The following is a 72,089-nucleotide window of genomic DNA, read 5'->3' as shown; positions in this document are numbered from 1 at the left end:
CCTTTTTTACAGATGAAAAAGCCATTTATTTTAGCTTTTTCAAGCCTGAAGTTCATTTGGGTTGATATTTTACCCTTTTAACCTGATCTCCTCCACAGTAGTTGTCTGAAATTATTCTCTGTATCTTCTCTTCTCCACTGGTACTCTATCTTTTTCTTCTCTTCTTTTTCTAATTTTTCATTATGCTTTAGTTTTTATTTTCTGATTGTTTGATCTTATGAAGTAATTATGAAATATACTCTAATTTTTTCACATTTCTTTCAGCTTTTCTCTTTTGCTTTTACCCATTTTGGTCTGGTTCTTTGTTCCTCTTCTCTTCTCCACCGGTGAGTTTATCTTTTCTTCTCTTCTTCTTCTAATTGTTCATTATGCTTTTGTTTTTATTTTCTACACTTTGGGGTCCGAAGGGCACGATTTCTCGGTGATTTCATTTACCCATATTTTTGTTTTCTAACACGCGACACCAAATTGTATGATTATTTTTAAGTTGTTGGGATTGTGATTTTGATTCGCACCTTAATAAATTGGGCGTGATATTGTTTTTATTATTTACCAACTTGTTGGATTTCCCATCCGTTTGTTCTTTCTCGAAGGGATCTCATATTTCTTCTCTCAGAACCTTTCTTACGCTTTCGCTCCCTTGCTCGAGACTCATCCTTTTCATTCTAATTTGAGAGCCCGAGTTTCTTTTGCAATTATGGTCTTGGTACTGGTATCGGAACTCTTCTCTAGTATGTTGGCTATTTTTGTTGTGCTCTGTTTTATTATTGGCTACTCGACAAGTCACCGCTTTGGCACTTTTTGAATAGAAAAGGGAGGACGAGGTGCAGTGTAGGGTTGATTGACGATGTGGGTGAAGTTTTGTTTTGCTTTGCTTTCGATTTATTTTTAATATGATAAAGTTTATGCCTCGTATTTAATTGTTAATATGTATATTTCTTCGTATTAATGGTTGAAATCATGGTTTAATTGTATGGATTTAAGGGGAGTATTGAGTTAACTAAATCGGAAGGTGTTACTTGTCAGGTTCAATGCTAATTGTAACTTAAAAGGAAAATTGATAAAATGCTTTTAACCAAATCTGCTTAGACCTTGAATTTGCTAGTAAATGTTGTAAGATTAAGCTAAGTAAGGATGGAATTAACCTAAGTAAATTGCTAGTAAATGGTTCACATTAGGTTGTTTGCTTTGTATTACTGCTAATTCTTATCACTTACCAACTTTTATCAGTGTCCGTCATATAGCAGTAATGATCCATAAAAGCGTTTATAATGAGACATGAGATTAGACTGCATACAAATATAACCTCCTGAATGTTGAACTGTGGTTTCTGGAATGGTTAGATGTGTATTTTTAGTGCTTTGCGTCTAAGATATTGCTTTTGTAAGTGTTATGATGGCACTAAAAATAACAAAGGAAAACTTCATTTTACAAGTCAACTAATGTACACTATTAATTTAGGTGCCTCTTTTTAGTTTTTGCACTTTATGAACACGAGGAAAAAGGTATATTCTTAACCATTGTGGAATTCAAATACGTTTGATCTGTTTGTTTGACAATGAGCAGTGGTGTTGCAATTTCATGATTTTTGACTAGCTGGCCATAGTTTAGTCTTGATATCCTGCAAAAATATTATTTTTAAATCATTTGAAGTCTAAAGAGCTCCCATATTTATCTTTCCTATTATTAAACACAAATATAGAGCAAAAAAGAAAGGTGAAAATTCTATTCTTTGTATTCCTCAAATGGCCATACAGAGCAAATTTGCACAAACCGAGATGTGGTTTCCAACATTCTGTATGAACCAACTAGCTTGCTTAGATCCCCTGTATGGAGAGGAGCTTCCTAGATGAGCAGGTGTCAACAAAGTTACTTGTTAGTACAATTAAAGGGACTAGAAAATCTTTGCTATTATGTCGATCACTTTACACGAGTATTTTAGAGGAATATGTGGTTGTAATTCAATAAGCCGTTTAATTTTGTGTATATATTGACATCTTATTTAAGTTGAAAGGATAGTTTATTGTTGAAATAGGAGTGCAAATTGAATTTAGTCAGAAATTCATTTATGCTAACAAGGATGTGGCAAGTTTTATTAAAGATGTTGCTAACAATATAGAAAAATATATTTATTATTGTGCTTAAGAAGAAAAGTGATTGTTGAAACATGAGTCAGTGAATTGTTAGGTTGGAATCTTCTTACCAATCTCTCTTTTTTCTTTTACCCAAGACACAGAGTCTAATTAATACAGAATTCAACTTGTTTTTTATCCTAAAAAAAGCTGCTTATTTCCTAAATCCAATTCTGCATGTTATTTATGTTTTAGATACAGCACCTTTTAATAGATATAGCACCTTTTATATTAATAGCGTTACGTAGTTCTTATTAGAAAATAAGACTCCAATTACTTGTAATTTGCCATTTCATTTCTACAGATTTGGATTTTTATTTTATGAAACTCATAATTTATAGTTTCATAAATTTTCTATTTTCTTTTTTGTTTATCTCTCTTTACTTTTTTTTTTCTTTTTAAGTGTTGGAAGCTAAAGAAGGAACAATTTCCATTGCCTCTGCTTCTCCTGGTCATCAACAAGGTAATTGCCTCTACTTCTCCTACTCTCCTATTGTTTTAGTTTAGTATTGGAGATTTACTTCCTTCAATACACATATCTTATAGTTTATTTTTTTAGCTGTAACAGTTTATAGATCAGATGATGTTTATGATCTGGTATATTGCTTGGATATGCTGTGCTAATTTTCTTAAGATATTATCTTTGATTTTGATACACATGTAGAAAAATATACTTATGTCACATTTGATTTTCTTAATTGCTTTACTGGCTAAAACGAATCTGTTCGTATACACAATAGATGAGTACTTCGGCGGTTGAAGTTAGTGGTGAAAAAGTGAAAGCAATGTGGGATAAGAGATTGATAGAAATATTTTGTGATATTTGTATTAAAGAGATATTGAAAGGTAATAGGCCTGGTACTCATTTCACAAAAGATGGATGGTTGAAAATAATGACCAACTTTGAGAAAGAAGCGGGCAACGTTTTTTCACAAAAACAACTTAAAAATAAGTGGAATGCTCTAAAAAAAGAATGGAAAGCTTGGAAGAAACTTAAAGGCGAAGATACTGGTCTAGGGTGGAATCCTATAAAAAGAACTGTTGATGCACCGGATGATTGGTGGGAGAGTAGGCTAAAGGTACATTAATAGTTCCGAATATTTTTGTTTTTATCTTATTTATGAGATTATTGATAATTACTGTTATTAAACTATCATTTTATATGTAGGTTGTGCCTGAAGCTCAAAATTTTAGAACATCGGGCATTGATCCTGAATTCGAAGGGAAGTTGGACCAAATGTTCATGGGGATAGTTGCAACAGGTGATAAAGCATGGGCACCTTCTTCTGGTACACTCCGTAGTGATTTTTTTGAGGATGTTAACAATGAAATACCTGAAGAAAATGAAGAAGAAAATGTGAGAAATGATGTTCACATTTCAAATGATGTTCACCTTTCAAATGATGTTCAAATTGATGGAAATGGTCAAAAAAGAAAAAACCCTGAGATATCAAGTTCACAATTTAAAACTGGAAGAAAAAATCCTCAAAGCAAATTGGAGGGCTGCAAGATTGTCCATCAAATAGAAAAATTATGCAATGCAATGACAATATGAGTCAAGCCACATCTAGTTTGACTCGTTATGGATCCATATGGTATTCCGTATAAATCAAAGTGCTTGACAAAGATGTCGGAAGAAGTTCCGAAGCTAGTCCGCTATACTTTTTCGCACTTAGATTATTGCTCAATAAGGACAAGCGAATTATGTTTTATCAATTAATCCCAAGATTAGAGCTTTGTGGCTTAAGACGGAAATGGAGAATAGTTGAAAATTTTCTAATCTTCTAGGGTTAGGAGATGTCTATTATTTGACTAAACAAAAATGCTAAACTAGTTTTATCAATAGTTATTTATGTTTGGTTTTTGGATATTGAACGTATGTTCTACTTATTTATGTGTAATCTAGTTTTATCAATGGTTGTTTATGTTTGGTTTTTGAATATTGAATTTATGTTCTATTTATTTATGTGTAATCTACTTTTATTAATAGTTGTTTATGTTTGGTCTTTGGGATATTGAATTTATGCTCTACTTATTTATACTAAATTAGTTTTATCAATAGTTATTAATATATGATTTTGGATATAAAATTTATTCACGGTGATTAGTATAGTTGAGAATTACCACGGTGATGAAAGTGACGATGATAAGGAAAAGAAAGAGATATTACAACGCATGGAATATTTTAACCGAATATTTGTTGCTGCATCTTCTTTTGTACAATTATATTACGAAAAGTATATATTGAAGCAACCATGCATGGATTCAAAACAGACAGGTGAGACATGGATCTGAGAGGTCCTTGACGGTCACGAATCACGTTGTATGATTAATTTTAGGATGTCTAAAATGGTATTCACAAGTTTGTTGAGAGTTTTGGAGACAAGATACAACTTGCAAACTTCAAGAAACATATCTTCTACTGAAATGTTGGGAATTTTTTTATACATCTTGGGCACCGGTGCAAAAGTTTCCCAATGTCGAGAAAGATTTCAAAGGTCTGGATCAACAATAAGTCGACACTTTGCAATTGTGCTTGAGAAAGTTTCAAGGATGGCCACTAATCTAATTGCACCCGAAGATTCTTTTTTTAGCTCAATACCCGAACAAATACGTAATGATTCTAGATATATGCCGCATTTTAAGGTTAAAATTTAATTTTATTTTATTTTATTAATATTTTTGGTCGACTAAAAATATGCATGAGACTAATATGATTATTTGTTCAGGATTGCATAGGTGCAATTGATGGTACTCATATTGCTGCTATTCTTCCACCAAATGAACAAGTTCCCTATATTGGAAGAAAAGGTATTCCGACTCAAAATATTATGGCAGTATGTGATTTTAATATGTGTTTCACCTTTGTCATGGCTGGATGGGAAGGATCGACACATGACATTAGAATATTTCTTGATGCAATTCGAGATCCAAAATACAAATTTCCGCACCCACCAAATGGTTAGATATTTTATTTATATGTGATTTTTTTTAAATAATAAAGTATAAGTTCTTTAATTGATAATTTTTATAAAAAAATTCTTGAATTAATTGTTTGTTATATTATGACATGTAGGAAAATATTATCTTGTTGATTCTAGATATCCTCAAATGAAAGGTTATCTTGGACCATATAGAGGTCAACGATATCATTTACCTGACTTTCGTAGAGGTAGACCGGTATCTGGTAAAGAATAGATATTCAATCATTCACATTCATCATTACATAGTGTGATTGAACGAACTTTTGGTGTTTTGAAAAAAAAATGGGCCATTTTAAGGGATATACCAAGTTATAGTTTTGAAAAGCAAACGATGATCGTTGTTGCTACAATGACGCTACACAATTTTATCCGAAAACATGTCGGTCGAAATGATGCAGATTTTATGGAATACGAAGATATTAATTGGGCATATGAGAATATTATTCATTCAGAAAATGCGCACGGTTTAGAAAGTGATGATGATGACGACGACGATGATGATGGTGATGACGGTGAATCAAACAATTCAAGTGATTTTGAAATGGAATTAACAAGAGATGCTATAGCTTCTAGTTTAATGAATTCACTTTAAATTGATGCTATTGTAAAATTTTTAGTATTTATATTTGGTATATAAATATTATCCCTTTTGAGACTTTAATCCAAATATATGTAATATTTTAATTTGTTAGGTTTATGTTTTCTATGTTATGTTAATATCTAATATGAATAATATATTCATAGTATATTTTAAAATAAAATAATACAAATGTGTTAAAACATTAATTAAAAATAAAAAAATAATTTTAAAATAATACAATTCATCAATATTTAATTACAAATATTTAATTATTATATTTTAATATTTTAATATAGTTTATATATTCTAATTAAATTTAATAAATAATTAATATTAATTACTTAGAAATATTTAAAATTAATATTATATATTAATTTTTTAACAATAAGTTATAATAAATTATTTTATATTATTGATAAAATATCATAATATTAACTAATTTAAATATTATTTAAATACATATTTGCTACTTTATAATATCATGTTTAAAATGGACTTTTTATTTCCCAAAAGCACTTTTTAACAGCAATACCAAACACCTAAAATTTTCAAAAGCACTTCTCAAAAGCACTTCTCAAAAGCACTTTTCCACAGCACTTTTTAAAAGCACTTTTCAAAAGTATTACCAAACACACCCTAAGATGTCTTCAACATCTTGTGCAACATCCGTAAGGTTGGTAAAGCTCAAAATGCCTGATGGGTTTTCAACCAACCTTCTCTGTATGCAACACTTTTTTTAACAGTGCCAATGAAATAGGGTGATTTTTTCTAGAGGGGTGAAAGAAGGTAAATATAAAGTTGTTGAGTATTTCTATGTATCCTTTATGTGGGCAGAGTTGTGCATTTATATAATATAATTATTGTTCATTGATGTAATATCTAGGTAGGTTCTATGTATGCCAACACGTATTTTATTTTAGACTTAACACGTGTTTATACGGTCCCATATGCGATTTCAAATGTGATCTCGCAAGAGGGCATAAGTGCCCCTCCCGTGAACACTCAATATCATGCGAGCTCGATATGCGAGCTCAATATGCAAACCACCTAGAGTCCGACGCAGATCTATTTGGTTTGTGAGTCAATAATAGTAAATATCATAACAAGAGTAGTTTTGGTAATTATTTACTCTAACTTGTCTTAATATATAAATTTTTTATTTTTATAATTATATAGATATAATTGTTAAAAGAGTAAAAAATATAATAGTGGATTTTATAAACCAAATTTTCTTTAAATAAATTTTTTTTTCTCTTAATCGCATTTCCAAAAATTATTTCCAAGCTTCCCATCTATTGAGAAGAAAATTAGATCTTTGCTTCTCACCTTAACTAGTTTCATTTATTCCCAAAGTTGGGCTTTCTATCTCAGCTTTGATTCTTCCTCTCATCCATTTTTAATTCAGGTGCTTTATTTCTATGATTACTTCGAATATATATATATACACGCATAACTCCTAAAAACCCTTTAAATTAGAAGTTCAAATTTATGATTCAATTGAACTATTATTCAATTGACATTTTAAAGATATTTATTCAATCTCTACTATAATAAAACTCTTAATTAAGTTTATATCACGAGTTAAATGAACATTAACCTAATAGAAAAATATTAAAATAACATATTTATTATTTTTAATTAAAAATACGTAATTATATAATTTAAATTTTTATATGATATCTCTAATATTGTAAAATTTTAATTAAATTAGTGTTACAAGTTAATCAAATATCAATTTAATTAGAAAAAACAAAACTGAATATGTGTTTGATAAACTATTGAAATTTTTATTTCATTGAAAATAAAATTTTCAACATTTAAGTTTTAAATGTGTTTGATAACTATAATAAATATTCACTTATTTAAAATTTTTAACAAAAAATGCAGAATAAATACTTATCACTAAGGTTGAAAAGGTTGTGTTAATTTTATTTTTAGAAAAATTATCTTCAAATTAAATTATCTCATTACTTTTTAAGTAAATAAAATATTCAAATTATTATTTTTAATTTTATCTCAAAATATTAAAAATAATATAAATTATTATATTAAAAATTAAAATTATGAAATAAGTAATTTTCATCCATTTTTATTATCAAACAATATAATTATAATATGCATTTAAGTTTGGGAATAATTTACATAGGATAATCCTAAAAGTTAAGGTTTTAGGCACCAATAAAATTTTGCCACATCTTCAAATTTTAAATATATAAATTTATTATTATACACTCATCCATAGAGAAAATATTTTATGAGCTTTTCTCATCACATTATTCATGGTCCGTTTTTAATTATTTAATAACATTTCAACAATTTTTTCCATGCCATTGACACATAATTTTGGTGATTTTTTTTTACCTTGAACCCTGAATATAGAACCCCGAACCTTAAACCCTACACTTAGAACCTTAAACCATAACCATAACCATAACCCCAACCTCATAACCCGTAACTTTGAACCATTGAACCTGAACCCATAAACATGAACTATGAACCTCAAACCCCAAACCCGAACCCTAAACATTAAATCCCAGATCCAAACCCTAAACCTTGGGGTTCAAGGTTCAGGATTTGAGTTCAAGATTTGCGGTTCTGGATTCAGGTTCAAAGTAAAATAATTACTAAAATTATGTGTTAATGACATAGAAAAATTGCATAAAAATTACTGATTTTTTAAAATTGGTTGCACAAATATTAAAAATTATTAACTTATGGAAAAAAACAAAATTATTAAAATTTGTAAAAGAAGAAAAAAATGTTTGTTTATAATTTAAAAAAATAATTATTTTAAGTAATTTAATTAAAGTTAAATTAAGTAGAGAAGATATTAGATATAGATGAGTGTATAATAATATTTTGTTATCTTTAAAATTTAATGATGTGACACTATTTTATTGGTACCTAAAAACTATACTTTTTAAGATATCCTAATATAATTTATTCACTTAAATTTTACTAACATAACAATTTTATAATATAAATTTAACAAAAATTATGTATTTAATTTTCAACACTTAGAGTTTAATTTATCAAAATAAAATAAAAACACCTAAATATCACATTCAGTTATTTTAAGTTTTAATGTAATATTTGGAATAAAAACTTAATATTTACCGTAATTTGATATCTAATTTTCTGTTTCACCAATTTGGCACTTGAAGATCATTAAAATAATATTTTTAGTTAGTATTTTTATTAAAATGATTTAATTCATTTTAAAAGATTAATGATAAATTTAATTAAAAAATAAGTACTAAAGTAACAAAAAAATGTAACATTAGAAGTTAAATTTATTATTATGCAATAGAAACATAGGAATAGCTATGTAATTTAAAATTTGTATAATATTTTATAAAAACAATTTACTTCTGAAAAAAAAAACACTACTTTAAAACTGCCCACTAGTCAATATAACTTCTCCATCGCTTTTCTTTCAACATTCTTCACTCTTTTTTTCTTTTTTCTTTTTTCCTTTTTTTCCACCCAGAATTTCTAGTTTTGTTCATTCGAAAGCATTAGGGCATCTTCTGCGCTGTTTCCAGCTGTTGTCAGTTTGTAACAACTGATGCATGCAACTATTGTCTGTTTATAAACCTACAGTGATATTTATTTAAATTAATGGATGAGATGCTTATAAAATTATATATCCACTGATTAGTAGTATCTTCTGACCAAAGAAGGGAAATTTCCTTTTTCCAGTATTCAAATAATTAAAGGGTGTCTCCTGCAGATTATACGTATGCAATTTGGGTTTGTTTTAAATGTTACTGAGAATGAGATTAAGTCCATTTTTGTGCTTCAAATTAGATGATCTAAAATATAATGCTCAAATAAATTATGAGATATTAAAATTTGTTTTCAGCATTTTTGAGTTCTTTTATGTTAAAGCCAGAGTGAGTTGAAAATTTATGGAAAATGTGGAACAAGGTTTGGATAATTGCTTTATATATATGTATAGCTGAGTTCATGTAAGCATAAGTCTTTTCTCCCTTTCATTTTTCCTTTTCTATGTAGAAGTTACTGAATTATAATTATGAACAGAAAGGATGGAAGTCAATATTCTTAAAGTAAATTGGGTTCAATTATTTATCAAATAATTAATTATATTTAGGTAATTATTTCACATGGACTATTGCGTATCTAATCTCACTCCCTCCTTTAGCTTTCGTCTTTTAGTGTTAGTATCAGTCGCATACTGCTTTTGCCCTTGATATTTTTCTTAATCTCTACCTATTTCACCGTTTGCCCACTCAGCTTAATACTGAGATTTACGACCTACTTAAAAAATCACCTATAAATAGTTAACGCTGAATTATATCGGATAACGTTTACATTCTCTATATTATTATCACTTGGATTTTTAAATCAATTTAAACAGACATGATAAATTTTCAATTTTCTTTAATAAATAATTATACATGGGGATATTAATGAATTTCGGTAACTCATATATGCAGTTTTCATTCTATATCACTGCATTCTTACTTGATTAAGGTAACCTACTAATTTTTTCTAAATAATGGAGGTTAACTACACTTTAATTAAATAATGAACTTTATTTTTATACTTTCAGTTCATAATACAATTTCTTTTAGTTAATAATAAATTTAAGCAAACTCATAAAAAAATAAATATATGTCAACTCTATTTTTTTAAACGCGTTATTCTCTTATTTACTTATTTAATAATTGGGGAAGAATTATGGATAATTGATATCAAAAATTTAAAACCAATTATTTATTTTAGTAATTTTAAATTTACACTTATATATATATATATTAGAAATTGGAATACCGATTGAAAGAAATAAAGATTAATTACGCCCAAAATCAGAAGGCAAAGGGAGAGAGGTTGGCGGGGGCTTGACCCAATAAAATGGGAAATTATTGTTTGTGTCTCTAAAAATTTTAAGTTAATATGTAATAAATTGTAGTTTGATCCTTCCAAAAATATTAAATTTTTAATTCAATCTTTTGAAAACCATAGAAATATAAATTAATATAAAAATGAAATTACATTTTAACTCTTATGAAAAAGTATAAAACTTAATCTTAATCTTGACCCCTAATTTTTATTTTTATTTTACCCCGTCAAAAATAGCTAAACTTTGTAGGTACTTAATTAAAAAGATTTAGTATTGAAATTATCAAACTTCAGCTAGCACCTAATTAACTGCCATCAATAAAAAGCAGCCTGAAAGCTACACATCTATACGCAACCGAACAAGAAAACTATAATTTATTTTTTTTATTTATATAAATATATCACCTAATCTATAACAAACCAATAAATTAGCAATAAACAAGCCTTGCATGCACCGACTAATTTGAGTAAACTTTTTTTTTTAAATAAATTATTGATTAAGTATAATCTGAACAAGCACTTAGACTCATGAAATTTAGCTGTCTCTAGATTGAGGGCACATGCAAATGAAAGGTATGGTGTTGGATACAAGAAATAGAATAGTAAACAAAAAAAGCATGCACATGCTTATACACTCATTAGGAACCTTATATGTATATATTGCAGATGATTGATTATCATATAAAAAATGTTTCTATGGATAATGGATCTTTCAAATTTACTTTTTAAGCTTCCTTTAGAAAAGAAAAAATGAAGGGTTATCTTTTCAAGCTATTTGGTATTGACATTAGGAGTAGTTTTTTAACTTGTTTCTTGAAAATTTTACTATTTTTGCTGGTTTGGGTTTATTTTTGAGGAGTTTTTTTTTTAAATGAATAAACTAATGAAACTTTAAGTGAGATAAAAAAAAATTTTAAATAGTAAACTGAAAAAATAAAAATAATTCAAAAGGGCGACATTGGTTGGTTGTAGGATATTGGCCAAAAGCTCCATAGAGATTCTTGAACTAAGAGTTAGATTATATTTTGTCGTATCTATTTAAAAAGAGTAAATTTGTCATTTTTGTTAAAAATTTAATCCATTTATATGGTTAAAAATTGGTATAAGAAAATCCAACAATGACATATGTCGTGTTATGTGTACTTATATTGACATATAAAGTAATTTTAATAATAAAATAGATGATTCCTTTATAAATTAAATAGATAAAATTCTAATAGAAAAACTAGTTTGTTCTTTAATCTAATTTACAAATATTGATTTAACTATTTTTCTAGATAAAATATAATCTAGCTTTTAATATAGAGACTTTCTTAATATGATATTAAATAATAATAATAGTATATTCATATTTTGAATCAAATTAAACCAGCTTCAACAATTTATTAATGAGGTTATTATTAAAAAAAAGGGTGAGCTTATTGTTTTGCCATTTAACATAATGTGATTCGTGGGGCAGTGACCTAAAAGGAGGGGTGCTAAAACTAGGGACACAAAATAAACCAGAGTAAGTACAGAGTAACTGCAAGTGCCCCCCACAAAACTCAACTGCAAAAGGAAGATCAAGAAATGAAATTCAAGTCCTACCTTCTTTTCTTTCCTCTCTCTCTCCCTCTCTCATTGTCATGTTTTTCAACAAGAAAAGCAAAAAAAGCTGAAGTGTTATTGACGTGTAGTGGAGTGTGGTGGAAAATGGGCAATAACATGAAGGACCCACTTGTTAATGTAACAATTCAACAAACCCATATGCCTTTTCTTCATTCCTTTAATCTGCTTTATAAAAAACCAATCTTTTTGGTGGTTGTTACGCTAAACATCATACACCCGGATGATCGCTATTTTCAATTTCCCAACCCTGCTTTCACTGTGATTTTGTTTTTGCTTAGGATTCAAGCTCTCTTTTTAATTCATACTCTCTACTTTTTTCTACTTTATCTTTCACTAGGAATTGGTTATTTAACACTTTCTTTTTTTTTTTTGTCCGTCACAATAAGAAAAGAAAGGTCAGTTTTTTTCTATTTTCTTTCTAAGATGATGGCAATTAAGGGTCTAACTTGGAATATCCTTTTGTCTCCTATAATTCCATGACTATGCATTCATATCAATTTCGTGTTGTTCCTGATCTGGGATTCATCAGGTTCTGCTGTTTCTGCATATTCTTCACTCTTTGGTTAGTCTTTGTTTCTTTTTAACTTTTTTCTTTATTCACTTCATCGCCTATTGTTTGATATCATTTTGATTTCCAGTATTTATATATAATTTGTTTTACTCATCAATATTGGTTCTGCTAGTTTTGAGTGCTTACATATTTATATGAATATGAGAGGAGATGAGATGAGATGAGGCAATTTAAGGCCACCGAAAGCAATAATTGTATGAAAGTCTGGGAAATTGGATTCTGGTCCTTGGGGAAATTTATTTTATGGGATTGAATTTGGGAAATCCATATTGTACTTAAGAAAATTTCATTGCATTTGGTAACCCCTTTGAGTTTTATGATTTGGGTCAAAACTTGTACTGTCATTGACTAGTTTCTCTTTTATCTATTATTTATGTTAAAAATAGTTTTTGTATGATTGAAGTCAACAGCCTTGACAGTCGGTCAATTTAGATAATGCCTCCTAAAGTGGAAACTCCTTTATATATTTTACGAGAATCATATCTAACGCTATATAAACACTTATTGTTTTCTAATAATGGCTTTCCCCTATCTATAGTTATAGTTGCAATTCCATTTCGGGAGTCAAAATTGTTTTTGCTTTCCTAACTGGATGACTTGGTGTTGCAGGCAAAAGAACACTGCTTGGTTAGCAAAAAGCATTTCAAATAATGGGTTGGCTGACCAAGATTCTTAAAGGTTCAAGTAATAAAGGGCGATATCATGAGAGATATGGAGATGGTAGAACTTGGGATGAACCTCGCCGTTCAACGGTACTGCCCTGTTCTTTATAAGTATTCACTGGTTGCTTGTGTTCAGATATCATCGGTGTTTATAATATGATTTCATTGTTACACCTTTGTCTATGCATGTAATGTTATGATTCATAAACTTCAGTCTGCACAATCCTATTTCATTCATTCCTATGAGGTTTCTTCTAGTGTTAACTCTGTGAGTCTTTTTTCGGAAAACTACGATGCAGGGAGGCTCTGATGGTTTTGACAAAGATGAAATTGATTGTGCTATTGCAATTTCCCTTTCAGAAGTAGACCAAAAAGGCAAGAAAGTAATAGGTATGGTTGCATGTTTGAAGCACTGATCATGCAAATAAACACTATGCTTTACTAGTTAAAAGGTGACAGAGATGGTTTTGACCCTTCAAGCCTCTACTCTTTAATCATTGTTTTCAGAAATAAGTTTTGTTTTTTTTTAGTATCCAAATTGCTCTGAATGTTCGGAAATTAAACTGGCACATAATTATTTCTGGTTGAATCTTACATTTAAAGATCTTGAACTGGGTAACTAGGAAGATTAGTTTCATTTACCTCTTTGATGTCATAGTGACCATTTGGGAAACCTTATGACCAGTACAATGTGGTCCTGAACCTAAACTAGTTCTAATATAATTTATAGTGCAAATGTGAACTGATTTGAAACAAAATCCGTCCATAGCAAACTGATTCTTTCGCCGTAAGAAAATTGCCCAAGCTGACAAAATTTAGAATCAGCTCCATTTATCCTTTCCTGAACTGGTTGAATGTGTTAGATGACCCCATATCTATATCCATATCCAAAATGAATTAATAGAACTCTTCAATTCTTCATCCCTGTGTTTGGTCAGATGGAGAAAATGAAAATCAAAAGGATAATTGTTTTCTTCAGAAGTTTTTGTATCAGGATTTGGGGGTTGGTTTTCAACTTGGTTCCTGAGTTTTAATGCGTTATAAAGTTATTCATACATCAGCTCTCATGTTTCCTATTGACTTGGTAGAAGATGAGTCTGAACCGGAGGAGGAATCGGACGAGGATGTAACATTTGATGAAGGTCACATAGAGGATGATGATGAAAAATATGTTGAATCTCATGTGGAGGAGGAAGAGGACAGCTATGCTAAAGCTCATGAAGAGAAAGAGGATGACCGACATGCCAAAGTTCAGCAAGAGGAAGATGAAGATCTCGCTAAAGTTCAATTGGAAGAAGATGAACAACTTGCTAAGGCAATTCAAGAAAGTTTAAATGTGGAGTCTCCACCTCGTTCTGGTCATGGGGGTTTATTTTCTCCTTATCCATTCTTCTTTTCAGCTAGTTACAGGTAATTTACCCGTACATAAATTTCTGTATTAAGTTCTTATTGATTTCTAAATCGACTAGTGTAGAAGTGGGAAGCTAATCAATACTAAATGCATTGTTGACAAAGTCAGAAAATTGCTTAGAGCTTACTTGTAGACATCAATGTCAGACCTAGACACAGTTGATGCCAACTTTCCAGTCTTAATGCAAAATATAGTTTTCTGTTTGATTAAAATGGGTAATCACTTTGGTTGGAACAAATGTGTGATGTATGAATAAGTTGCATCTCTCTCTTGGTTGCTGCCTTGCTGGGGCGGGGTTGCATTATTTACTCTGTTGAATACAAGGATTCCTAGATAGTTAGTGCATTATATTACTTATGCAACATTGCACAATCAGACATGAGTTCCAAGTATATAAAATAATACATTTTTTTCTTTGAAATTAGTTGACTTTATTTGCATGTATCTTACGAAAGCCAACCTAGTTTACAAAATCATGCTGCTTGCAGAATCTGTGCTGGTTGCAATGCTGAGATTGGTCATGGACGATACCTTAGTTGCATGGGTTCTGTTTGGCATCCAGAATGTTTCCGCTGTCATGCTTGCAACCAGCCAATTAATGATTACGAGGTGTATATGTCATCTAGTTTATCTATATTTAGTTTGAAACTGTTGAACATGGTGCTCTAATCGTTATCCTACTTTGTGTTGTACATGGTTTACAGACGTGTATGTTGTATGCTATATAGCCTAATCTTAAAAGTTTGTTTTTCTGGTGATAGTTTTCGGTTTCAGGGAATCGTCCTTTTCATAAATCCTGCTATAAAGAGCAGCATCATCCAAAATGTGATGTTTGCAGGAAATTTGTAAGTGCTAAAATCCATCTCAGGGTCCCATCAACCTTATTTATTTTACATAAACTTGTTTTCTTATCTCTTTATCTAATATAAAGTTATAGCTGTGCGTCTAAATTAATTGATAACTATATGATTCATCTGTAGATGAAGGGAGTGTTGGTTAGGTTTTTTCATCAAATATTTTGATTAGTAAATTGAATACATCGAAGAGGTAGACCAACAGGAACACCTGGCTTCTTTTAACCTAGTTTGAGACTAATACCAGCATATGCTAACTATCCTGAAGTGGCATTTCTAAATATACCTATTAGCCATCATAGGCTTCTAAATCTGAGGAAACTCCTGATCAAGTGTTCTTAATATTGATTGTTGACCGCTGTACGAGCCAGCTGCACACTGTCTAAGCCACCTTTCATGTGTTTTTCATGGAATCATCAAGATATATGATATTTCAGAGTCTTTTTAATTCAAGTTAGGACCATGTGTTATCCAGTTTAAGCATTAACATGTTGAAAATCAAGGCTTTTTTTTTTTTTTTTTTGCCTATGATAACAGTTAAATGCTGACCTCATTTCTTTTCGCAGATACCGACAAATCCAGCTGGTCTAATTGAGTACAGGGCACATCCCTACTGGATGCAAAAGTACTGCCCCTCTCATGAGCGTGATGGCACTCCTCGCTGTTGTAGTTGCGAAAGAATGGAGGTGAGTTGAAAGAATGGTTCCTTTCTCTTTTAGAAACGGAAAGAAGAGAACGAAATTCTTTTATAGTTATACAAAGAATATATGTAGTATATCTTTAATAACCCTTCTAATGCTTGCAGCCTGTAGATGTAAAATATATATCACTTGATGATGGTCGGAGGCTGTGCCTAGAGTGTCTAGATTCTGCAATTATGGATACTCATGAATGCCAACCTCTCTACCTTGAAATCCAAGAATTTTATGAAGGATTAAATATGAAAGTTGAACAACAGGTTCCTCTCCTTCTGGTTGAGAGGCAAGCTCTAAATGAGGCCATGGAGGGAGAAAAGAATGTAAGGCTTGAACATTGAAAGCTTTATCTGTCAGTGGAAATTTCCTTAGTCTTGTTTACCATAGTGTTACTTGTGGTCAGGGCCATCATCACTTACCAGAAACTAGAGGACTCTGCTTGTCGGAGGAGCAGACAGTTACCACCGTATGAATTTCCTCTCTGATTCTTACTTCTTAACTCTGTAGTTCAGTTTTATCAAGATGCCTTTATGTTTAACTGGATTTCCAACATTTTATTCAAATTACCAGGTCTTAAGGAGGCCAAGGATTGGGGCTGGCTATCGGTTCATAGACATGATTACTGAACCTCATAGGCTAATTCGTCGATGTGAAGTTACAGCTATTCTCATTTTGTATGGTCTTCCTAGGTATTGTCTCGTGTTTCTTTTCGGTGCTGTATTTCTGTTATCTTTACCTTTGATATAAATGGCCTAAAAACGGAATATCATTTTCGATATACAGGTTGCTGACAGGATCTATCCTGGCTCATGAGATGATGCACGCTTGGCTTAGGCTTAAAGGTGGTTGTTTGTTCTACCAGTTGATGATCAATGCTTTCATCTTTTTTATGGTATGGACTATTAACAGAGTGGAAATCTTGGCAGGTTATCCAAATCTGAGTCCGGAAGTTGAGGAAGGAATATGTCAGGTTTTGGCACATATGTGGTTGGACTCTGAGATCTATGCTGTGGCAGGAAGTGATGCAGCTTCATCGTCATCCTCGTCATCTGCATCTTCTTCTTCATCATCATCACCATCATCATCCTCTTCCACATCATCAAAGAAAGGAAAGCGCTCGGATTTTGAGAAGAAACTTGGCGGCTTTTTTAAGCACCAGATTGAGTCAGATTCATCCACAGCGTATGGAGAGGGATTCAGGCAAGGTAATCAAGCAGTGAACAAGTACGGTCTTAAAAGGACCCTTGATCATATTCGGATGACAGGAAGCTTCCCTTTTTGATTCACGAATCTTTCTTTTCACATAATTCGAGAACCAGATTCCTGTCTATTAAAATCTTATACAATAGAAAAAAAAATACAGAAATAATACATTATAGAACTGAATAAGCAAATGAAGATGTTCATTTGCGACTACTGTAATTTTCTCCTCACATAGTATGTTATTAGTTATTACACTGTACTCGAATTCTATTAAACCATAAGAAAGAGACAAATAAATGTAGTATGTATCTATTACGTTGTACACTTATTTTGTTTATTATTTCTTTTCCTAAAAAGCATTTCTTCTGGGTTGTTCCTTCCATTTCTTAGGAGCTCTGTAGAATGTGATGAAATGTTTGACCATTTTGTGATACATACAGGGTCCAATATTGAGATTAACAGCTTGCAACACCTTGGATCCTTCTTGGAGCTCATCTAGACTCATGCAAAGTGAAAGAGCCAACCGCACAATCGTTTCATGTGTGGTGGGCTTGACAGGAACTCCTTTCAATTTTGGACAGATTTCATGTGCTAAAACAAGGAACAAAGTCCTGCTATTTAACTCTTAAACCCTTTCCTAACTTTCCTAGTGTAGTTTGAAATTCTCTTGGAATACTTCTAGTGAGGCAATGTCCATTGCACTGGTTAAAGGATTTTCACCAAGGGTGCTCCCATGTTCTTCATGTCGAATGCAAAGAACATTACATCTTTTTCAACAAACACTACACTTACAGGTATTAGACTACCAACCAAAGCTTTTCCCAGGATAATTACAACTGGAAAAACTCTTTAGGCCAGCATTTTTCTTGATAGTGGTAGGCAACTGAGTATCTCGTGCGCCATCATTAGAATCTTATGCTTCCAGCAAATATCGGACAATTTTTAGATAATGTTGGAGGTATTATAAGACTAGCCTTCACTTGAACAGGCTCAAAGAGAGAGAATTGCATTACCACCAAGTTCAACTTGGCCAAACAGCAGTGTCCCTATTCCGGAAGCAGCCTCCTTTGTCACAACTCATACCGATAACAGCTAATGTTCAGCCATGGACGCAAGCACAGCAAAAGATGATAATACCCTCATTATGTTGTGAAATAAAATGTTAGTTAATTTGAGTTAGTGATATTTTTTATTGGAAAGGTGCGTTTGAGTCTAAGGGGCAGTGATTCAGAGCATTTTGGAGATTTTATGATTTTAATTGATACAGTGCATATCACTGAGGTTCTTATAACTGGTCGATGTAACAACTTGAAAAACGGATTTGTCACTGCAATTTCTGTTGGCCATATACAAGCTAGCATGAGAATGGGCAATTATTCCGGAAAACACTTAGGGAAATCTTATACTTGCTTTTTCTTTCTCTCTCGTCTCTTTCCTTCTTTTTTCTGTCAACAATTTCTTCTGCATCAAGGGTACCAGAGCTGCTTGATTTTCCATGGTTGGGGATGGCGTCACCACGCGTACTCAGAAGGAGGTTGGGCAACTTCAGCAAGAGCTTTCTAAGTTACAAACTGACTTGGATAAGAAATTGGAGACCCGTTTGGCAAGCTTTCAGGATGAATTTCGTGTTGAACTCAAGATTGTTTCCCAGGATAAAGGCAAAGGAATTCTTGGGGGTGCTCCCCCAGGTTTTCCTCCCAATGATACTACTGTTACTGCTCCTGTTGATTCTAGATCTATTCAGGGGGTTTAGTGGATTGTGACTCTCGTACTTTCAAGCAGCTAGATTGTTCCAAGTTTGATGGGACTAATTTTCGAGGTTGGTAGGTCAAGATGGAGCAATACTTTGAGGGGGGAGGGAGTACCTGGCTCTTCCAAGGTCCATATTGTCATGTTACATTGGGAGGGGAAGGCCTTGGACTGGCACCATTACACTCAACAGCAAGGAGGATTCCACTTGTTCACTTGGGACTCTTATTTCGGAAGCTTGAGGGATAGTTTTGGCTCAGATTGATTCCAAGATCCAATGGAAAATCTCGTTTCCTTGAAGCAAAGGGGGTTTGTTGACAATTACCATAATGCTTTTGTAAGTCTCTTAAATAAATTGGAACTCTCAAAGACTTATGCTCTCGACATTTTCTCTAGTTTGAAGCCTAAAATTGACCAATTTTTGTGTTTGTTTGAGCTGAAGCCTCTAGTTGAAGGGTTTCTAATAGCTAGGCAGGTGGAGAGTTGTTGGAAAAATTCAATTTAAAAACGATTTTTTATTATAGTGGAAAATTAAAATTTTAAAATTGAGTCGGTTTGTGATATTTATAGCAATAAATTTTTCTTAAAAAGTATTTGTGCTTTGTGTAAGACAAATCCTAGTCATTCCCAACTTTTAACCGAACAGCTTTCTTCACTATTCTCGTACCATAAATCACTTTGAGTGTGGACTCGAACAATCACGAATCAAACACAAAACTAAAAATAATTTCTTACTTTCAGTAGGAAAATAATTCTCTCAATAGAAACCAATAAAATTGTTATTACTATAAAATAGAATTTATACTTAGAAAATAAATTTTCACTATTTTCGAGCATAATAACAATATTTCAAAATTGTGTTAAACTTATTTTTTATCCTACCAGTCTCATATATTTATAGAGAAAGATAGGAAAATTCTAGTTGAATTAATAGAACACGAATAATACTTATATGACAGAAAAACTAGTCTCCTAGTTTAACTAGAGTTGCCGCCCCTCATATGTATTATGAGTGATTTTGGGCCTCTTCTATCTTGGGTCCAATTATATGTGCTTCCTAGACTTTTAACTCATCACTTTATAATATAATCCAATCCAATACATGTTTTTTTTCCAAAATAAATATTATTTTTCCAAATTAATTTAAGTAGATAAATTAAATTTTCAATTAAATAATTTTCTCAACTCAATTCTAATTTCGTTAAAATCATTACAACTTTATCGTAAGGGAATCTATGAGAAAATATATTTAATTTATATATTCAATGGATTCATAATGACCAATTAATATAATTCCATTTTCGAACTTCAATTATTTGATTAAATAATAATTTGAAAAACTTAAATTAATTCTCAAGTCATTTTCATACTTAGTGAGAAAACACATTCATTCCCGAATATGACCCATTTCTCTAATTTTATAATTTCCATCTATTTTTGTTCGTTTGGTTCTATATGCAATCAATTTCTTGTTTCAACGAGCTAGCGGAGAGACCACTTGGACGTATATAACTAGGGCTCAATTTATTTATAATTAAGTTCCAGCTTTTCGTCTATTAATCATAAACTCATTTAATCACGAACTCATTCCATTATAGTATCGTGACTGAGCTCTTCCTAATTACATGCCATTATGAAAGCTACTTGATCAGTGCTTATCCAATGCCCTTGTCATATATGTGTTACCCTCATAGGATATCCTTAATCTCTTTGGGATAAATTTGTTCTCCCAATATGATCCTACTTTATCTCATGGTAATCATTATATCTTCCTCCATGTAAAGTCAATTACTTCAAATAGTAATCAATTTATTTATCACAAAGGCAAATGATTCGTGGTCATATTTACTTTTCATCTATCATGTATTACCGATGAAAGAATATCATTTACCCTTTGGTCAAGCTATGAATTCCACTACTATGAATGATATGAATTCCACTATTGTGAATGATGCTACATACTGCAGAAGTTGTACACCTAATATGCCGACTTTTGGTTCCTTATTTATTTGAACTCAGGCTTTTACTTACATTAAAGTATACTAGTCGCACGTACATAGTCCATCATCCGCTCAAGATTAAGATATGTTGCACTATGAACATAAAAAATGAATAAACTTATAAACGGACCTAGGATCTATTCTACTTAGGTTCTATTTGATGTATTATTAGTCTAGTTAGTCACGTCTATGTTTCTATCTTTTAAGATTCATTTGCTTTGATGCTCAAGGTAAAACATCTTCCTAATTGGACTTGATAGATGACATATTAGTCTTTCAATCGATTTGCTAATTTTCGATTAAAGTAAAGACATGTTTAAGTTCATCTACTAATACAAGATGTCTTTCTATATTATGATTCAACCACGTAATACCACTTAGTATTAGTTAAACATTAGATAAACATTGTGCCAATATTTGCTTCAATTTTGCTTTGCGTGCAAAACCATTAAGGATAATATACAAAGGGTATTAATGTAATCAATAAATATTTTTATTAAACCAATTTTTTTTTAAAAAAAAATACAAGTATACAAAGCAAATATATTACATTTAGGGCACTAGATCCAACAAGAGTATTGTTACTAATACTCAAAGAATGAGTTTTTCTCATGTCTTCAGGTTCGTTAGTAAGGCTTCCATTCTTTTCTCATCCCTGTGCCTTCTTCCAGATCTTCAACCACCTCAACTGTGAGTCAGCTTCTAATGCTCCTCGTTCCATCTCAAACACTACCAAGCCTTCCACTAAGTTTTCCTTTCCACTGACATTGAGGAAAGAAGTAAAAGGGGACTATGCTTTTGGTGTAAGGCTAAATATGCTCCTAGTCACAAATGTACCAAGTCTCAATTGTATCAGACTAGTTATTATGAATTCTTTGAATAAAAAAATTAAATATATTTCCTCATAGATTTCTTTTCGTTAAAGTTGTAATGACTTTAACGATATTAGAATTGGGTTGAAAAATTATTTAATTGAGAAATTAATTTAGTTAATTAAATTAATTGAATAAATAATATTTATTTAGGAAATAAAAATAAATATTAGGATGGTTTAAATTATAAAGTGTTGGGTTAAAAGTCTAATAAGCACATATAATTAGACCTAATACATAAGAGGCCCCAAACCTCTTTATAACCCTTTATGTGTATATATATATATATTAAAAAATAATTTTATCTCTTTATAACCTATTGACTAGCCCATATGAGATATTAAAATAAGAAAAAAAGTATTCTTTCAAGTCGCTTGCAATAATTTCTTTTGCTATAATTTAAGCTTCACACTAGACCAAACCAATTGATTTTGATCTTATTTGAAATAATTGGTTGCATTACTACTCGTACAAATGACATTTTTAATGCCTTTATTTTCCTTTGAATCTTAATTTTTTGTGTGTATTTTGTCCCAACTTTTTAAAGTTATTTTGCAAGTGACTTGAATTAGAGCACTCTTTTTCTTATTTTAATATCTCTCATGGGTTAGCCGATGAGTTATAAAGGACTAAAATGATTTTTTTTTAAATATTTATGAAAATTTTAGAGTTAGGACTAAATTGATAGATTTTGTAAATGTTGAAAGCCAAATTTTATTGAATTTTCTAGAATTAGAACTAAAATGACAATTTTATAAACATTAAAGGCTAAATTTGTAGAACTTTTTATATTTAGGATTAAATTAATAGAATGTGTAAACATTAGAAGGCTAATTTTTGTTACTAGACCAATAAAAAAAGCTCACATCAACTCAAAGTGACTAAAATATTTAATTTCGGTCGTTTAGTGACTAAATTGAAAAAACTAATAGTTGGGTGACCAAAATAAAATGAAAGGTATAGTTGGGTGATCATTTTTGTAGTGTTCCCATAAAAAATTAATTTTCAGCATGGATTTTGATATTTCACATCATCATTTAACAAATAAAATTTAACGAAAAGGGTTAATTTACACATTTCAAAATGCATAAAAATTAATTTATCTAAATTTTTTAAATAAATAAATCAAAATAAAATTCACCCTAAGTAGAGATATATGTTTTTTTCTTATCAAATACTAGTTATATAGAGTTTATTACTCAAAAAGTTATTTTTTTTTAAATTACCATAATAGGTTAATTTAGGGAAAACCCTTCTCGTCGGAAGTGTTTTCCCAGTGTTATATTAAGGTTTAAGGTTGTTTGGGTTTATTTAGAGCTTTTTTATGGTTTTTAGTGTTTAAGGGTTTAAAGCTAGGGTTTTAAAGTAGGGTTTTGGGTTTTAAATTTTAAATTGATAAAATTTTTAAAATAATAATAATTGTAATTATTGAATTTAAATATTCTTATTTACACTAATCGTATATTCAAATTTGATTTTGAAAATCGTTTAAAAATCAAAACTCAGAGTACTCGGTTTGGATGTAGAACTAGTTTTAAAAATCTTTGCTTTTTTTTAATCTTAAGTTGATCCGATATTTCAGTAAAATACTTATCCAATGCATTAATTTTATGAAATGAAAACAATATTCTTCTAAAAAAACATAATAATAAAAATCATCGGTACAATATAAATGTTCAATAGAATGATAAATTAATCAGTCCAAATGCCAATCAGAATCTGTGCCATATTGGGATGATCGATGGTTGCATGCTAGATTCCTTCTTAATTCTTCCTCCAAGTGGGGTTGTGGTCTCGGTAGCTCCTCATCTTCGCTTTTGATCGATTACGATCTGTGCGTTCTCGGTTGACATCTTGCATCCTTTAGTTTAAGAATAGGTGGTTGGGAAGATGACCCACCTTGGTAAAACAAATATCCAGGAGGTGTTTGCGTCATAAACTGTCATAAACTGTGAATAAGCATAATTATGTTGAGTCTCATACACTAACGGGATAACGAGTGGACTATTCGTTGGTGCTTGAAACATAGACGACCTATACATCGTCGTTGGCATCATCGTCATCAGAAAAGTAGATGGCATGAGCATGTAATACATCAGAGATGGATGTCCCAAAGACCAACCTGACATGGAACTAGAAGCAAAAAAATGTGGTGCAACATATAATGCTTGTGTGAAGATAATAGGGTTAGAATACGCACCCAAATAAGTCAGTACATACTGACCGGTAGGTGGTGTAGGCATTGGTGCTGCAACCATTAGTGTTGGCTATTTCACAGGCGCTGATAATGGAGCCACCTCGCCAACCCTTGAATTTAAAGAGAGCCGTCGTAACCTACTCGTATGGGGATGTCGACGTCTTATTTCTCCCCCGTACAAAAATGGCTTGCTGGATCCTAAATCATGGCATGTACTATAACACCCTAAAATTTTAGAATTTAAATGTGAGAATCTACAGTAATTAATTTTTGTATCTGTGGTTCTGTGCTCTGCTTATGTGTTCAAGGTATGGAGTTTGAGTTGCATCGTTCAAAGTTTTATCATTTTAGAATAAACCCTATTCATACATCACATAACAATGTGTAAATCTGTGTGATCCTATGTCAAGAATTAGCCTGCTGGCTCACTGTTAAGCATCTGTTTTTTATTCTATCTAGTTCTAAGTTTGAATCCCGTAATATACAAGAGCGAATATTTTTGTTAAATATGGGAAGTTGATTAGAAGTTAATAGAATTTTAAAGTATCATTTTCTTATTCGTTATTTTTTTGCGTCATTTTCATTTATTTTCCTTTTTATTTCCAATACTTTTACTTTTCTTTTTCTTCATTTTGAATGTGGTCGCAAGTGGATACGGTCTAGTCGAGATTATACACTGTAAATCACATCGATGGAAAGGCTATCGAGTAAGTCTCAGCCAGTCAGTTGTTTGTATGGTTTTCCTTTTATTCTTCATAAGTTACTCTAAGTTAAGTATTATGAGTTCCATGTGAATCGTTGGCAGAGGATTGTTGATTTTTCTATTTAGGTAGAAGTATCGGAAGTGGTGAACAGTGACACACCAATTCCAACGATTGCTGTTGATTTTTCGGTTGGTATTGAGTTAATTGAAAGTTTCGTGTCAAAACTTTCGACTTGGGTTTTATGAGTGAAATTGGAAATGGTTGTCGATAAAATAACTTAATTGTTTAATTGAATGCTTGTTTTAGGCTTTGGAGATCCTCTTTGTTGTTGTTGCTTCTAAATCTCTTCAGATGTGTACCGAAAACTTTAATTTTTATGAGTTTCAGTCTCCAAAAATAGTGGCTATCGACACCACAAAACCAAGCACACGGACGTGTGTCCAGGCCGCATGAGCCACACTGCCATATGTCAAGCCCGTGGTTGGCCGTGTAACTCACTATTTATCGATTTGGGGCCACACGAGTAAGGCACATGGGCGTATGTCCAGGCCGTGTGTGGCCAATTAGTGCAGGGTTCACATGAGCAAGGACATGGGTGTGTGTCTAGGCCGTGTAACTCATTGTTCATTATCTTAGTGCTACATGGGTAAGGACACGGGCTTGTGTCTAGGCCATGTAACTCTTTATTTGTGACTTAAGACCACATGACCAGGGACATGGGCGTGTGCTCAAGCAGTGTAACTCATTGTTTATGTTTTGGAACCATACGGGCAAGGCCATAGGCATGTGTCCAGGCCATGTAGCATATAAATTGAGTTTGAATCTTGAGTTTTTGAGGCCGTGTGTATGGCCGACATTGATCTTGTAACATCCCGAATTAGGGCCTAGTCGGAACAGTGGTTTTGAGACAACAAATCTGAGATAAAAATAATTTTTATATGATTCTTATGAGGTCTATGATGAGAATTCATGCTTATGTGAAAGTTTCTTAAAGAAATTCTATGCATAAAATGTCTAATTGCACTTGAGGGACCAAATTGAAAAAAATGCAAAACTTACATTCTAGAAGCTTTAAGCATGAAATTGTTTTAGATTATGAATTAGAAGGTCCTAATTAGAAATTTTATCAATTTCTATAATTTTGGACAAAAATGGGCATGCATAGGAAAAATTTGAAAGAAAGACCCTAAGGGCATTTTGGTCATTTGGTAATTAAAAGAATAAAAAGGGAAAATCAAAGCAAAAATGTGCTCATCTTCTCCAAGTGTTAGTCGAAATTTCCAATAGCCATAGCTAGGGTTTTGTTCAACATTTCAAGCTTGATTGTAAGTGCTCCCTAACCTCGTTTTTAATATTCTTTGCATTTTTGAAGTCATTGAAGCATCATCTATCCATTTCTAGCTATATTTTGAACAAGGTTTCATGTATGAAATTTGGCCCATGCATGTATTTTGATGGTTAATGGAGGAATATGAATGTTTGATGCATGATAAACATCTTTTACTAGATGATTTTTAGTGAAAACACCTAAAAAGGACTTGTTTATAAAAGTGTAAAAGTGGGTAGTAAAAATGTGAAATAAAGGAAAGTGTGGGCTGATATGAGCATGGTATAGGTTCGACTAGGCTTGGATAACAAAAAAAATGCACACATTTCATTTTACGAGCCTAGGGACTAAATCGTAAATAAGTAAAAAAATAGGGGTAATTTTACCAAAGTATGAATAATGGAATGATTTGAATAATGTGATTAATAAACAAGTTAAATTTGGTATTATAGATCAAGAAAAACGTGAACCAAGTTTTGATCGAGGAAAGAATAAAGTATACGACGATTAGGCTCGATTACCATCATTTTATACCGAGGTAAGTACACGTGTAAATAATGTGACAATGTATTATATTTTGATGTGTTGATATTATGTGATAAATGTTTTATCAATATTATGTATGTTATGCCTAATGATAACTTTGTAAGTATGAATGATATTGGTCGTTATCCACGACATTACGAGCAAGTACGATAGAGAGCCTATGTGTATATGAGAAAGAATCTTGTTTGAACCTTAATAATAGTTTAGGATACAAGTGACATGCCACTAGGAATTAAGAAATTCGAACTCATTGAGTTGGTCTGGGTTCGTGATATATATGAGGCATTCGGGCTCGTTGAGTTGGTCTGAGTTCATTATGGATGCGATACATGTAATTGGGTTCTAGGCAATGTTCTTGTGTGTCCTACCGGTGGCTAGGTAATCCTTGAGTGGGTCGGATACCTGACAGCTTATGCGAGCAGCCCGTGTTGTTACACCTTGATCAATAGCTTATATGAGCAAGCCCATAAGCAGCTCCTTTACGAGCGTTACATGTTATGAGGTAGCTTTGGCTACGTATGTATATGTGGCACTTATGTGCAAGTTTTTTACGTATCCAATAGTATTCCGAGTGTTCAATGGGTGATGCAATGGATGTGATGAAAGTCCCAAGTAGGGCATGTTAAAGAGGTATGGTTATATGATATACTACGATAAGTACAGGTATGCACGCAAAACCCATGAATAATGCCTTGATAAAGAATGATTTGTGATGAGAAAGTATATATGTACATATGATAAGTAAGTCAAAAGGTTTAAATGATGAATAATCCTTATGTATGTGTTACTATGTCTTTGCATGTTAATTGCTTACTATCATTGCATATTATTTGCATGTGGACTTACTAAGCTTTAATGCTTACCCTCTCTTTTTCTATCCTTTATAGTTTGGCCAAGCTAGCTTGGGGATCAGAAATTGTCGGAGTATTCGATCACACTATCAAAAGAATATTGGGTATAGTGAAATTGTTATTTTGAGTATGGTATGTATAGTGGACTTGGTCATTTTTTGATATGTGTCATGCTATTGGCCAAATTGTGAAGGCCTATGATGTTGATAATTCATTTTGTAATAGCCATGTGTATGGCTCATAATTGATTATTGGATTGTAATGTCTAATTATTCATGTATGCATGTGTTAATGCCTTGATGATGTGCTATGTGGTTTGTTTGATGGATATGTGATGAGGAATGAATTAAGTACTTCGAAATAAGGAATGACTTAATGACTTAAGATGACTTAAGATGACTATAGACATGAATGTGTAATTTGAGGTTATGGTAACAAATTTGATTATGCATAAAATTGGTGTGGAATGCTTCCAATTGGTGTGACTAATTGAATGTGCAATAGAATGACATTATGAAGATGTGAAAGTGCCATGGTGTTGAATAATTGAGTGTTTTAAATAGGTCATATTGCATTCTATGAAATATGTTTGAGTGTATAAATGATTGAGGGTGACAATTGGCTTGGAAAATAGCCTTTAAATGGTCCATAGGGTAGACATACGAACATATGTCTAGGCCGTGTATGACACACGGTCCGCCCCAAGGGCGTGTTGAATAGTCGTGTGTCCCTTGCACCTAAATTTTACAAGTCAGTATGCCCAGTAGTAAACACACGGGCTAAGACATGGGCGTGTGTCTTTGCCGTGTGAGAGACACGACCTACCCATATGGGCGTGTACTCTGGCTGTGTGAAGTCTGCACCAGTTTATGAAAAATTCATTTATTTTTAATTGACCATATGGTCTGGCTATACGGGCGTGTGATACAGCCGTGTGACCCTAAATTGGTGCTGACATCATAGTTAGAGAGTTACACGACCGGAAGACACGGGCGTGTCGAGAGCACACGGGTGTGTCCCTTGTCTCACACGGACGTATAGCTCTATATTAGGAAAATTTTCTCAAACCTTTTTAAATTTTTTGATTTAGTCCCGAATCTTTTTCGATGGTTGTTTTGGGCCTTGTAGGCCCGTATCAGGGACAAACTGTGTATGTATGAATGAAGTTGTTTTGAAGAAAAAATTTTATAGCCCGGTTTTTGCATGAATGACTGTATATGTGTTCAGTAACGCCTCGTATCCTATCTCGACCTCGGGTACAGGTAAGAAGTGTTACAAATCTTGATCTCCTCGATGTTTGAATGATCTGAGTTTGATTGTATGAGGGATCTTTGATGCTCTATGATTGACATATGTATAACATAACTATATATATGTACTGTGATAGCTATAGCTGATATTGAACTGTATTCTATAAGAGTGGATATTGTATAATGCATATGTATGGGTTGAGATTCTGTGTAGAAGGAAGCACTTTGATCCGAACTAGTGGCTAAGCCACAGTGCGGGTAACTCTGAATCTGGCGCTTTGGCGCATACTGGTTTAGCAGCTAAGTTGCGACTTTGTAAATGTGTCAGATAGACACTCTATGGTGTATAGGGTTGGATAGGCATTGAACACCCTAATAGTGTGTTGGGATGGCCGAAGATGGTGTATAGAGGTTAGGTGTAGAAAAACTTGCAAATGAAATTGATCTGTTCTGTAAATGAAATTGAGACTGCTTCTGCTTCTGTAATTGAATTGTTTTGTATCTGAACTGGAATGACTTTTGTTGCTTAATCAAATCTCAGGAATTCGAGAATGCTCTTTCAATTGTATTACACATGAATGAACCTCTTTTATGTACTGAGTTCACAACTCATTATTTTCTAATTGAATTGTAGGTGGTTCACAGACTTGAACGGGTCGGCGCTGCGAGAGCTCGGTCAAGCTTTTATTTTTCTTTTAAGTATTACTACTAGGAATTTTAGTATTTTATGATGTTATGGTATTTGTGAAGATTTTATGCTTAGTTAATTGTTGTGATGGATATTATGTGATGAATGACTTATTTTGACTGCGTTATAATTGTGGTATTTTTAGTATTGATGATGTAACTCTCCAAACTTGGTCTAGACGTCTAGGCCGGGTTTAGGGTGTTACATGTACTTTGGATCACATGCTAACTCCGGAGCGACAATAGGTTCACTAGTAGGTAAGAAATCATACCGATTATTTCACATGTTGATATGTTAGGAGTGAAATACCGACCAATTCTCATCTGACCGCCGCAAGTTGATAGGATGCAAATAATCAAGGTCTTGAGGAGCCACGTGAATCAACTGCCAGAATCCGAACTACCGCAATGCTTTATTGGTCTTGTGCATCTCGACGGTAGTGTACACTACCAATGGATAAAAACATTAGTTATATATATACTACTAAATACGAAATCCACTACGTTAATATTATATAGTTCAAATTTAAATAAATAGATACCTCATCTTCTGGTCGTTGGTCTAATAGAAGCCGTATATCTTGAAGCTTAGTAGGTAATCCTATGGACTTAGCCAACGGTTCCATCTATTTAAAAAACTTGTTAGCACAATAATTTTAATTTTAATTTTATTTTGGTAATATCTAATGAATTTTACATTGTTATGAGTGGGAATGTATACGGGTAGTTCACTCGAGGACACAAAAATGGAAACCAGTACCACGCTCATGATTGCAATAGTAAAATGTAACTACCAATTTTAATTTTTCGTGATTGTTTCACCTGACACATATCTCGGTACAATATCACAAACACGGCAGACCCCCAACTGAGTTCGTCCGCTCCTTTAAAATTAGTCATTGGGTGAAAAATGCGTCTAACTAGAAGCATTTTTTATAAACGCTTTCGGCTGGAAGCATTTTACTAGTAACATGCAAAAAATGATTTTAGCTGGAAACGTTTTTTTTACATTTCACCTAAAAACACTTCCAACTAGAAGTGTCTAAAAATCGGCATATTTTGATAATTTTATAAAGTCTGTTATATATGTTGAATTGTTAATTTAATTTGGTTGTGATTTCAAATTTGGGTCAGAATTCCCAAGTTTCAACCTTTTAACCCATATCACAAGCCATGGCAAATGGCAGATGCGACCTCAGAGTTAGACCCGTAATAATTCAAAGGGCGCGATCCAGCCGTTGAAGACATGATTTGTCAAAGATCTCTCATGCAGACCAACTGTTCGTGTTTTTGTCATAGCAAAAAACCATGACCCAAAGCTAGCTTGATGATTATTTCCCAGTCTTTCCATTTTGATAAAATTGCAATGATTTTTGAACGATTCTCGCCTTCTAAAAACCTGTTTAGCCTCCTAAACCAACAAGTTCGCTCCTTTGCACGCGACCCATTCCCCAACAAACTTACTCATTACCTTCACCGAGCCAAGCTCATTGACTCAATCCGACTCGCTCTCCGTTCCAACTCTCCTAACTCACTCAACCCTCTTCTCCAAACTCGACTCCTTGACTCCTTCGTTGTTGCTAACGCTTTTCGTTCTGCTCCTTCAGCGGACTCTGCCATTTCTTTCTTTGAAAACCTTAAGCAAGTTCCAAACTTTGCGCATTCACAGAATACTATTTTTGCTTTTGCTACTGTTCTTGCTAAGTTCAAGCGAAAGGTGGAACTCAAGGGCCTGATCGGTGACGCTAAAGATGGAAAATTTAACAATGTTAAAGCCAGTTTCATGAACCTTTTGTTTTGGTATTCTACTGCTGGGGACCTTCAAAAAGTTTTGGAAACATGGGAAGAGTATAGGAATGAGGAAAATCGCCTATCAACAGAGGCTCACAACATTGTCATGGGGCTTTATGCTAAAAAGGATATGAATTTTGAAGCCGTGGAAGCTTTTCGAGGTATGATTGATCAAGGAGTGATTCCAAATTCCAGGACTTACACGATTTTGATAGAGCATCTTGTAAGGTTAGGGAAGTTGGATGCCGCTATGGAAGTGTTCACTGTGTTGCCTTCAATGAGAATAAAGAGGACTTTGAAACAGTTTCTGATTTTGGTTGAAGGGTTTGTTGGTGGAGAACGGTTTGATGTGGTGAAAAGTTTGCTTAAAGAAATGAGGGAGGATGGGAAACTTCCTGGACGAGCAATGCGAATATATTTGGAACGAATGAAGGAGGCAGGGTTTGCTGGTGAGACGGATGAGTTTCTTGTAGAAATGTTGCCTGATGGAAGGATCAAGAGTGTAGGTTCTTGTGAGGATAGTAGTGACGAGGATGAGGATGAGGATGGTAACGATGATGTAAATGAGGGAGTTGATGTTCATACGGTCAAACTGAAACCATGGTTGGATCCAAAAGCTTTGGCAAATGCCTTAAAACAATGGAGTCCTGAAGTGGTAACTATATTAGAAGATGCTAAATTTGTGTGGACTAGTAGGTTGGTTTGCAAAGTTCTGAGGAATTTCACTTCACCTGAGACAGCTTGGAATTTCTTCTGTTGGGTAGCTTCTCAGCCAGGATTCAGTCATGACATTTACACAGTGCAAAGAATGATGACTCTACTGGCACGCCATGGAAATGTTGAATTAGTAGATAAACTTATAAATAAAGTAAGGAGGGAGCAAATGATATTGCCTTTCAGCACCATCAGGTTGCTTGTTGAATTCTATGGCATTTCAAAGAATGCTGATGCTGCCTTGAAGGTCTTCCGCAATGATAGAACTCTCTGTGGTCACATATCAAGGTTCAATCTAATGCTTTTATATTCTTCTCTCTTGAGGGCATTAACAAAGTGTCGTAGGAATACAGATGCCCTGGATATACTTGATGAGATGATTCTAAATGGTATTTGCCCAGATATCCAGACATTTTCTGGGTTGATATATCACTTTGCACTACAGGGGGATATTAAAACTGTTCAGCAGCTCTTTTCGATGATTAGACAGAGTGGTATGGAACCAGATGCCTATATGTTTAAGTTGTTAATCCAAGCTTATTGCAAGTGTCAAAGAGCTGCACTTGCATATAGAGTTTTTGTAGACATGAGAAATTCAAATTTAATGCCTGATGCTGCCACAAAAGACTTGCTCGTGAAGAGTCTTTGGCAAGAAGGCAGGCGAAAAGAGGCTGTTATTGTAGAAGAGAGGTATGAGGAGACTGATGGAGTCCTTCCACTGGCATTGCGCGGTCATGTATGGACAGTTAGCTCTGAAGATCTCACTAGAGTTTATAGTATTTATTCCAACAGTGTTATTGCCCCTGCATAGAGTTGTTTGCCTTCTACAAAATCAAAGTATTTAGACTTTATTGTGGCAACCTTCTTTTTTCCTGCAGTCTTTCAGGAATCTTAATTTTTGTCTTGTGTTATATCTGAATTGCAATTTGCAAATATTAACTTGTTGAATCAAATTCTGAAATGCAATTTGATAGGTAAGACTGGCTCAGCAAATAAGGCCAGAAAATTTTATCTTGGGACTTTGTAGGTAAACATTGTTAGAGTTGCTTTTGGGATTTTACTGAGCCATGGCAACAAAAGGAAATGATGAGACTTTCATGTTGTTGGAGAATCTAATGGAAGTCTTAGAAACTGAAGGAAAGGAGAAGAGAAAATGGATTGATCCAAACATAGAGAACTTTTATCCCATCAATGGTGCTCTAAGCTTGGCGGTGTTAGGCGAGGGCCTGCTCCAGGAGCATCCTCTGACTGGCCAAGCATGGTAGAAATCGTCTTTAGCTGTTCTGTTCTTATTTACTCATCCTTTTAGATACTGGAAGGCTCTTGGTCTTCCAGGATAGAAACAGAAATTGCTCAAGTCATCAGTCCAATGGTAGTTTTCATGAAAAAAAAACCAATGTTCAAGTTTGTTTTGCAAAACCGGGATTGATCTATTGTACATATTTTGCTTGGTTTTCATTTTTTAAAGATTTTTGGCTTGTCTTATTTATGTTCATGGAGAAAAGCAACAGATACATTTTACATGCATACAATTTACGAAGAATTGTGCATTACTGAAAATATTAATTTTATTTATCCATGCTTTTAACGCCATTCCGATGGAAAGGGTTCTTCTGATCGCTGTGCATCCAGTTGAATTCTCAACAGATATGAAACTACTTCAGCCATGCTCAGTCTGCTTTCCGGTTCTTCTGCCAAGCAGTCAATGCTCAATTTCAACATCTGGCGTGCAAGTTTCATCCAGAGGTGTCCTTTCAGGTTAGGATCCATTATGCGATCAATTTCAGCATCTGCATTCTCTCCTTTCATGATTGTTAGTATTCTTTCTGATAATAGTACTTCCTTTTCATCCTGCATAAAAATTGCTGGCTTTCCTGTAATCAGTTCCAGCAGAAGAACCCCAAAGGCATATATATCCATCTCAGGTGTCACCAAGCCATACTCAATGTATTCAGGTGCCTTGTAACCCTTTGTTCCGAGAGAACTCCACATCGATGATTTTCTGCTATCTTCTCTTTCTGCTGATCGTGCTAGACTGAAGTTTGAAATCTTGGCCCTCAAATCTCGATCAAGCAGCACGTTGTCACTACAAATATCTTTATGCACATATGCTGGAGTGGTGAAGTTGTGAAGATAATGAAGCCCATTAGCAACATCTAAAGCAATATGAATTCTATAACCCCATACCTGGAATTTCTGGCAACTCTTGTTTTGAAGCCATTCTTTTAAAGAACCATTCTCCATGAACTCATAAACAAGGTAAAAGACACCAGAGTGCTCACAAGCCCCACGAAGGCTTATTAGATTGAAATGATTAATCCTTTGCAGCAAGCTTACCTCTTTATCTACAGCTTTGCTCATTTGTTTTATGGCTAGCAATTCTCCCTTGATAACACCTCGATAAACAGAGGCACCCATCTTGTATTTGTTGCTGAAATTTTCTGTGGCCGCCTCTAGATCTTTGAAATCATAAACTTTCAAATTTTGATCTATGCTCACCAGAACATCATTAGGTAACTCCCATTTCTTTCTCTTATCTTTTCTGGCAGCCTCCCTAGTTTTCTTATGATGTAAAAACATCAGCAGCAGCAAAAGGAAAAGTGCCAGCAAGGGAACTCCGATTGCAAGCCAAACAGTGAATTTTTTCCTTGAGGGTTTGATCACATCTATTGGAGTGGTGGGTGAAGAAGCGGGTGGTTGTTGAAAGTGAATTATAGTTTGAGAGCTTGAAGGTTTGGTTGACAATGGGACAAGAACTGTTGTAAAGGGAAAAATAAGTGCGTCATCTAAATCAATTCCGTTTGCATCACCAACACTTTCCATACTAGCATTGAATCTCTTACTGATATCATGGATGGTGTCTTCCCAATCAACCACATAAGTCATTAGAAATTTAGTACCATTTAATGTTTGATTTCTTGTGGGACAAGCACATCTAAGTGGTACTTGTAAAACCGAACCAACTTGCAAGCCTGAATCACTATTCTCCTTATTAAGAGACTTGCAGGTCGACAACCCTTGATAGGTATTGTTGGCAATCGAAAAATAATCGACTTGCTTATTTGGAATGATGTAAGAAGTGTTGGCCTGATAGTACTGACCTGAACAAGAACAGTTCACTGGAACAATCACCTCTTTGTTTGCAGGGAAGATTGTAGAAAGTGAAATATTGTTGATATGTGCAAGCTCCAATGGATCTGCAGATGTAAGGTTCGAGATTGTTGAGATTGAGTCATAAGGAGGATAAGATTTGAATATCAGAAAGGCCTGACAAGATGGCTTTTCACCATTGCAAGTGTAAAGAAAGGCTGAAGATGGGCCTGTTTCATCATTTTCGGAACAATTCAATATTGAGTTTCCTGAGTAGCTTTGCTGAGCATGGAACTTATGCATGAAAGCACATAATAATATGAAGAAACCGAACCGAAACTGATCCATGACAGGAAGAAGGGAAAACCGAAAGTGTTTAGATAGATTTGAGAAACAATAACATGGTTGCAAAGATGGAAGAAAAAAGGTTTTGTTGACTTGAATGTGCTAATTATTGGAGTCTTCCAGGGAAATCAACTGCTGAGGCGCTCAAGATTATTTAAGATTAGGGGGGAATTCAAGCATGATGATTGGACTAGGCCAACTCTGAATGGATTGAAAATGACACAAAAGGTTAAAGAAAACGAAAGTAGGAATCATCAAACAGTGTTGAAAATTTCCTTGGGTGGGAAAACCAAAGGTTAACAAACAGAAATACAGTGGGTGTTTTGGATACAGGAATCATGAAAATGATGGAATGAAATAAGATACAAAGGAAAAATAATTGAATTTGTCCATGTCTGATGATGGCAGCTAAAAGGTTGGGAATATTGTAAAAAAAATAAAGGATGTCAAAGCAAAACGAGTTTTGTTCCCACTATAGGATGAGAATTAAATTACTGTTTTAAACAAGATATGAAACACGTTTCATATATAGGATTTCATTGTTCGTTGTTCATTGTTCACCCTATTTGTAGCCATAGCTGATGAATTCCTCACATCTTATGCGCTTGTTTTTGTTCATATTATGAGAAACAATCTTAGGGCCCTTGGGTTCACAAGATGAACTCAGTGCCGCCCGTTTTCTTATCAAACGCATTAAAGCAATTGTTTGGATTGCCAATGAAAAATTCCAAAACCCATTGGAGCTACTTTTTTTGACCGGAGGCAAAATGCTCCGGTGGTTCCACGGTGAGAAATAAAACGTTTTTATTTGACAAAAATACCCATTTTTCATTTATGATCCTTTTTCTTTTACCCTTCATTAAAAGTTTGTGATACATATTAAAAATATCAAGTAGATATTTTAAAATTTTATCTTATGTGTGAAAATAATACTTCAAATGATTATAATGAAATTATTTAACTATAAAAATAATTAAAAATAATTATCATTTAAAATAACAATTAATATAAAATGATTATATAATTAATTTAAAAATTTCTATTATACATCATTTTTAATTTATTGTCCTTAACAGTCATTTTTTATTTTTACCTCATTGTCACACCTGTGTTTGAATCCAAACATACACCCCTACAACGGATTTTAATCTTACTGCTACAGTATACAATCTTACCACTATAATAACTAATATCACTGCCACCATTATTTTTAACCTCACTAGAGGCAAACATACCGCCCATCCAAAGAAAGCCTTAAGGGCAGCTTCAAGGGCGAAACAAACAAATTTTTTTAGGGGTCGAAATTAAATTGTAATTTTTTCGATAGCAAAAATTGTAATTTTACCATTTTAACAATCTATATCTTTATAATTTTAAAAGGATTAAATCAAATTTTTATATTTTTAGGGGGCAAAGTGAATTTTATCTTTTATTATTTAAAATTTTAAAAGACCTAAATGAAAAATTTTCCATTTTAGGGGAGTTGGGCCCCCGCCAACCTCCCTAGTTTCGCTCTTAGGTAGCTTCCTTTGGATGGATAGTGAGGTTAAAAACAGAGGTAATGGTGAGATTGATTACTGTAACTATGAGATTGAATAATGTATTAGTAAAATTAAAATTAACGGTGGGACATGTGTCTCGATTCAAACACAACTATGACATTAAGGTAAAAATAGAAACTAACTATTAAGGACAAGTGTATATAATAAAAGTTTTAAATTATTTAAATTCTATAAAATTATTAAAAATATATCCAATTATAATTTTATGAATCTTTTGTAATTTTTCTTTATATTATCGATGTAAATTATTGATTGCTTATTTAAGTAATCATTTACATTATTAGTAAGTAATTTATAGTTATTTTTAATTATTAACATATAAAATTTTAATACTAACATTTTATATATAAATAAATCTTTTAATTAATGGTTGAACTCCCGTTTGAAATTTTGAACCAATGGAACTTCTTATCACCTTTTTGTCTTTTCGTGAGTAAATAATATGGTTTAATACAATGGGATGAAAAAGCACAAAAAAAAAAAAAGCGGTTGTCAAATTTGTCATATGAATTGGAGGTTTCAACTCCAGTGAAAAAAAGGGAGGTTCAGTTGCCAAACCGCACTGCACTGGTTTTAACCAAACGCTACTTGCAAAGCCCGTGAAACCAACTGAAACGTGGGTTCAGTGGCATCCAAAGGCAGCCCCCAGGATTCATTGGTTTGACTTTATTAAGGTGGTTGCTCTTTCATCAAATGAAACTGTGATAACCACCATAAACTTCCAACTTTCAAACCATTACGCAATCGATTCTAATATTTCCATGATATTCTTTTGCAGTTCAAAGTCAATACTATTATTATAAAGCAAATGGAGGAAAAACCTTCTGTCATGTTCAATTATTAGTAAATAATGAAACTTCTGACTCAGTCAATCACCCAAGTTTCTCTGCCTCTTGTGTGCCATATTTATGTATTTCATGAGGATAAACTCCCAGAAGAAATGGTTGGAAAAGGTACTTTTCAATTGTTTCAAGTAGCAAGATACAATACCGGAAAGAAGAATAAGCAAACTATACCAAACCAATAACCAAAGCAATGGCAACCACATTGACAATTCTCTAATCCTCCGAAAACTTGCAATTACAAGACACAAGATGCCGGGTACAATGTCATCTCACAATCTCTCAGCCACCCAATCAGGTGCAACGACGAATAGGATGAAACGAGAAACTGTTTACAAACAATAGAAATTGTTTTTCAAACAAGAGATGTGAAACAGTCATATATTATCACCGCATTTGTATTAACAACCAACTGATATGTTAAATTCTTGTCTCTAACCTGGAAACGTTTGAGGAAAAAACAGGTTTGAAGCAATGGCAACAAATGCAATCCAACAACCAAGTTGCCCCCTGCAACATTTGCTGAGAATTTGTTAAGTATGACTCATATTTCAGTCAAATTTGAGAAATAAACTTCTAATTAAACTTTGTTTATTTGTTTCAATCAAACTCTGATTAGTCAAGATTATTTTATTATTATTTGACCTATGAATTTAGCCTATAAATAGGCTCTTTTACAACCTTAAAAAATACATCCATTAAGAGATTAGAACTCATAATACTTTTAGAGAATTTTGTGTTTAACTTTTTGAGGGTTCTTTATTTTTCGAGTTTCAGAATTTAGTTTTTATCTTCATTTTTGTACTCTTCGTTCTTTTTCCATTATAGTACAATTATCTTTACCGTGGTTTTTTTTATCCTTTTTAGAGGGGTTTTTTCACGTTAAAATTGTGTGTTTAATTTCTCAATTTCTTTCGCTATTTTTACTTGCTCGTTGCTTAATAGGGTCAATCCCCAACAAGTGGTATCAGAGCAAGTTCAATATTTATATATCAGCCTGTTCAGAGATGAAAGCAACAAGGTTTGAAATTGAGAAGTTCGATATGTTATCGGGGAAAAAAAAACTTGAGAATCTAAATCAAACAGAATGGGAAGAGTTTGATGAAAAGGCTTTGCCTGCAATCTAGTTATGTCTCGCGAATACGGTATTGTAGGAGGTATTAATGGAGAAGATTTCATCTGCCTTATGGAAAAGGTTAAAAACTTTTTATGCGAGTAAGTCTCTCGCTAACCGTTTAGTGTTGAAACAACGTCTATTTACATTTCACATGAATGAATGTGAGCTTTTTAGAGATCACATCAGTTAGTTCATTACTCTTTTAAATGATTTAAAGAACGTTGATGTTCAGATTGACGATAAAGATCAGACTATGATATTATTGTGCTCTTTACCCCTTTATACAAGTCTTTCAAAGAGACCCTGATTTATGGCAGAGACAAACTCTCGTTCGAAGATGTGAAGGGTCATTTGTTGAGTAGAGACAAACTCGATAATGAGTTTGGTTCAAATGGCAAGGTGGATAAGCAAGCTTCTATTTTGGTAGCATCAAAGAAGCGAGACAAAAGGTGTTGCTATTGTAAAAAGTTAGGTCACGTTAAAGCAAATTGTTATAAACTGTGAAATAAAAGAGCCGCTGAGAGTAATGAGGAAGATGTAACTAGTGCTAATTTGGTCGATGAAAGCGGTGATGATTTTTTGTTAGTGTCAACGAGCAATAACTCCAAGCTTACATCCATGTGGATCTTATATTTGGGATGTTCTTTCCATATGTGTCCCAATAGAGAATAGTTCTCCACATACAGTTCGGTTGAAGATGGAGTTGTGCACATGGGAAGCGATTCATCATTTAAGGTAATTGGTATTGGTACTGTTAAAATTAAGATACACGATGGGATGATTATGACACTCTCAGATGTCAAGTATTTACTTGATTTACGAAAGAATCTCATATCCTTGAGTATTTTAGACTTGAAAGGATGCTGAATCAACATCGATTTAAGCGGCATCAAAGTAACTTGTGGAGCTTTCATTTTGTTTAAAGGTAAAAGAATCTACAGTCTTTATATCCTGGAAGGTTCTACAGTGACCGGTGAAATAGGACATTCTTCGTCCGTTATGGAGTCGAAGTCAACTCATTTGGAGCTGAGGCAACTTGGTCATAGGAGGGAAAAAGGTATGACCATTTTGTTGAAGAGATGTTCTCTTTTGGATGCAAGTTTTGAAAAGTTAGGGCAATGTGTTCATGAAAATCAAACCCGAGTTAGTTTTGAGTTGGCAGTGTACAAGTTGAAGGCTAGAAATTTTCTAGTTTCTAAGCACAGATTTGACTTAGTTAATTCCTTGCATAGTTCAAGATAGGCCTGTGGCAGGCTTTGGCAAAGATGTCATTGTGGAAATATAAGTCAAGGTAGAGATTTGTTAAGTATGACTCCTATTTCAGTCAAATTTTAGAAATAATCTTCTAGTTAAACTCTGTTTATTTATTTCAATCAAACTTTGATTAGTCAAGATTATTTTATTATTATTTGACCTATGAATTTAGCCTATAAATAGGCTCTTTTACAACCTTAGAAAATACACCATTAAGAGATTAGAACTCATAACACTTTTAGAGAATTTTGTGTTTACGTTTTAAAGGTTCTTCGTTTTTCAGATTTCGGGATTCAGTTTTTATCTCCATCTTTGTACTCTTCATTCTTTTGCCATTATAGTAAAATTATCTTTGCCCGTGGTTTTTTTATCATCTTTAGAGGGGTTTTTTCATGTTAAAATTGTGTGTTTAATTTCTTAATTTCTTCTACTATTTTTACTTATTCGTTGCTTAACCAGATCGATCCCCAATAGAATTTAAGTAGAATATAACAGTAACTCTATAAAGTACAAGCTAATCAACCGAAATGAACTCTGAGTAATCCATAAACATCTTAAGATTATGAAGAGTACGGTGGGAAAACTACTGAAGAGATATAATACTAGGAGGTTAGTCTACATGTATAATCTTCGTCCTGTTCAGTTCATTACTAATACAAATCTGTAAGGAGAACAAATAATATACAAATGTTTGAATAAGCAAACAACTTAAATTGCAGACTGATTGTCTCATTCACAGACAATTCTAGAAACAACTCACTGATGGAGCTGAAGCCATCTTATACAAAATAGAAATCATGGACAAAGAATATTTTAAATACTTTCTTATCCAAGTATGACAACATACAAACTATGAAGACAAACAAATCAAATAACTATTTTTGAGAGTTTCTAGACTTTATAATTTGTCTTTTTTACCAGTAAATACAAAGTCCATTTCAAGTTTGTTTATGCTATAATTCTCCATGTTTAGTTTGTGTAACACCCCAAACCCGTGACCGTCACCGGATTTGACCACGTGGTGTTACCGGTCTTACTTCCCTTATTACTCTCTTTGTAATATTTGATTGCTGTTCCAGGCAGGCTAGCTAACTGCGTCACTGTCGCCTTAAAAATCATATCTCGAGTTTCAAAACTCGGAAACTGATTCCGTAAATTTTTCCTGAATTTAGACTCATATATCTATCCATGGATTTATTTCTAGAATTTTTGGTCAGACCAATTGGTACAGTTTATTAGTTAAAGTCGCCCATGTTACAGGGGTCGACTACACTGACCTTCGTGCATTACGACCTGGATATCTTCTCGTACAGAGCTTCAATGCTCATTCCGTTTGTTTCTAATGAAACTAGACTCAAAGGGGAATCTGAAAATATAAGGAACGACTTCTAATTCGTTTTGGATAATTTATGGTAAATTTTCAAAGTCGAGACAGGGGATCCAGAAACCGTTCTGGCCCTGTCTCACGAGAACTTTAATATCTCTCAGTATACTGCTCATACGGTCGTTTCGTTTCGTCCATATGAAAATAGGTTCATCAAGGTTCAATTTCATAATTTATTCACTATTTAATTCTACTTCTACTATTTTTAGTGATTTTTCAATCTCATATCACTGCTGCTGTCCGCAACAGTTACTGCAGTAGACTATGCCAATTTCATGAATCTTTCCTTGGCCTTACTAATCATCCATTATACATGACACAAATTATGGCCACCTTATCAAAATTAAAGTTTCTAAGACTCGTGGCTATAGGTTCTAGCATCCCACTCAACGACCACATAGGCCATTTTCACATGGCTTAAAGTTTACAACCCACAATTCAACAAAACAAAATAGCCTATACATGCCAAATGTTCTCCTAGTTCAACTACGAAGACAATACCAAAAGATTTCCAGCCGGTGTGATGACTTCAACGACGGTTCCGAAACACGCAAACAATACGAGTCCAAGAGACCTAAAATGGGTGACAAGAAAACACCGAGTGAGTTTATAACTCAGTAAGTCATAAGCATTCAACAACCATCCATTTATAAAGTTGCCACAACATGAAACAATAAACGAGGCTAGGTACTCATCCATATCAAAACTATACCATAATTCCTCGGACCTTTCGGTTCAATCTCATACCAAGTCATACATCCACATTTCATATTCCACACAACAAGATATTTAAGGCATTTTCACACACTAACTCATTTCCACCACAACCATACAATTTCAATCATCACATAGATTTAAAGCTTACCAAGCTCAACCCCGAGCATGAACATATTGCCTATTCGTCATGAGCTCAAGGTACTTACCCGATCCGCTGCCCATACTCAACTCGATGGAGACACACCTCCATATAATTGTTCGATCGGAGATATATATATATATATATATATATATATATAAATCTGACACACACGTGCTTAATACTCGATTTCGCACAATTAGTGCCATACGATTTAAGCCCGCACACATAGTGCCATACCCTTTGAGCTCGCACACTTAGTGCCATATATTTCCAGCATGCACACTTAGTGCCAATCTCGTCACCGTACACTCGTATTGCCCGCACACTTAGTGCCGAAAGCAACTTCCTACACATTTCACTATTTCTTTTACATTCAACAAATGTCATCATTCCATACACATACATTTTCATTTATATATATATATATATATCATCCCATTAAACACAATTGCATAAATTTTACAATCATTTAAGCAATATCAAATATGTGCTTAATGACTTACCTCGGATGTTGTCGCACCGTCTTCAACGCTATTCAATTACCTTGTCTTTTCCCTTGTCCAACTTTGATCCTTTGAGTTCTTGAGCTAAATCAAACAAATTTACTTCTCAATCAAACACACACATCGGCAACCATATTTTGCTTTTAACACATTCGGTCACTTGGGTGACCTATTTAACTTTCAAGCATTCATTTCAATTCTTAGTTAAATAATGCGAATACCATTAACTACTAATGCCACACACTCACATATGCATAAAATTAACCCCTACATGACCTATAGCTCATTCGGTCATTCGTCTTTCAAGCTTATCAAGCTTCATATCATGCTTCCTTGGCGAATATACATATAAGCACAATGTAGCATTTTATTCACTTCACGATACATTCGGCCTTGGCATAATTTTCATTAAAATCCCTATTAGCCACTTTTAAAATGCCAATGTTACAAGAAAGGTTACCCAAATTCACATTCGCAACTACACATACACAAGCCAATTTTTCTTCCTATCATCAAATTTAACACGAATCACAAACTTAAACCCTCAATAGCTACTATGGCCGAATAGATCCTTTCTATTCCATTTAACTACCATAAATTTAAAGTATTTAAATCAAGTTCATGAGTTTCTAATGCAAGAATTAGGCCAACCTACTAACCTTAACACCCACATTCGGCAAGTGACCACATACACACTCTCATAGCCGAATTTCCATATTACCAAAATCCTCAATACACATATTCCCCTTATTCAACTTCAATTTAAGCTCCCTACTCACAAAACACAAGGAATAGAAATCATCTTCTAAGTTTCCTACCTTAGCTGAATGGCCAAATCACCACAAGGATCTAAATTCACACATGGGCTCAATCAAAGACCTATCCATCAACTAAATTTTATGAAATCTCAAAGAATTTACTTAAAACTTACCTCAATCAAACAAGTAGAAGACCGAATACCTAGCTTCTTCCCCCTTTTCTCTTCCTTTAGTTCATGGCAAGAAGAACAAAACATAACCAAATTTCTCCTTTCTTTCTTTTATCAATTTCCTTCTTCTATTCGCCAAGACACCCAAGGATGAGCAACAAAAACTTTTTTTCTTTCTTTCTTTGCTTAGTCACGGCAATGGGGCATCCACACACATTATTTCTTTTTTTTTTGTCAACATTTTCTTTAATGCTAGCTTTTTATTTTATTGCTTCATACATACCTCACTAACCAAACATGTTAGAAACATGTTTCCTTTGCCCATCAACACCCATCTTGGCGGCCACTATAGAATAATTTGGGGAATTTGACATGCAAGGACAACCTTTCCTAGTATGCATCAATAGGCCACTTCAACATTTGCCTATCACATTTCTAAGTTTTCTCACACAAGTCCTATTTAGCAAAATTCACTTAAAATTTTCAAAATTCAAACATGAAATTTTCACACATGCATATGTACATATAATGAGCATCAATTATGATGGTTAATTATTTTTATGACTCGGTTTAGTGGTCCCGAAACCACTCTCCGACTAGGGTCAATTTAGGGCTGTTACAGTTTGTTTGAACTTTTGTCATGCTTCTAGAGTCATATGGATTTAAATGATTGTCATATCTACAGGAGCTCTGTAATTATATTGGTCAAGAATTCCCACCTATAGTAGAAATAGGTTGAGTCCTCTAGTGTTGTTTTACTTATTCGGTGTCCAAGTCTTATAATCTGTGTTACTCTGATTCAGGTACAAGTAGTTGGCATGCATTCCAGTTGTTCCAGTCAGAGGTAGTTTATAGTAATGGACAAAGCTAACCAATTTAGATTAGTAATTTTTTTGGTTTTGCTTCTCAAGTAAGGTTGATTTACCATTAATTTTGTGCTTATTTTTCTTTCTAGCACATCAGATTTTTGATACTAAACCATTTCTCACTATTTCAGCATCCTCAAAATCCTTAAAAGCTTAACCTTTTCTATGTTATCCTTGTTAGAATTTAAACGTTCAAATCATCCCTCAAACCTTAAACCTTGAACATAGAAAAACGTAGCTAAATTATAAAAATCTATTGCAAGCAAAGCACCAAAAAAGTAGTAACCCCACCAATTCACCTATGGAACCATTCATTTTAATATTAAAAGCCAAAAAAAAAAGAAAGAACATGTTATCATAAAAAACTAAGGGGAAATAACTCATATTACTTGTTTACAAAACCAAATTCAACATGTTTGAAACTAAAAGAGGCTAACATTACCAACCCATTTAAAAACCATATTACTTGTTTACAAAACCAAATTCAACATGTTTGAAACTAAAAGAGGCTAACATTACCAACCCATTTAAAAACCAAATGAAAGTTGAAGATAATTAATGAAATAACATGGAAAGTGTTAGGGATCGACCCGATTAAGCGACGAACAAGTAAAAAAAGCGGAAGAAATTGAGAAATTGAACACATAAATTTAGCGCGGAAAAACCTTTTTAAAGAGGATAAAAAACTATGGGCAAAAATAATTTTACTATAATGGCAAAAGAACGAAGAGTACAAAAGGTGGAGATAAAAATTAAACCCCAAAAATCCGAAAACAAAGAACCCTCAAAACGTAAACACAAAATTCTCTAAAAGTGTTATAAGTTATAATCTCTAATGGGTCTATTTTCTAATATTGTAAAAAAGCCTATTTATAGGCTAAATTCATAGGTTAAATAATAATAAAATAATCTAGACTATCAGAGTTTGATTGAAACAAATAAATAAAGTTTAACTGGAAGATTATTTCTCAAATTTGACTAAAATATGAGTCACACTTAACAAATCTCCACTTTGACTCATATTTCTGGAACCCCATCTTTGCCAAAGCCTGCCACTAGCCTATCTTGAACTATGTAGGAAATTAAGTATGTCAAATTTGTGCTTAGAAATTGGAAGATTTCTAGCCTTTGACTTGTATGCTGCCAAATCAAAACTAACCCGAGTTTGATTTTCACGAACACTATGCCCTAACTTTTCAAAACATGCATCCAAAAGAGAACCTCTCTTCAACATAACGATAATACCTTTTTCCCTCTTACGACCAAGTTGCCTCCGCTCCAAACGAGTTGACTTTGACTCCATAACAGACGAGGGACGTCCGATTTCACCGGTCATTGTAGAACCTTTTAGAATATAAAGATTGTTGGCTTTTTTACCTTTTAACAAAACGAGAGCTCCACGAGATACTTTAATGCCGTTCAACTCGATGTTGATTCTGTAACCTTTCAAGTCTAAAATACTCAAGAAGATGATTTTCTTTCGTAAATTAGGTACATACCTGACATCTGAGAGTATTCTAATCGTCCCATCGTGTATCTTAATTTTAACAGTACCAATACCAATTGCCTTACTGGATGAATTGTTTCCTATGCACACAACTTGACCTTCAACCGAACTGTATGTGGAGAACCATTTTCTATTGGGACACATGTGGAAAGAACATCCTGAATCTAGGATCCACTAGGATGTAAGCTTGGAGTTATTTCTCGTTGGTACTAACAAGAAATCATAATCGCTTTCATTGGCCAAATTAGCACTAACTACATCTTCTTCATTACTCTCAGCAGCTCTTTTATTTCGCAATTTATAACAATATGCTTTGACGTGACCTAACTTTTTACAATAGTGACACCTTTTGTCTTGCTTCTTTAATGCTACCAAAACGGAAGCTTGCATATCTACCTTGTTATCCAAACCAAACTTATTGTCAAGTTTGTCTCTACTCAACAACTGACCTTTCTTATCTTCGAACGAGAGTTTGTCTCTGCCATAAATCAAGGTCTCCCTAAAAGACTTGTATTAACGGGGTAAAGAGCACAATAATATCATAACTTGATCTTCATTGTCAATCTGAACCTCAACGTTCTTTAAATCATTTAAAAGAGTAATGAATTGACTGATGTGGTCTCTAAGAAGCTCACTTTCGTTCATGCGAAATGTAAATAGATGTTGTTTTAACACTAAATGGTTAGCGAGTGACTTAGTAGTATAAAGAGTTTCTAAACTTTTTCACAAGGCGGATGAGGTCTTCTCCATCAATACCTCCTACAATACTGTATTCGCAAAGCACAACTGGATTGCAAACAAGGCCTTTTCATCAAGCTCTTCCCATTTTGTTTGATTGAGATTCTCAGACTTTTTCCTAATAATAACCTTTTTCAGGCTGGTTTGAAGTAGAATTGCCATCATCCAAATTTGCCATAGATTGAAATTTGTAACACCATCGAACTTCTCAATTTCAAACCTTGTTGTTGCCATATTTGAACGGGTTGATTTGCGAAAATTTAACTAGCTATAATACCGCTTATTGTGGGTCGACCCGATTAAGTAACGAACAAGTAAAAAAGGCAGACGAAATTGAGAAATTGAACACACAAATTTAACGTGAAAAAACCACTCCAAAGAGGATAAAAAACCACGAGCAAAGATAATTTTACTATAATGGAAAAAGAACGAAAAGTACAAAAGATGGAGATAAAAATTAAACCTCGAAAACTCGAAAACAAAAACCCTTAAAAGTTAAACACAAAATTCTCTAAAAGTGTTATGAGTTGTAATCTTTAATAGATGTATTTTCTAAGGTTGTAAAAGAGCTTATTTATAGGCTAAATTCATAGGTTAAATAATAAAATAATCTAGACTAATCAGAGTTTGATTAAAAAAAATCAACATAGTTTAACTGGAAGTTTATTTCTCAAATTTGACTGAAATAGGAATAATAGTTAACAGAAAGAAAAGAAAGCAAGAAGAGAGTTGACTCACAAAGCGAAAATGGTGCCACCCTATTGAAAAGTGGATTGATCCCGAGAGGATCTAGAATTTGACTTTGCAAAAATAGAGTGCACTTCCAAATTCATCCCTGCCAATCCTAAAGTTCTCATTTTTTTTCTTGCTTCAATGGTTATCAAAACTTCCAAGGAATATTGCCTTGTTTTTAGACTGAGCTTGGGATATACATTTGGTGGGCGACTGGCTGCTGCTTTTGGCATCATCAATGTCGAGAATACCCAAAACCCGAATTCTCTACCCTCTTGACCTTTTTTTTCTTACAACCTTTGCCATGTGGCAGTTATATATTTGTTACTTTGTAGGAAAAAGCTAAAAAGAAAAAAAAAGTAAAAACAATATTGAGCAGATTGATCAAATATATATAAAAATTTAGCTTGAAATATATATTAAGAGACAAGGGTAAAGGTTGAATTTATTATTATATCAATTAAAATTATATAAAATCGATAAAAAATAATTATATTATAATTAATTGACGACTTTCAAAAATTATTATTAAAAGATTGATAAGAATTATATTTTTGAATTTTTTATAAATACCAATTTATTCTATAAAATTTGAAAGAGTAAGAAAATTTTATTTTGAAAGGAATCAAAATTTATGGAAAGTTTCATTTACTAGGTATTTTTAGTAGATTTAGTCCTTTTTAAGATAATTAGCATTTAATCCCATGCTGGAGTTTTAATTTTTTTATTTAATAATAAACGAGTTAAGATTTGTTTATTTGAACAATTTCATTATAGGTTCCGATCGTATATATATATATATTATACAATGCTTAGAACTACCCATAGCCCCTCCCAACTCATAAATGGGAGGATAATGCGCTTCAACATACTCGAACTCACGTCCTCCTGCATTAACAATAATACTAATGCCAATCGAGCTAAAACTTAATTCGCAACAAGTTAAGATTTATTAAATATCGATTATTTTGAATTGTTTTATCAATTGCATTATTAAATTTATAAGAATTGCTACTGTAAATCTTAAATTGCTTTGTGAATGTAACATCTATAGTTTTAAAATTAAGAAATAAATGAACCCCATGTGTTGGCTTGATGATTAGCATATTCACTGTCCTAAATGTGGCTTGAGTTCGAATCTTGTTAACTATATTATTGTAAATCTTAAATTTCTTTTAAAAATTGAGAGAGAATTAACATTTGAGTTAATAAATCAACTAATTAAGTACATCATTAAAAATAATAATATTTTGCAAGTAAATAAAGCAAAATTTATAAATCAACCCAAATAAATGTTTGAATCGAATCCTAAAATACATTATTTAAATTTAAAATAATAATTATTTAAATAATTTTTAAGTATGTATGAAAATATTTTCAAACTTTATTAATAATATTTAAAATCATAAAATAAAGTTTATTTGTCAAAATAAATGTAAAAATTCAAAACCAATGATTGATATGAAAAATAAAAACTAAACTGAATTATGGGAAACGATTTTAATAAATCAAGTCGATAACACCTTTATATTAAATGTATATAAATGTGTGAAAAATATATATAAAGAATTTACATGTAAAAGTAAAAGTATATAAAAGTTAAGTAAGATGTGAATATAAAAAAGAAAAGAAAAGAAAGCAAAACATACCTTTATAATTTAAATAATAAATATTTATTAAAAATTTAAATAATAAATATGCAATACTATAAATATAAAAATTAGAACAAAATAAATATAAAATATTAAAAAAATTTCTCCTCCTTCCTTTTCCTTTCCTTTCTTTTCCCTTTCCTTCCCTATCACTTTTTTACACCCAAAACGTCCAAAATAATTAGATAGAAAAGGATAGGTGTACGAGTGGGATTATAGGGGTGAATGTTGGATTGGATTGAATCGAATCACATTAAAATTTTTTGAGTTAATCGATTTTACGAGTTCTATTTTATCATTCTTAATTTTATTTTAATTTTTCTTGAATCGAGTCGAATGAAATAAAATTCGAGTCGAGCGAATCAAGTGAAATTGTTTGAGTTAAATTAAAAACTAAACATGTCAAATTAAAATATTGTTATAGTATAAATATATTCATATTAGAGCACATAAATTTGAAATCATATATATTTTAAAATTTTTCAAAGAAAAATAATAAAAAACTAAGATAATTTAATATGATAACTTGAATCATTAATTAACTTATTTATGTCTCCAAAATTATTATTTTAGAAAAAATTAAAATTTTAAAATTCTTTATATATTTTAGAATTTTTATAATTTAAAAAAATATAAATTTTAAAATTTTTATAAATATTATGAATTTTGAAAATTATTTTGTAATTTTGTTGAAAAGAGACTAATTTGCTCATTTTCAAAGTTGACAGGAACCAGAAGAGTATTATTCGAATTGTAAATTTCAACTTGACTCGAACTCGAAACTCGATTCGATTAACTCGAAAGTCAAATTTTTTTTTTAATTTATTCGAATCGAGTCGAGTTTTTGGTCATTTTATATTCTTATAGATTTGATCATTTTTAATATCGTTATTTTTTAAAAATGTATATTTGCTAACTCTTTTCATTAAATTATATTAAATAATTTAATGTGATATATTCATTTTAATTTTCTTAGTATTAGACAAATATTATAATAAGTTGTATATGGCTTTATTGTCCCATGATTGAAATAAATAAATCACATAAAAGGAAAAGAAAACAAGTTGATCTCATAACTAAAAATATAAAATTGAAAATTAAAAATCAAGGAGGTTAAAGAAAAAGAAATTAATTTAAAGCTTTGTAGGAAAGCATTGGAAGGTAGATAGTGGGAAATGAAATTGATTTCCACCATGGATACGCCCATGCCAAACCCATTCATCATTTAAATCACTATTTCTAGATTCACAAAATTCTCTTTCATATTTATTCATAATCACCATTACTCAAGTTTTAGACATTAAAATTAAACATTATATTAATATATTTTATATTTCTATTCAAAATTTGAATATAAAATTTTGTTTATTCTTATCTATATTTGTAAATTACTTTAATTTTTTAAAATATGTATATGATTTTTAATTTAAAAGTTAATAATTTTATATATTTTCATTTATTAAAATTATATATATGCAACTTGACATTTATTTATATTTACATAATAGTATTATATACTCTTAAAATTTAAATTTATGTGTTATAAATTACATAATATAATATATTACAGACTTAAAAAAAATCATGTCATGCTCGGGCCTTGAATGTTTGAGTTTGAAACTGGTGCATATTTTAAATGAGCCTAATTTTTTTGTCTAAGCTTATTTTTTGAACTTAATATTTTTTTCTCAAACTCTCTTAGAATCCAAATGAAGCTTCTGTTGGGAAATATGTCCATATTGTAATAAACATGCAACTATTTTCTATGTATTTGAATGATGAATAAATAAATAAAGTTAATTTCACATTTCATTATTGTGTCTTTTGTGTTTCTGTCTTTCATGTTTTGCACACATAACAAAATTGTGACAAGCAAATATTAGTTTATTGATTATCTAATTTCAAACTGATGATAAGTGGCATTGTAAGAATGTTTACATTACGAGAAAGATAGCTTACTTTAATAGATAATCTAAACAAGTTCATAATCTCGTAAATGAATCAAAGTGAGCATTTGATTCAAATACTTAAAAGGATTATTATGTCTTCTACAATTCCAATTGGGGTGATGGGTAGTCTTGGCTATCGAAGCAGTTGACTTCACAGGTCGAGACATAGATGTATTCATTGAAAAAATGATACATTGAACTGGACTCAAGATGAATTAATTCTGAATCCGTTTGTGAATTAGTTCAGTTGTGATATTTATGTTGTGATTTACCTAAATACTGTGTTAGTTATTAACTATGCGTATGTAACTCATGTGCTTTGATATAAGTGGAGGTTTATGCTCTAAAGATGATCAAGCCCATAGCTGGTATGTTGGGTACATGACTTGTGTATGACATGACTTTACTAGCAACAATGGAATTCATAGCTCGATTAAAGAGTTAACAATATCCTCTTATTGGCATTGTATGGATTGATAAATATGGAATGTGACCATAGGTTGTTTGTTCTCAACCAAGCAATTTATCACAGTTATTTATTGACGGTGACCATATTAATCACTAAAAAGACACAATGGTGACAATGAGATAAAACATGATTATATTGAATGAACGGATTTAATTCAAAGGAATAACGGATATCATTAAGAACACAAACATGACGAGATCATTGGGCAAAGCAATTGGATGAATTGCTTTCATAAAGAGTTTTCAATCATGGTACTTCTTGTGGACTGACTTCGTTATTAAGTAATTGTTAATTATCGGAATGAGGCTTCTAAACATAATTGCAATTATTAGAGTCTAATTGTATATGTTTGATTGGTCCCTCTGCTAGCTCAACAAAAGCTCGATCTGACTGCATTCGAATCAGAAGAAAATTCTACGACTTTAGAAATAATTTAATTGAGTCGATTTATTCAATGTCAAATTAAATTAGGCAGTCGTAAGAATTGTTCAACTAAAAAAATTGGTTAAAGAATTTTTTTGAAAAATCTAAGTGATTTTTGGGAAAATTAATTCTGATCAAGTAAAATTAAATAATCAAATTAATTATAATTAACACGATATTTTTGAAAATTAATTTTTATGTCAGACAACTGATCCAATAGGTAATTGAACTTGAAAATTAAAATTGAAATTGAAAATTGGGCCCAAGAATCCAAAATTGAGACCGAGACCTAAAAACTAGTCGAATTGAGCCTGGTATGTGAAATTTGGCCGACGATCCAATCGGTGGCAGGATTGGATTGACCGGGCCGTCACAGGATCGAACCGAACCAGCTCGGGGTGTCGCACTTGCGATGGCACCATCAAACATGAAGGTGTCGACGGCGGCGACGACAACGATGACATTTCGATGGCTAGTGGGTGGTCCTTTAGCGGTTGAGCAATAGAGGAATCACACTTTTACTCGGACTCTACCAGATAATTTGATTTCAAATTAACTATTTCAAAAATAATATTATTTTAATAAATTTAATATTTAATTTAATTTAATTTTTATCTTGTAGATAATTATATTCTATTAATTTAATAGATTTAATATTAAATTTAATTTAATATTTACATTGATAAATATTATATTAATTTAATATTAAATTAATTAAGTTTAATCAAAGTTTAACTCTCTAAACTCTCCTATATAAAGAGAGTCTTGGATCATTATTTTTCACATTTGAATAAAAAGAAAGTTGTAGAGAGAAAATTTTCTGAAAAAATTATTTGAAAAATTTTTAGAAATATTTTCCTTATTTATAACTTTATCCTAAAGTTTAGAGAAATTGTGAAATTACCTTTCTAGTAATTTGGTGGAAAATTTTCTAATTCGAAGCGAGCCCACATTTGGCAAACGTGAGCTTGAGGATAGCGGAGAAGACTACTTGGTTGAAGCGTTCATCCTAGATGAATCGAAAAGGTATAATTTTGATTAAGTGTTTATTACTTTAGATATCATAACTGAGTTCTATTTTTGGAAAAAAATTAAAACTCTATTTTTCCCTTAAACTTATTTCCGTTGCGTTTTCCAAACCCGATTTTTCAATAACTGATATCATGAGCCAGGTTGTGCTCTATCTATAAGTATAAACAAATAATTAAAATAAATTTCTATTCTTCTTGAATGATTCAATTACATAGAAAGTGACATTTTTTAGATTTTATGCATGTTACTATATATGAGAATGTATGCGATATTATATATTTGTTATATAATTGTTATTTTTGCCAAGATTGTGGTTCTTAAAAAACAGATCGTGGATTATCATCTCCACATATGATTGATTTTTTTTTTAAATTCATAGAATTCTTATGAGTCGGAAACAGATATAGGACTTAATGTAACTTTTCCAAAAAGAGTCCATGACACAGAGAAGATGGAAAGATGGTGATTGAAGACCCAATGAATGCCTTGTAGTGAAAAATTGTGTAATTTTTGTTTTTCATTTATTTTTTAAAAACAGAATCATGGAAACCTTGGTTGACAACTTTATTATAATTATCCGTCTCATTATATATATGTTTTATAATTGTTTATAATATTTATATTAAGTTATATTATAATTTTGATATATATGTATGAGATAATCCATAGTTGATCAATTAAAAAATAAGAAGTGTAGTAATGAGAAAATACATATGTTGTATTGTTCCATTTACTTCTTTAGGTTATTCGATTGTTGTGAGAAGTATGGTAATGAGAAGGTGCATGTCTAGGATTGGCTCTGACAAGGAAAAACTTGGTTTTTAAGTGGTCAAATATGACTCACCTCCCTTTCTTGGGACCCTACCTGGTACACAATTTACATTCACTTCTTCGATTTTTTCTTAAAAAAACTGTAAAGAATCAAACTTGTTTGTTTTTATGATTGATTGATTCTTGTGAATAAATGAATGTGAGTATTATAAAATTGTCATAGCATGAGATGCATGTATTGGAAGCATGTCATATAGATTAGGTAAGAATGTCATTAGGATTATTTATGATCATTCTTGAAATCTAGGATAAAAACTTTACATGTTTTTAAAATATTGAGTAGGAGAAGTTCCTTGAACAAGACTTATGACCTCTATTGATGGTCCTTAAGTGATAGCATGGTAAATTTTCGAACCGATTCTAGCCTAATCGCACCCTAAGGTAAACTTTGTCATGTGGGTTTACTGGATGAGATTTCCTTTTACGAGCAACTAGTCATGCATTACCCTCAGTGAGATTGTTCCAAGATGACTCACAAATGAAAGCATGTTCATGATGGGTATTGAATCAATGGTTACAAACTCAAGATTGTTTTTTATTAAATAGTTTCCCAAAAAAGGATACTTACTTAACTAGAAATAATAGTCAAACGTTAAATAGTGTTAGTTTGTGTGGAGTCTTGAGAATTAAGATTCACGAACTAAGTGGATGTAATCTATGTTCTTGCTTGTTAATCATGGGACCCTAAGGTGACATGATTAATGGGTGTGAGAATGACCGTAGCAATGGAAATTTATTTTTCAAGGTTTTAATACAAGACACATGCATCATATTGCATTCTTGATATGTTGTTCAAATGAAAATATTTGCTTAATACAAAGATAATAATTAGTGAATCTTTATTGTTATTCAGTTCAAATATGTCTCTCACTCCTCTTATTGACATTCTTATCGAGAATAAATTGAATGGGGATAACTTTCGAGAATGGAAATGGAACTTGATGATAGTTCTCAGGTGTAAGAAATAAAAATTCGTCCTTTACGAACCTTGCTCACCTGAAGCTCAAACCAAAGCAATAAATTGCTAGAAAAATTCTGACTCGATTGCTTGATGTTATATGATAGTGAGAATGAGTTGCAAAAGCAACACGAGAATTTTAGTATTATTAAAGAGGTCATGGAAAATTTGGAAGATTTGCTCAGAGGCCAAGTCGCAGTGGCTCGATAATTCGCTATTACAAATTTGTTGAACTCTCAGAAGAAATCTGACACTCTGGTCAAAGAACATATGCTTAAGCTTATGAGGTTCTCTACAGAAGCAAAAGATAATGGGGATGAACTAGACGTGAACACTCAGATTGAAATAGTGTTCAAATCCTTAACCAAGTAGTTTGCTAGCTTTAGGGCCGCTTACAACTTGGGGAACAAAGAGCTTACCTTGACTCAGTTCATATCCTATGAGTTGATGCTAAATGGTGGTAAGCCAATTCAAGAGAAACTTGAGGCAAACTTAGTTTCGGGCTCCTCATCCTCTAAGGGGAAGTAAAAAGCTAAGGGAAATAAGAAACTACCTAAGTCTTCGATTCCACTTCATGTGGGGAGGAAGAAGACTAAGAAGTGGGTTATTGATTCTGGAGCCACTAACCATTTGTCTGCTTCTTTACATGAGTTTAGCGAAATAGGAAGTCTACAAGACATGAGTCTCTCATTGCGAACCAGAGATGGGTGTAATGTTTCAGCCAAAGTAGTGGAAGATTGTTTTAAAGGATGTCTTTTATGTATTTACATTTTGATAATTTTAGGAAGATTATTTTAAAGGGTGTGTTTTATGTACCTTATTTTAAGAGGAACTTAATTTTTGTAGCATGTTTATTTAATGATAGTTATTCTGTGATGTTCAAAAAAGGGATTGCTATTCATAAAAATCGTTCTTTGATCTGTAATGGATGGATGAAAAACAATCTCTATTTTATCAAACCAAATAACTACTCGATGCTTCAAACTAAAATGGTGAATAAAAAGTTTAAAACTTCTCACTTTAATGAGGGTTACCTATGACACTTAAGACTTTGTTATATTAACCAATAAAGAATCACTAGATTCGTGAAAGATGGTCCTTTGAGTATGTTTAAGGAAGTTAGTCTTCCACAATGTGAATCTTGCTTTAAAGGTAAAATGACTAAGATGTCTTTTAATTCAAAAGGTACAAGGGTCAACCAACATTTAAAACTTGTACACATTGATGTATGTGGTCCCATGAGCATCAGTGCCTAAGAAGGGTGCAATTATTACATGACTTTCATCGAGAACTATTCTCGATATGGATATGTGTATCTAATGCCCGTAAAAGCGAAACCTTTGATAAATTTTGAGAGTTTTGTGCGAAAATAGAAAAGCAATTAGGTTTATCCATAAAGAATTTTGATCTAACCGATGTGGAAAATACTTATTCGACGAGTCCTTAGGATACCTCATAGAGAATGAGATTTTATCTTAGTTGACTTCATTGAACACTTTACAACAAAATGGCGTAGTTGAGAGAAGGAATAAAACGTTGCTTGACATGGTTCGTTCAATGTTAAGCTACTCACAACTCCCTACTTCCTTCTGAGAATAAGCAATACAAATGACTTGTTATATTCTGAATGATGTGCCAACCAAGTCTGCTTGTAAGACACCTTATGAATTGTGACATTGAAGAAACTATCTCTAAATCACTTTAGAATATGATTTTGTCCAAAACATGTTTTGGATAAAGATGCAAAGAAGTTAGATGCATAAACATAATTGTGCATGTTTGTAGGATATCCGAAAGGAACAAAAGGTTAATTATTTTGCAATTCGAAAGATAAAATGATTAAAATTTCTACTCATGCTACTTTCATTGAGGAAAGCTACATGGATAACTTTAAGCCTTGAGGAAAAGTGGTACGAAACTGTCAAGAGTTGTAGAATAATCACCAAGTTCAATTCTCAAGAAAGTTGCAGAAAGACCTATAAACAATCAACAGCATAGTGGAATCCGTCATAGTGGGTGATTTTCTAAGAAAATGAACTTATTCATTTATGATGGTAGTATTTATAATAAGGAAGTTAATCATGAGGATAATGATCCACTCACTTACGAGGAGGATATGTAGAACATTGATTTCAAGCTCTAGAAATAGGCTATAGATGCCGAGATAGATTCTATGAAATCCAATACGGTGTGAAAACTTGTAGACTGTCGGTTGGGATTAAACCCATAGAGGGTAAGTGGATCTACAAGAAGAAGATAAATGCAAAAGGAAAAGTGGAAACACATAAAATTAGACTTGTAGGGAAAGGCTACATACGGAAATAAGGCGTCGATTACAATGAGACCTTCTTTCCGGTTGCCATGCTCAAGTCGATCCACATACTCTTATCCATTGTCGCCACTCTTGATTACGAGATCTGACAAATGGATGTCAAGATAACTTTCTTAAATGACTATCTTAATAAGACCATTTACATGGCTAACCCACTGGCTATGTTGTCAAAGGAAAGGAGCAGAAATTTTACAAACTACTAAGATCTATTTATGGACTTAAGCAAGCGTCCCGCTCATGGAATAAAAGATTTGATCAAACGATCAAGACTTTTGGGTTTGAGAAAAATGTTGATGAACCTTGTGTTTATAAATATATAAAGGACAAAAATATAGTTTTCCTCGTTCTGTATGTCAATGATATTCTACTTATTGAAAACGATGTAGGGGAGTTATCATCAATTAAACTGTAGTTAACTCAACAAATTAACATGAATAGCTTGGATGAAGCTAGTTATACTCTTGGAATTTGAATCCTTAAGGATCGAAAGAATAAAAAGATATTTCTATCACAAGCTTCATACATCAATAAGGTAGTGGAATGGTTTGCAATGACAGATGCAAAGGCATGTGCTCAGTCAACTGTATTGAGTTTTCATCTTTCTTTGGGTGATTGTCTTAAGACAGTGGGAGAAACATAGCATATAAGTAATGTTTTATATGCTTCATTAGTTGGAAGTCTTATGCATGCTATACTTTTCACTCGTCCAGATATCTGTTTAGCCGAAGAAATTGTAGGTGTGGTTAAAGTAGCTTCTGAATATAACATTGAGGATTTGTTTGCTAAGACTCTTGTAACTATGAGTTTTAACAAACACGTCAAGGATATAAGAATGCAAAACATGACATATTTACTTCACTAGGGCAAGTGGGAGATTGTTGGGTTAGTCACTGGCCATGCGTATTTAACTCATGTGCTTTGATATAAGTGGAGGTTATGCTCTAAAGATGATCAAGTACATAGCTGGTATGTTGGGTAGATGACTTGTGTATGGCATGGCTTTACTACCAATATTAGAATTCATAACTCTCCTTTCATTGACATTGTGTAGATTGATAAATATGGAACATGGCCAGAAGTTGCTTTTTCTCGAACAAGCAATTTATCATCGTCATTTGTTAACGGTCAACATATTTGTAACACCCTATACCCTTTGATTTACTGGACTCAGATATGGATGCCACAATACTTAACATAGTTAACATACTTCTTATTTATTTATTTTCTTTTCTAAGTCAAAAGATTTTGAAGGAAACATTTATTAATTAATATAAATTCTCAAAAGCATTATAAGACATTCCAATTTAAATCTTTGTTAAAACAGACTTATTCATGACGTAAAGTACTACTTGCCATATTCATAAGAGTGCCCCACTGTATGCATAATATTGCTCTTCAAATTGCCACATTGGCGTATTCCTAGCTTGGTTCCTGGCATACTGTTCAACTCCCAGAATCCTGCATATTACAAATAGACTGTAACGCCCCCACACACGAGACCATCGCCGGAGTCGAGTATGAGGTGTTACTAAGCTTAGTTTAACATTTTTAGAACTTCGGATTATTTGTTTCTACATTCACAGCTTTTAAGCTACTTGCGTCACAGTCACAAGAAAAATCATATCTCGAGTTACGAAACTCGAAATTAAGATCCGTAAATTTTTCCTGAATCTAGACTCATATAACTATCTACTAATTTTTTTCTAGAAGTTTTGGTTGGGCCAATTAGTACAGTTTATTAGTTAAAGTTACCCCTGTTTCAGGACTCGACTGGTCTGAACTCTGTTTACTACGAACCACATTTCTCTCTGTAAAAAATTCATATTACTATGAGGTTTGTTTATACTAAAACTAGACTCAATAAGGATTCTGAGGATATAAAATACACCACCTAATTATATCTTTACAATTTATGGTGAATTTCTAAAGTAGGAACAGGGGATTCAGAAACTACTATGACTCTGTTTCACTAAAATTAAAATATCTTCTAACATATACTTCTTTTACTTGTTTCATTTGTTTCATGTGAAACTAGAAATAATAAGCTTCAATTTGATATGTATTTCACCACCAAATTCAATTTTTATGATTTTTAGTAAATTTTCAAACTCGCGTTAGTGTTGCTGCGGTATTCTGTTTATGGTAAATTTCATCCTTTTTATGAGTTTTTATGCACTAAGTATCTTAATAGTTTTCCTTAACATCAAACATAATCTAAACTAACCATTTTCATAATTTATCATTATCAAGCATTTCCTCAACCATTTCACAACCATACCATAAGATCATTTACACAAAATGGGTATATTGCTATACATGCCATACTTAAATTTACAAGCCATTTACCAAAAGTCTTCTGGATAGTGTGGTGAGCCTTCGACCTATCCCGACTCTGAGCTGGCTTGTCCAAAACTACAATGAGTAAGAAGGAGGGAGTAAGCATAAATGCTTAGTAAGTTCATATGCAAATAATAAGTAACATAACAAACAGTTATACCAGTCAACATTAGCATACATCACTAAAACACATATCACATTTTAATCATTCTTCATCATCTTATTACCTTATCGTGGTTGTATCAATACTCAACCCGAGGGTTAAATACATACCTGTCCAAAATATCCATTTCATATCACTTACCAATACGTCTCTTTACATCTCGAAATTTTCCTCCATTTGAGTAGAACTTTACCGTTGAACACATCAGGAATATAATTCGGATACATGGATAACTTGCACATAAGTGCCATATATACAATCAAGCAATCATGTAACCCGCCCATAAGCGAACTCGGACTCAACTCAACGAGCTCGGGCGTTCGCATCCATAAGTGAACTCGGACTCAACTCAACGAGTTCGGATGCCTAGTTACATCTCACGAACTCGGACTCAACTCAACGAGTTCGGACATTCGCATCCATAAGTGAACTCGGACTCAACTCAACGAGTTCGGATGCTCAACCATCCTAGTGACATGTCACTTGTATCCTAATCTATTCCTAAGGTTCAAACGGGCTTTTTCCTCGAACACTTATCCTTGCCGTCTTCCGTAGAATGCCGAAATCAATACTCGATAACAATTATATTTAACAAGTAGTTCACATAATTTACATATTATTTGAAATTAACCACAAAGCATACATTTCATAATAAAATTCAGCATAACACATAATTAATATCAATAACTTAAAAATAACAATTATGCTACATTATTTACACATGAACTTACCTTGGTACCAAAATACAAAGATTTTGCAATTTAGTCCACAATCTTTTCTTTTCCTCGATTGAGGTCGATTCCACGTCTTTCTTGATCTAAAATAACACATTTAGCTTATTTAATACTCACATTATCAAATTAATCCTTAACTCAAATTTTGGCAAAATTACAATTTTACCCTAAACTTTTGCATATTTACATTTTTGCCCCTAGGCTCTGGATTAAACTTTATTCCTTATTCTTATGTTTTACAACATGCTGATCACTTTTCTCTTCTATGGCAACATCAAATTCTCACTCTAACATGTACTTGTGACTATTAGGTATTTTTACCGATTAAGCCCTTTTACTCGTTTTGCTTAAAATCGAGTAGTACAAGTTGTCTAACATAATTTAAAACTTCATATTCTATCATAAAACATCAAAATACACAAATTTCACCTATGGGTATTTTTCCAAATATAAACCCTAGGTTAAATTATTGCTAACATAAGCTTTATCGAGTTAGGGATCTCAAAACGTAAAAATCATTAAAAGCGGGCTTGGAATCACTTACTATGGAGCTTGGAAGCTTGAAACAAACCCTAGCTATGGAGAACCCTTGAAATTTCGGCCTAATGAAGAAGATGGACAAAATTGGCTTTTAATTTTGTTTTTAATTCATTTTAATAACTAAATGACCAAAATACCCTTACTACTAAACTTTCCAAAAATTCCTTCCATGTCCTAATTTTGTCCATGAACTTAAAATTGGTCAAATTTCTATTTAAGACCTCCTCATTAATATTCCAAAACAATTTCATACTAAAAACTTCTAGAATGCAAGTTTTGCAACTTATTCGATTTAGTCCCTACTTTCAATTTAAGCACTTTAGGCATAGAATTTCATCACGAAATTTTCACACAATCATGCAATCATATCATAAACATCAAAATCATTGTAAAATAATTATTTCTATCTCAGATTTATGGTCACGAAACCACTATTCCGATTAAGCCCTAATTCAGGATATTACATAGACGCCTGTAGGTTCAATAGAACTTAGTGAGTCCCAACTAATATTACCTCTAATTAATGTTGTTGAATTCTTCGACTTAAGGATTCTACATTTCCTTTCATACTTTAGTAAATACTTTTTTATTCCTGGCGAATAATTATACATTAATCTCTACAGTTAACCTCTGTATGCATATTTCGCTTGATTGGCGAATCACAGACTTCACACCTTATTGCGGGACCTATTTTACGATCTATTTAAAGATAGAAGTTGGATACATTCCTCAGAATGATATACACATAGATACTACTTTTGGCGGATTCTCACATTGGCTCTGGTAGGATTTAAGAATGCCATTCATATCGTATCTTCAAGTTGATTTATACAAACAAACTTGACCCGATGAATTCAATATTTTAGATAATCCAACAAAAATTCAGACGACTTTGATATATAATATGAAAACTTCCAAGTTTGTCGGACTTTTACACCACCCATAATTACAGGTATGTTAAGCTCTCCATCCTAGCGAATTACTATGGCGGATTCATCAGTTGAGTACACTATCGAGAACTATTTTAGAAAATTCCTTACAAGCATACTTAAATCTCGCCACAAGGGTGGACTAATAGCTTGCCACTTAGATGTTGCAGAATTCGCCATATAGACTTTCCAGATGACTTGCCGTAAAGGATTTCCAAATAACTTTGCCACTAAGGCTACCCAAATAATATGTCACATAGGCCTTTCAAATAACTCGCCACAATGCTTTCTAGACAATATGCCACATAGGTCTTTTAGATAACTTGCCACAAAGGCTTTCCAGACAATATGCTACAAGGCCTTTGAAATAACTCGCCAAAAAAGCTTTGTTTGGTTTGCCACTTAGGGCACCATATAATTTTTCGTGTTTGCCAATATGGATTTGCCTAAACTCAGCATCGCTTGAGGTTTGCCCATCATCGCCCTCGAGACACGTAGAAACCTTAGTAGACAAATGCGACTCATCCGCCATTTCCAAAATGTGCCATGATCACGATCTTTTCACATATCTACCACACTAGCCTTTTCTCGTATTTATTGTCTGATGAACCTCATGTTTACAGTCTCGACGGATTACATTTTCACCATACTAACTTTTGTGTTTACTATCCCAACAAACATCATCAAATCACCACCGTAGGGCTCATTATCATTTCACATATTTTCCTGACACTCTGTCCGAACCCCCTTATTGCCAACAATACTTTGTCATTCATCATTTAGTTAATATAATGGACACATTTACATATATTTCAATCATAACCATAACAAAATGATACTTCCTAACACAATTTCCTTTGCATGTTTTCCATTCATTTTCATATTCGTGCAATACATAGTACATTTCAGTACATGCGTACAAATGTTTCACAAAAAACACACACACACATACATACATCAACTCTTCAAGAATATATGCACAACTACAAGGACATCAACCATACAAAGAATCATCATAAAATATTGTGCAAGACTCAGGTTTAAAGACTCACTAGAGACTCACATTTACCTTGCCCCAAAACTTTTGTTTTGATTGCTCTTCTCAATCCAACAACAACAACTTCTTACAAGATCATAGAATTTCCAGTAAAATCCCCATTTACAGATAGTTTACTAATGTTTCAACTATATGCGACCCCCATACAAGGCTTTCCTCTCACACCTCACTATTCTTACATCTTTTAACATATTTACTTTTCAACAATTGTAACATACAAAGCTATAAGACTTATTAGAAGGTTGAATCATCCACTAATTAAATGAAATTTTAACTCTAGCTTAACAAAGAAGAAGATAACATTTAGGTTAGAAAGAAGGACAAGAACGTCGAGCAAAAAGAAAAACCATTTGGAATGCCCCTATTCACTTATATATATACTCCCAATCTCCCTTTTGTAAATTTTGACAAGTGACGATGCTTACTAGAATCGTCCCCTAATTTTTCCTACCAAATTCAGGTAGGTAAAAAAAAACTTGGCGAAGATCTACGTTATTGTTTGACCAATCATGGGGAAGGTCAAATCAATCCAATTAAGTCTCACCTAATCTTGTTACAAGAACCAACTTAAACAGTGCTTATGCAAGCTAAGCGTATTATACCTTGGTGGTGACTCGTGTATGGCGTGGTCTTAAAAACAATTAAGTCTTATACAACTTTCTCATACTTTTGGTAGGCTCTTCATGCTCAGCCAAAACTTTAGGGTGTACTTTTCCTTAGGCGTACTCTTTATTGATCATATTCTTTCTTCACCTAAAGATATCCTATAATTAAATCCTTAAATACTATCAACGAGTGAATACTTTATGCCACTATGTGCCAATACATTAATTCACCAGTAAGCCAATAGGGTGGCAGATTATGCTACCATAGTGTGCCAAAATAGTTAACATGCAAGTCTCACTCATCTTTTTGGATCCACCGTTTTTGGGGTGTGATAATATTAATCATTAAGAAGACACAATGGTGACAATGAGATAAAACAAAATTACATTGGGTGAACGGATTTAACTCAAAGGAATCAATGATATAATATGTGGGGTAACACACACATGATGAGGTCATTAGATAAAGTAGTTGGATGAGTTGCTTTCATAAATGGTATACAATAAGGAATTTTCAATCATGGTACTTCTTGTGGACTAATTTCATAATTAAGTAATTGCGAATTATCAGAACAATGCTTTTGGACATAATTGTAATTACTAGAGCATAATTGTATATGTCTAATTGGTCACTTTGCTAGCTTAACAAAAGCTCGATCGGACTGCATTTGAATTTGAAGAAAATTTTACGGCTTTGGAAATAATTTAATGGAGTCGATTTATTCAATGTGGAATTAAATTAGACAGTCGTGAGAATTGTTCAACTAGAGAATTTGGTTAAAGAATTTTCTTGAAAAATTAATTTGAAAAATCTAAGTGATTTTTGGAAAATTAATTTTGATCAAGTAAAATTAAATTAATCAAATTAATTAAAATTAATATGATATTTTTTTAGATTAATTTTCAAGTTATACAATTGGCCCAATATGAAAATTGGGCCTAAGAACCTAAAACTAAGATTGAGACCCAAAACTGTTCTACCGGGCTTGGTATGTGAAATCGAGCTGGTGGTCCAATCGGTGAAAAGACCAGACAAATTGAGTCGTAATTGGCTCGGACCGAACCAACAATAGCCGAATAGGCTCGAGGTGCCGTGAGGGTGTCACATCTGTGATGACACCATTGGACACAAAAGTGCCGACGGCAATGGCAGTATTCCGGTGGTTGGTAGGTGGTCCTTTGGTGGTTGAATGGTAGAGGAATCACACTCCTACTAGGACTCTACTGGATAATTTGATTTTAAATTAATTATTACAAAAATAATATTATTTTAATAAATTTAATATTTAATTTAATTTAATATTTATTTTGATAATATTTTATTAATTTAATATTTAGTTTAATCTAATATTTATCTTGATAAGTTTATATTAATTTAATATTAAAGTGATCAAGTTTAATTAAAAGTTGAATTCTCTAAACTCTCCCTTGAGTCATTATTTTTCTTATTTACAACTTGACCTCAAATTTTAGAGAAATTTGAAAATTACCTCATTGGTAATTTTGTGGAAAATTTTCTAATTCGAAGCGAGCCCACACTCGACAGGTGTGAGCTTGAGGATAACAGAGAAGACTACTCGATCGAAGCATTCATCCTAGATGAATCAAAAAAGGAATAATTTTGATTAAATGTTTATTACTTTAGATATCACAGTCAAATTTTAGTTTTGAAAAAAAAATTAAAATTTAATTTTCCATTAGACTTACTTTCCGTTGTGTTTTTCAGACTCAATTTTTTAACACATTCGAATTTGAATAGATAATTTAACCCCTGCTGTTGATTTAATTTAGTTGAAAATAAGGTATGGGATATTGACATAAAACGGCCAAACTTGACGGTTTTGAAGCTATTTTGTTTCATACCTCACGGGTTGTCCATGAATATGGCTCAACTCGTTAATTATTTTTCCTTTCCCAACAAGCCAAAAAAATACCTTGTGTTTCAAATTTCAACACATTTGTCAACTTTTCTTTCTTACTTAGCTTTTGCATGCCTTGCTTTTTCTTTAGCTCTAAGGGTTTTTACATGGATCTCTTTTAAACTTGAATATTTGCACTTCTTTTAGTATATCAAATTGCAAAATTTATTGTTGTAATTAAAACAAAAATATAATATCTTCAAATTTTTTTCTCTTATTAAATTAAACAAAAACGAGAAGATATGCTTTTTTTTTCTCGTACAAATGCAACTATTATTATCAAATTATGCTTTATCCAAATCTCACAACCACAACTATAATGAAGGTTTAGACGCCATTGATTTATTTATGGGTAACTTGCCTAAACGTTATTAAATTATTAATATATATATATATATATATATATATTTAGTCATCAAACTATAATTTTAATGATGATTAACATTATAACTTTTAATATTTTAGAAAAAGTTTTAAAAATATAAAAAAAGAAAAATTCATAATTCTTGAACTTATAAAAAAATTAACTTCTAGAATTATAATTATGCAAATTGTTTTTTAATTAATAAATTCATAAGGCTAAAAATATGCCTTAAATTCCAAAAAGAATCCTTAATATTATTTCCATATGTCTTAATGTTTATCATAAGCATTTTAAAAAAAAAAAACTATTTTGATATATTGTCAGTGTTTTACAACATAAAAGGTGACTTAACATTATTGAATGCCTACTGAATAAATGTTGCAACAATAAAAAAATAAAAAAATATTATTTTGGTATATTATCAGTGTTTTACAACATAAAAGGTGACTTAACATTACTGAATGCCTATTTAATAAATGTTACAAAAAAAAAACTATTTTGATATATTATCAGCATATTCTTTGTCTTATATGTTTCAACAATCGGCATTTTTTAGTTATAGTTGAATGCCTACTGAATTGGCTTAACATTTCGTAAAGGAATTAAGACAATTATCAGAGAAATAATTAAAATATTATAAATTAATAATATTAACTTTTCACAATTAAATAAAAAAATTATTAATAATTTGTTAAATTTTTTTGGTACTCTCCATATTTATTTTAAAGTTTAGGTTTGAAGTTTGTGGTTATCCTTTCCAATAATGTCTTCTCTAAGATTCAAAATTTGTTTTCTTTTAAGAATATAATATATCTTACCATTACACGTAACACTTATTAATAACAATGAATTGAATTTAATATAATTTATTCATTATTTAATTTGAATTAGATGTAGAATTAAATTCTTGCTTTGCTGTTTAGGGCACATATTCTTGCGCATATATTAATGTTATGCATTCTTGTTGGGAATCTTACGGATAGTGGTTTGTATATAAAGGTAGGAACAAATTTGTTTTTATAAAGCATAAGATGTAATATAGAAGTGATTGTATAAAATTGTGATTTTGACGTCATTTTATCCCTTTTAATAGGATAATATCAAATCAGATTTTTTCTCATGATTTTATCATTTTTAGTTGGATTTAAATTTTTTAAAGAGAAAAATATTGAAAATCAAGAGAAAAAATCTGATTTGTCATTCTTCTATTAGAAAGAGATAGAGATGACGTAAAATCTCAGTTTATTCATACGATACTTTCTAATATAAATTGTATTGAATTTTTATGCATTTTTTGCATGCATTAATTTTTTAATAATCAAATTATGAATACATTTTGAGTAATTCATGTTAAACAATAAAATTACCTTTATCAAAAGCTCATATTTAAATGAATATTTAAGACCAAACTTCCTCAATAAATACAATTCGTAAGGCTTAAACTTGTGTTTTCACTTTTTTAAAAACAAAACCATTAGCAACTCATAATTAATTGTAATATTAGAGTTAATCATGAGATCAAGTTTAATAATTTTTGTTGGTTATTTAGAATATACTCATCATTACAATTTACTTTTATAAATTCGACATTTTTTTCAAATAATAGACGAAATTTTTTAGAATTGAACCTCATGCTTGGCAACTTAGTATTTTTGCCACTAAATTAAGTACTTGGTACATTCATAGCTGTTAATAATAACTAAGTTGGTGAGACACTTAATATTGATATTTGCTTAAGCCCAAATTAAAGGTACGAGTGTCCTATCAAATTAAGCCATCATTTGGTGGAACTCATGAAAATCAAGCACCCCATTACCATCGATATCATAAACCTGAATCATGGCGACACATTCATCATAAGACTTTGCATCCCCAAGGCGATTCAACATCTTTTGCAACCCTCTGGGAGTTATGCAACCCGAACCTTTCTCCAACTCGAACATCTCGAACGCTTTCTTCAGATCATCATCATCATCCCGCTTTTCTATTTTCATTAGCTTCAAGAAATCTTCATAGTCCAACATGCTATCCCCGTCGGAATCTAGTTCGTTGATCACCATTTGAGCATCTTCATGTGACATGTACTCTCCGATGGAGCCGAAGCATGCCCTAAGTTCGAGAGCCGAGATTTTCCCATCATCATCGCCATCGAAATAGCGAAACACTTGTTTCATCTCGTCCACTTGGTGAGGCCTTTTGGGTCTTTCACAAGGAGAGGAAGGTGATGAAGCAGGAGAGGTGAAGGTGGAGGAGCTAGAAGACTTGGATCGACGGCGGTGAAGGCTTAACCTAAGAGTCTTGTTTGAGAACCATTTGGAAGCTTTGGAAACTTTAGTGGTCGCCATAGTTTCAAAAGGAAGTTAACGAAGATTGAAGAGCTTAAATACAGGTAAAAGCGATGAAAGCTATATTTGTTTGGGAAAATGTAAAGAAAATGAAATATTAATAAGTAAAACGTGATTTGGAGGAAGGAAATTGCATGGCAGCTTCCTAAAGCGACCCAGAATTGATTGACCACTGTCCTTTACGCAAATAAAAGAGCCAACTCTCTCTTTAAAATGGGTTACTAAATTACGTATGACCACCTATTTGTTCGAATAAAGCTATTTTTCTATTAATTGATCGCTTGCACTATTGGATCGAAAAAGTAAAAAAGTATCCCCAACTTTGATCCGATTCTATTCATCTTTTCCAAATTTTAGTCCATTGAATTTAAAAGGTTAAAACAATTTAAATATTCAAATTTTATCCTTGGAATTAAATAAATAATATTTTATTTTCTAATTATATAATATCTTCAAACTTTATTACCACACGTAAAGGGTTGAGTTTTCTAAAGGATAATAAAAAGATTCACTCTTATACTTTACCTATCGTTTTAATTTAAAATATTATATTTGATATTCCAACTTTAATTCGGTTTATTAACGGAGTATTTAATGTTAATGGTGTTAAATTTTTGATGATATGACAACCTGACTACATATCAAATTCACAATATCATCGAATTATTGAAGGATCAAAATATAAGTTTTCCAAAGTTTTCTTATAAACCAAAATTAAATTAAAAACACCATAATAGTAAATTAAAGGCATAATGATAAATTTAACCCTCAATATTTATATTTTTTGTCAAATTATCCCTTATTTTTTTAGCTATATTTGGCTATTAACCATTTTCGAAAAGAATCAAATCATTTTTTTAATGGAAGTGCTAACTAAAACATTAATTTTTAATGATGTTGTTATGGTAACCCGTGTGATAATCCACGAGTACTGCATACTAGTGTACGGGCCAAAGTGCAAAGCCTGTGACCATCGCACAAGGTGCGTCCATTGGGATCTATTGATTAGATGAGGATGATTTAGCCCACAAGAATTGGCCCGATTCAAAGAGCTGTTGGAGAAGCTTGTCAGATTAAAGCCTGAGCGGCCCAATAATGAATATATGGCAACATATGCTACCTTGGTAAATAGGCAACTAATCTTAGAAATTGAGGGGAATCATATCTTATATGATTTGATTTGATTTGGTTTGATTATGTAATCTTCTAAATTAAGGGATAGACTCATCTCGTTCGTCGATGTAACTTGATCTAAACCGTCGGTTCTAGGGGAGCTCAACTATAAATAGAGAGTCCCTCCCTTACTTGTAAATCATCCATTGGGACTTCATTCTTTATTATTTCTTGTATTCTTTGAGAGAAAGTAATACAATTGAGAGCATTTACTCAAACACCTCTCGTGCATAGTTTCTTTTGGCTTTCTGTTCTTTTGTGTCTTCTTTTGGTTAGAGTTGCTTCCGCTATATAAATTAGTGCCTTGGAGGAATTTTTTGTGAATCCTCACTTTGTGGTGGTTAGGTTGACTTAGGCATGTTTGCATCAAAAGGATAGTCTAAGGTCACACGAAACGCAAGATGAAAGGTCTAGCCCTGTGACAAATGGTATCATAGCTTTGGTTGCGATGGCACTGTCTAGATGCCGAAAGAAGTTGCCGATCAGAATCAGCCAATAGAGACCCGTAGGAGGGCTAAAAAAGTAAGTCGATCGAGGGACATGCTATTATCTTTAGAAAATCGAGTGGTCAATCTTGAGAAGTCCGTGGAGAACATGAGGGAGACCCTCGAGTTGGTCGAGGGATGCACAGATGGGTTTGACTCAATAGAGGAGCAATTTAGAGAATTTGTGTTGGATTCTCTCAGTTCCAATGTGGAAAAGATAAATGGAGTACTCAATTCCACTATAGAAAAGTTGGCAGAAAGGGATGAGACTCTCGAGGCTATGATGTTAGCCATGAAGGAGGAAATCACGGAGGTTAAGAGGATCTCGCGATTTACAAATTTCCTTTGAGTAATGGGATGTGGACTTTGAGACCGAAGCAACAAGCAATGGATGTTCCCAAACCGAAGAAGTTCAAGGGTGTACAGTTTGCAAGGGAAGTGGACAACTTCTTGTGGAAAATAAAGCAATACTTTTAAGCGATGTGCATCGAGGATGATGTCATTAAGGTAAATACTGTTTCAATTTAGTTTACTGATGTTGCTCTCTTGTGGTGGTGTCGTAGGTTCACAAATGAGAAACGTGGTGGGAATATAATTGAGACTTGGGATGAGTTCTAAAGAGAGTTGAAGAAGCAGTTTTACCTACAGTATACCGAAAAGGAGGCTTGGGCTAAGATGCATAATCTTACGCAATAAGGCACTATTCAAAAGTATGTTCAGGCATTCAGTGAGCTGATGCTTCAAATCGCTGACTTGAGCAAGAAATAATCCTTTTATTGATTTGAAGATAGGTTAAAGTTCCAAGTTGCATCAGTAAAGAATCACCAAAGTTACTATAGCCATGGTCGAGACAGAGTCCTATGTCGAGCTTGGTCCAACAAAACACAAGTTTGAGTCATCTAAACCCAATGGGAGGGGCAATGGTGAGGAAAACCATGAGAAAGATGAAGAGGGACATAGGAATGATAACTATAGTACCGATAGCACCAATGGCAATGGGAAACCACGAAATACGAATCGAAGATATAATAACCCAAAGAATAAGAGAAAGAGGATAAAATGCTTCATTTATCGATAACCACGCATGGCGCAAAAAATGTCTGAAGAAATAAATGTTTTCAGCTATCAGAAGGAATGATGAGCTAGAGGAAACGAAGTATATTGACGAAAATACATCGGTGATTAATTTGATGGTACTCACTCCTACAAAAACGAATGACAAAGAAGGGTTGATGTTTGTAGACATCAACATTGCAGGCCAGAAGAGGAGTGCTCTTGTTAATACGAGAGCATCAGACTTGTTCATATCAGAAAAAGCTACGAGGAAACTTGGTATCTCGATTATAAAATCGAATAAGAAGATCAAGAAAGTAACTTTTTTGGAGGCCCCAACTATGGGAGTAACTCGAAACTTGGAGCTACAAATTAGCGAATGGAAAGGGAAAAAAGAATTTGAGGTAACCCAGTTAGATGGATATGATTTTGTGTTTGGCTTAAACTTCTTTGACATGATTCAAGTGGTTATGTTTCCATGGGCTAATCAAATTCATATTATTACTGATCCGTTATCACGAATCATTGTGCTGATGTATTGTGATATGAAGGTTGGGACCAAGGTGTTGTCGTCAATCCAACTAGTCGAAGATGTTTCGTATGGGAGGAATATTGACTCGATAGAATAGAGTGCTACGAAAGCCCTTTCAGAAGTGTTAGTGGTGCATGAGACCGATATGAAGCTTGTAGAGTCGACTACGGAGCTACCACCTCTGGGTAAGATGGGTTGTGCATCAAACTTCGAGGGAAAAGCAATG

The 72,089-nt window shown here is 32.6% G+C and overlaps 4 protein-coding genes across 8 annotated transcripts; 2 read left to right on the top strand and 2 right to left on the bottom strand.

Annotated features, from left to right (window-relative positions):
- The first annotated feature begins 12,021 nt into the window (after positions 1-12,021).
- Positions 12,022-17,922, top strand: LOC108486640 (protein DA1-related 1-like). Of its 5 annotated transcripts, XM_017790796.2 has the most exons (13): positions 12,302-12,565; positions 12,700-12,732; positions 13,351-13,493; positions 13,703-13,793; positions 14,492-14,813; positions 15,303-15,423; positions 15,576-15,659; positions 16,235-16,354; positions 16,474-16,686; positions 16,767-16,829; positions 16,934-17,052; positions 17,147-17,205; positions 17,290-17,922. In XM_017790796.2, the coding sequence occupies exons 3-13, from the start codon at positions 13,392-13,394 to the stop codon at positions 17,643-17,645; spliced, it is 1,650 nt and encodes a 549-aa protein (XP_017646285.1). In that variant the 5' UTR covers positions 12,302-12,565; positions 12,700-12,732; positions 13,351-13,391; the 3' UTR covers positions 17,646-17,922. The 5 variants fall into 5 exon arrangements, with proteins under 5 accessions (XP_052878821.1, XP_017646284.1, XP_052878822.1 ...); XM_053022861.1 differs by lacking the exons at positions 12,302-12,565; positions 12,700-12,732 and adding an exon at positions 12,022-12,287; XM_017790795.2 differs by having other exon boundaries at positions 12,298-12,732.
- Positions 17,923-30,769: 12,847 nt separating this feature from the next.
- Positions 30,770-33,260, top strand: LOC108483974 (pentatricopeptide repeat-containing protein At5g66631). The gene has a single exon (XM_017787553.2). The coding sequence runs from the start codon at positions 31,077-31,079 to the stop codon at positions 33,063-33,065; it is 1,989 nt and encodes a 662-aa protein (XP_017643042.1). The 5' UTR covers positions 30,770-31,076; the 3' UTR covers positions 33,066-33,260.
- Positions 33,261-33,706: 446 nt separating this feature from the next.
- Positions 33,707-36,086, bottom strand: LOC108483975 (lysM domain receptor-like kinase 4). The gene has a single exon (XM_017787554.2). It carries the CDS (start codon positions 35,690-35,692, stop codon positions 33,839-33,841), a length of 1,854 nt encoding a protein of 617 aa, XP_017643043.1. The 5' UTR covers positions 35,693-36,086; the 3' UTR covers positions 33,707-33,838.
- A 31,680-nt stretch (positions 36,087-67,766) lies between these two features.
- LOC108485416 (probable calcium-binding protein CML41) lies at positions 67,767-68,796 on the bottom strand. Its single transcript, XM_017789254.2, has one exon. The coding sequence runs from the start codon at positions 68,618-68,620 to the stop codon at positions 68,045-68,047; it is 576 nt and encodes a 191-aa protein (XP_017644743.1). The 5' UTR covers positions 68,621-68,796; the 3' UTR covers positions 67,767-68,044.
- Positions 68,797-72,089: the final 3,293 nt, after the last annotated feature.

This window comes from Gossypium arboreum, chromosome 12 (genome assembly GCF_025698485.1).
Source record: "Gossypium arboreum isolate Shixiya-1 chromosome 12, ASM2569848v2, whole genome shotgun sequence".
Taxonomy (NCBI): Eukaryota; Viridiplantae; Streptophyta; class Magnoliopsida; order Malvales; family Malvaceae; genus Gossypium; species Gossypium arboreum.
The sequence above is the reverse complement of the archived record's forward strand: the minus strand, read 5'-3'. Positions and strand labels throughout refer to the sequence as shown.

What these genes read in the sequence shown, in the direction of transcription:
- LOC108483974 (XM_017787553.2), top strand. Translation starts at nt 31,077, where the DNA reads ATGATTATTTCCCAGTCTTTCCATTTTGATAAAATTGCAATGATTTTT.
- LOC108486640 (XM_053022861.1), top strand. Translation starts at nt 13,392, where the DNA reads ATGGGTTGGCTGACCAAGATTCTTAAAGGTTCAAGTAATAAAGGGCGA. An exon ending in AAAAGGCAAGAAAGTAATAG is followed by an intron (nt 13,794 to 14,491) that starts GTATGGTTGCAT and finishes TTGACTTGGTAG; the next exon opens with AAGATGAGTCTGAACCGGAG. An exon ending in TTCTTTTCAGCTAGTTACAG is followed by an intron (nt 14,814 to 15,302) that starts GTAATTTACCCG and finishes TGCTGCTTGCAG; the next exon opens with AATCTGTGCTGGTTGCAATG.
- LOC108483975 (XM_017787554.2), bottom strand. Translation starts at nt 35,692, where the DNA reads ATGGATCAGTTTCGGTTCGGTTTCTTCATATTATTATGTGCTTTCATG.
- LOC108485416 (XM_017789254.2), bottom strand. Translation starts at nt 68,620, where the DNA reads ATGGCGACCACTAAAGTTTCCAAAGCTTCCAAATGGTTCTCAAACAAG.